Here is a 62,216-nt window from a genome sequence, read left to right as displayed (position 1 = left end):
TCCTACATTTGTCCCGGTTCGGAGGTCCTCTGCTATGGCAACCCTAGATGGAAGCTCACCCCATCATGGGGCACTTGGGCCTCAAACTGCCAAACTGCTGATCTTGCATCCAACAGAGTGTCTTAACCACTTGAACCACTGCATCCTTAGGCTCTTAGGCACCACTAAAATATGAACTGCACAGGAGGCACCCAGAGCCATTAAGGTATAATAATAGCACTGCGACAGTGTGATATTGAGCTAAATGCATCAGAGAAAGTAGGCTCAAGTCTTCGAAAGCTCATGCTACCAACTTCTATCCTTTAGTTAGTCCTGGGGTTCCCAACCTATGAAGCCTGCATCCCCTCAAAGGGGGGCGGATGGAATTTCAGGGGGTGCTACAAAGATACTTGTGTGGATCTAGATCAGTGGTTCTCAACCTTTCTAACGTCGCGACCCTTTAATTCAGTTCCTCATGTGTTTTCCGATGGTGGTAGGGGACCCCTGTGAAAGGGCCGTTCGACCCACAGGTTGAGAGCCACTGATCCAGATCCAGTTCTCCTTTGTCAGAAGAATTGCTCGAATCCACAGGCACAGAGCAAGAAAGTCCCACAGTTTGACAAAATTGTGGATGATGATCAGGAGGAGGAGGAACAAAGAAATAATTGCATTTTATGTTCACATTTGGGGTTGATTTCACAGTTTACAATTGCTCTGAATAAATCAGATCACTCGGTTTAGATGTCCGTTTTACGCACTGAGTTGAAAGCCGATTTCAGTTCAGTTTGTTCACCGGCGGTTGTGGAGAACAGGCAGAATTAGGCCACAACATTTTCCACACACACACACACACACACACACACACACATATATATATATTCTTACATTCTAATACATTATATCTAAATATATTTTATACGCCACCTCAGTGCTCCCCTTCACCGAAGCCATTACCATCCAAAATTTCATTTCATCTCCTTTTCTTAATGCTTTTTCAATGCATTTTCTCCACATTTTCTCGACGAAATCATTTCTTTTCCACAGTCCTTTCCTTACTTTCAATTTGCATGTTAATTTGTCATTAATTGTGCGTTTTGGTTGGCCAATAAAGGTACTGCCGATGGGATTTTTTCGTTTGTCTAATTACCAGTTTGTGAGCCTGAACTGAGAGCGTTTCTGAAGAGCAGGGCATAATAATAATAATAATAATAATAATAATAATAATAATAATAATAATAATAATAATAATAATAATAATAATATAATTTATGTATATTTCGCCTTTTCCTGAGGGAATTGAGGCGGATTACAGAATATAACAATAAAATTTAAGGAATAATAATAATAATGATGAAAACCATGACACAAAAGGGTGGGAAAACTAAAGAATGGCAGTGAAGAAGGAGGAAAGGTTGGGGATTACAGAGTTTAGCGTCAAAAGCGTTGCATCAACAAAACATTGAACACAGCCATCGCTCATACACAGCTAACAGCCGTCCAGAGCTTGCGCTCACGCCCCCTGGCGGTAAAGGCAAGCAGGTGCGCTCTCTTTGTCTGGAACGCTCGCGGCTTAGCCAATCAGAATGCTAGCAGTGCTCGAGAGCCCGCCCCCTTTCACTTGCTGGACCTATCACCTTCCACTCCTCCTCACCTCCGCGCTCGCCTTCAGAGTGGCTTAAACAAGGCTCGCGGCTCAGCCAATCAGGATCCTGGTCAGTTGCTGGACCTATCCCCTTCCACTCCTCCTCGCCTCCGGATTCGTTTATCCCCGCCCACTCCTCCATGCGCGTTGGCTGTTGCCTAGGCAACGAGTCGCCCGCGCAGCCGCTGTTGCAGCCGCCTCCGCCGGAGCGAGGCCAGTGTGGGCCGAGTCGCCGGAGGCGGAGGTTGGGATGAGGCGGCCGGAGGGCAGAGCGGCGGAAGGAGCCGGAGGGGGAGGCCCCGGACCCTCCAGAGGCGGCCGGGAGGAGCGAGGCAGTGAGTGCTGACAGGCCTGGAGGGAATGCGGGGGGTTTGCCATTGCTTTCCTTTGAGGCTGAGAGAGTGTGACCTGCCCCCCAGAGTTAGGATTCTAGACCAGGGGCTGCCATGCTTTTGGGCCAGGTGGGGTTTCTGGGACTTCAGTCTACTCTCTCAGATGCATATTATTACTACTATTATTATTATGGTTCAGAGATATAGCCCTGTTAATCTGTAGAATCAGTCTGCAGAGAGACCTTGAGGCCCCTTGGAGACTGACTGGAAGAAAGAAGGCTTCAGCCTCAGCTTTCCTAGATTTCAGCCTCCTTCCTTGTTAATAAAATGCATCTGAGGAAGTAGATCAAGTGATCCAAACACTCATGCTGCCATGCTGTCTCAAAGGGGCTGCAAGATCCCTTTCCATACTGATTTTCCAGACTAGTTCAGCTTGTGGCTCAAAAATTAGAAATCATAGATTCCTTCATCTTCAGGTGTGATATTGTTTTTGTAGGGGATGCAATCCGGCATGGAATAGTGGTTTCATTCTGGAGACCAGAGTTCGGATCCAGGCTCAGCCATGTAAACCCTTTGGGCAGGGCACATCCTCTCCGCCTCAGAGGATGGCAATGGCAACCTCAGGATAGGCTCATCCTTAGGGTCACCATTAAGTCAGAAATGAGGTGAAGGCACACAACAACAAGGGGGTGAAAACACTAATGGTACATTTCCTCCTGGGGTGTGGGGCTCAATAGTAAAGCCTTACGTCTGCCCCTTTACAGATTTATTCCTGGCTGGCGTTTTCATTTATTCTACCTATGTCCTTTCCCCCCAAAGAGCTCAAGGCGGCATAAAAGGTTCTCTGCTCATCTTTTTCCTCCTCTGGACTTTCTTGTAAGGCTGTGAAACTGACTGGGCTCTGAGATTCCTTCATCTTCCTTGGTCTTTCTAACCAGTACAATGCCATCTTAAAGGGATTCTGCTAAGATGTGCGTTGTATTCGTATTCTACAAAGCTAGTCTGTATAGTCCTTTGAAACACTTCCAGTCAATTTATAGGCTTCTTTTTTAAAAGCCTACCTACAAAGGGTGGGTTTTTGAGGTAGCCTACAATCTTTCCTCTCCCTCCTCAAGCTCTTCATTTTTGAAAAGTGGTGTTTTAATTCATCACTTCATCCCATCTGTTTATTTTGTCATTCAAATTAGATATTTTCTGTCACAATTGACCAGGGTTTGTTTCTCAGCTGAGCCATGAAACCCACTGAGGGACCATGGGCAAGTCACATGCTCTCAGCCTCAAGGGGAAGCAATGGCAAACCTCCTTTGAAGAAAACTTTCCAACAAAACAATATAGTTTCTTTTTTTTATTGAAGATATCAAAACACACATATATACTTACATTCTCACATTATAATATAACACATTTCTTCTCTTCCAACCCCCCCTTTTCCCTCACATATCATTCTTTACCATCTTAGATCTCTCTTACACACATCTTCTCATATCACTTATTCACCTCTCTTCTTTGTTCCTCCTTCATTATCTATTCCTTAGAACCATCTCAGTCTTTTCTTTATCTTCTCATATACTAAAAAATATCTCATCTTTGGGAGTGTACATCTGAATTTTTCCCCTCCTGAACATTTCTTTCCATTCTACATTTTTAAACATAATAACTGTACATACGTCAGCCTTATATCTATATTTTCCCCTTTATACTAGTTGCCATATATCCCTTTCACCATCATATTTTAATCTGTGATTTTATTTATACTTATGCTTTCCATCTCTTTTCACAAAAATCAATAAAGGGTTTCCAACTTAAGTTATCTTCCTCATATGCTTCTTCTTTCAGCAACTTTGACAGGTTGTCCATATCTATAACCTCTGCTGATAGTTTCACCTTAGGGTCACCATAAATCAGAATGAACTTGAAGGCACACAAAACACACAAGATTGTTAGATCCTGGCATTGGTGTTTGTAGTTAATGTGGCACATCAATTCAGTGGATTCAAACTACAGGAAAAGAGATTTCATTTAAACAATAGAAAGAACCTCCTGACAGTAAGAGGACACTCCAACTCTGCTATTCTATTATTTTAAAGTAAATATTGTCAAGAGCTGATGATAAGAAAATTGATAGAAGAAGCTTGGATGCCTCTTATTCTAGATAGACTGGACTGAAATATTGCAAGGAAAGGAGTTTCTTTCCTAACCATACGAATGATGGCAGATGTACAAATGCCAAGGACAGGAAAAATTAGCTGTCCTCTTTAGTTGTAAAATGAAAGCTGCAGTTTTCATATGAATGGAAGGATGTAAAAGGCCTGTTTTACTACCTTGGGAACCACTTGTGACTCTGTAGCAACCGCAATAGTTTGTCCTGCTGGAGTAAACAAGGAAATAAAACTGATGCAAGATGAACTCTTTCAAAATGCTAACAGTAGTACATTCCATGCAGACATCCAGCTCCAGTTGATACACTTCCATTTGCGATTGTTAACAGGAGCAAGTAGTTCTTCTGTCAAACACCCGCCTCTAAAGTTTCTGAGAGTGAACATTAGTTATAACTTTCTGTTCTTAAGCATACTAATTAGAAAGAGGTACATTCCAGGGGTTCCTCAGTTATTCTTTAAAACAAATATGGTTATTGTGACTTTACTGTACTATAGTATACATGAGAAACAAATCGTAGGCTTTGTCTGCACTGCAGAAACAATGCATTTTGACACTGCTTTAATTCATGGCTCCATCCTATTGAATCCTGGGATCTGTTGTGGCACCAGAATTCCCTGACAGAGAAGGCTAAATACCTCACAAAATGACACATCACAGTATTCCATAGCACTGAGTCATGACAGTTAAAGTGGTGTCAAACTGAATTATTTCTGCAGTGCAGATGCAGCTTCATACAGGTTATATTCCGCTTAGGTTTCTGAAAACCTTCACATTCTATCCAGAATGGGGTTGATGAAGATGATAAATTGTGCAAGTATTATTAATTCTAGTAAAGTCAAATTTTTCTTTAAAAAAAAACTGCTTGCAAGATCAGCATCATCAGGCTTTCATTTCTTTAGTATTCATGATGTCTTTTTTTTTTTAATCTATGAGAATTAAGGTGAAACTAATAAGAAAGGCCTATGCTTTCTGGAAATGATCAGTGTGGCCTTTTTCCAGTAAGAAATAGATAAGTTGAAAGGTTTTTAAAAAGTTTCACTGACATCCACAAGATGTAACTTGATTGTATGCACATGTCTCCTTATTGATATCCATGGTATATAAACCCTAGAATAACTGTACGTTGCAGTCCAGTCCTGTGAGGTGATGTTGGACTAAATGTTGTCATTTTAGCCCCAACAGTAGCTGTATGGGAAGCATTCTGCGTATGTGAAAACCTTTTAGACCTAGCCATTATTATCCCTTTGCTCCAAGTGCAAACTTTGGCCTGATTTTGGTGCAATTGTAATGGTCAGTACAGCTGTGCTACTACTGCTTCTAACTTTTCTTTGACACTACTGTACAATACTACAGTTTGCAGTGCTGTGCTGATGTGGCGTTGCACTGTAGTTTTAATTACTGTAATATAAATGGCATATATGGGTTTTTCCCAGTAAGTGGGATAGAGCTGGATAACTCTGATCCCAAAAGACACTGCAGAAATAATCCAGTTTGAGAGCACTTTAACTGCCTTGGATCAATGCTAGGAAATCCTGGGAATTGTAAGTTATTGTGGCACCAGAGCTCTGATAGAGAAGGCTAAATGTGTCACACAACAACAGTTCCCAGAATTCCCTAGTATTGAGCCAGAGCAGTTAAAGCGGTCTCAAACTGGATTATTTCTGCAGTGTCTTTTGGACCTTTGTTACATTTTGATGCTCTTTTTGTTGCATGGCATATCAGACTTTGATCAGGTTCATGGACAGTTGCCTACACCAGTGCTTCTCAAACTTTTTAACATGGGAGACTGACAAATTTCTTTCCCTGTAGTGCCACAGAATAGTACAGTATTTATACCCATTGACTATCTTTGATTCTTTTTTTCCTGGAAACTCACCAGGGACCAGCAACAGATGGCTTGCAGACTGGCACCTGTTCACAGACCACCACTTTGAGCATCATTGGCTTACACAATAAGGAACAAAATACATCTTTAAGATATCATATGTTACCATTTAGTCCACTAGACTTCAAAAAGCCCACAAGACCCACCATTTCTCACGGTCTTACAGAATACATTCTTTAGGGAAAAATCTGTAATGCCGTATTTATAAAGCTATGTTTACATTATTTCTTGTTTTGAATACAGCATTTAAAGCCTAGCCTCTCACTTTTAAGATAGTGGGTAACAGCATAATGCCTAGTAAGTATCCTAAATAATGCCACTTTATTTGATTAGTCAAATGTCTAAAGAGCATGGAATGTAAACATTTTGGAAAAGACTCCCTATTTGTTATTATTTATCCCATTTCTCTTAACACTCCTATTACCATTTCCTAACCTGGCTTTTAATAATGTTACTTCTGATGTTTTCACATATCATTACTGTACATTAAATTAGTTTTTTAGGATTATTACTTTCTAATTTTAAATTTGTATTTAACAATAATTTTTATAAAAGGGACTGGTATGGCTCTCTGCTTGGTGATGGGAAACTTACTGGTTGACCTTCAACAAGTCACACTCTCTTAGCTTCAGAAGAGCAAAGGCAAACCCACTCTGAACAAGTCTTGCCAAGAAAACTCTGTGATAGCCTCACCTTAGGGTTGCCATAAGTTGGAAATAACTCAAAGGCACAGGGCAAGTGTTTTTAGATGACAAACAGAAAAAATATTTTATTTTGACTGTAATTTTAGACTGACAGTGGTCTTGGACATTTAGCAAGCATTGACAACTTAGAATGTCTGCTAGCCTTACTAATGGGGAGATTACTCTTCTGACAATCTCAGCATTTGTGAAGGTTTTTATTATGAAGAGTGAAAGGTTCTGGGGAAATTATGTACATTAGGTCCTCCTTATCCACAGATTTTTTTTATCCATGGATTCAAGTATCCACAACTTGAAAATATTTTTTAAAAAGTATAAATTCCAAATAGCAAACCTTGATTTTGCCATTTTATTATAGGGGACACTATTTTGCTATGCCATGCCATTATATTTAATGGGACTTGAGCAGCCACGGGTTTTGTTATCCATGGGGGGACCTGGAACCAAACCCCCAGCAGAAAACAAGGGCCCACTGTATACATATCCCAGTTTTTCTAGACTTAGTTTTAGCTGTGTTAATGATGCCATTACTAGAATTTATCTTTTGTTTGAAATTTAATTTAAAAGGATAACATCACAATATATCAATATATCAGTTAAATGGGTGTTATTTTGATCCATAGCTATTTTTTCCTGCAACTTTTCCAATATGGTTAAGATCAATCAAGTAATGCCAACTTGTCCTCTATCTGTCCTCTCCTTTAATCTTTCCTTAATCCTGCTTGAGGAGATTACTGGTTGCATGTCCTCAACAGTAAAGCACAATCTGTTGTTTACAATAGGATTTTTCCTCCTCCTCCTCCTAGCAGGTTACTCCCAGAGGAATTTAATGTTGTATATTTGTGTCTTTGTTCTATGTATGACTCAGGAGATGAAGCTGTACAGAATACTCTCTAGACCAGATAGAATACTTTGTGGGCTGATACTAGTTGTCTTGATATTGTTTTACTGAAATGAAGCTGAGAGTCTACCTCCGAAAGCTCTGTTTGGCCATTAAACAATAACAGCAGCAGCAAAACATTGTGCTTTACCCCACTTCTGCTGACAGTTACATGTGTGTCACTCACATGTTTGTCTTTGGTCTTTTGATATCTCCTTTGAATACCCTGCTCCATTTCATTCTTCATACTTATTTCCTTTGTGGCCTTCAATTTTAGCTAGGTTGGGCTTCTTTGTTTGCAGTTTGTAACTGTAAAATACAAGAGAAGAAATATCTTAGAGGAAATGCCTTAGTCAAGTCCCACTTATGTTACCTATGTATCAGCAGTACCAGAATATCACTTTTCATGTATACAGCAGTTTGGATGGTGAACTGCTTTTGTTACTTAGGGCCCGAACAGACAGGCCAAAATAAAGCTGCTTTGGGTCACTGTAGGTATGCTGTTTAAATGACACATGCATCTTAAGAGTCCAGAAGCTGCTCCAAAGCAACACTTCATTCCTTAGGACTGGAGCGTGGCTTTGGTGCGGCTTCCGGCCTCTTAAGATGCATGTTTCATTTAAACAGTATACCTCCAAAGTGACCTGAAGCAGCTTTATTTTGGCCTGTCTGTTTGGATCCTTAGGCATTTTATATTTACTACATTATGTGGTTTGGAACATTCTATGTGGAAGGTATGCTACTATTATCAGTTTGGAAACTGGCATCATAAACCCAATGTTAATTATGATCTGGTGTTTTACTTACTAGTATAAAAGGTAGAGACCTATAATTTAAAATAGAAGGACATACTGTTTAGCTATTCTTTAAATAAAAGTTGGTCATCCTATACAGGTTTACCTAGAGGTAAGTCTTGTCATTTTCAGTGGAACTTATATCCTATTAAGTGGGTTTATAATAGCTGCCTAAAGTTGAAATTCAACTGCCCATTCAAACTACAGTGAGACCACTGAATACTACATCAAGATTTGTTAACAAACTGATTTAGCCTAACAGAACAATCTTGGGCAAATTTACTTCGAAGTACAAAAACTAAGTGAGATCAATAGCTCATAAATGTACACAGAAGTTACAAATAAATTATTTTGTAATGGTCTGTGTACAATTATGAGCTATTGATCTCACCTAGGTTTTGATCTAAGATATTACACTAACTGTAGTAGCAGTTATCATAGTCCATAATATTTAGAATCTGTAGTGTGATTACACTGGTCTCTCCTTTCTTATTAGCCGTTTATAGTTTGTTTTTACCTCTACGATGAAGAATGCTTGGCCATCCAGATATTTTGCTGTATGAGAATCCCTGGGCAGAGTGAGCAATTACAAAAAGTTATGGTAGTTGCAGTTATAGTATTGTTCTGTGTCAATAATGTACTTTTTAATAAAATATTTAAATAAAAATATTTTTATTGTTTTAAGGATACTTGTAAGAATGGCAGCATTATTCCCTTCACTGCTACGTTATTTTCGGATATAGTGGTTATAATACTGGGAAAGAAGACTGATGACTTAAGCAACTACTATGACAGATTATTCACTCATGTAACAACACTGTTCTGGAAAGTTATAATTTCAACATTGTTTAGAATTTGGCTAACACGCCATTACAAAATGAATCGCTACACTACCATGAAGCAACTTGGGGATGGAACTTATGGCAGTGTGCTGATGGGGAAGAGCAATGAATCAGGGGAGCTTGTGGCCATCAAAAGGTAAGTATCATTAAATCACCATCCTTTTTAATGCTTGACAGTGCAATCCTGTATGTGTCTATTCAAAGGTAAGCCCCACTAAGATCAGTGGAACTTGATTCTAAAAGTTCTAGATAGGTACATGTCTATATACATGGGAGCCTGCGAGTGCTTTTGGATCCATCACTTCAAATGACAGCTCAGATAGATGCAACAACCAGGAGTGCTTACTGTCAGCTTCATCTGTTATTCCAACTGCACCTCTTACTAGAGTTGGATGACATAAAGATAGTAGTGCTGATAACCTCATGGCTGGACTTCTGCAATGTGCTGTATGTCCTCTGTAACAAATTTGGAAACTTCAATTAATTCAAAACATGACAGCTAGATGGTACTTCTAGAAGTGATCACATTACATCAGATATTAAAATCACTTCCCTGGTTGCCAGTTAGTTTCCAGGCAAGGTACAAAGTTTTGGTTATTACCTTTAAAGCCATACATAGTTTGGGTCCATGTTAACGATAGGATTGCCTCCTGTATAGTTTACCCTGTGCATTCGGGTCCTCTGGGGGATATTTACTCCAAATGGCCAGGACTAGGTTGGCAACTGCCAGCCTGAGGACTTTTTCTTCAGCTGCCCCAAGATTGTGGAATGACCTGCCAGAAGAGATTCAACATCTGAATACATTGTCCAAATTTAAAACAGCATTAAAGATCAGTATCCTCTAGCAGGCATATCCAGATTATTTTTAAATTATGAATTTTAAACTGTGGACTGTTTTAATATGTCTTGGTCTTATGTATTCTTTTAAACTGATGCTATGTATTTAAACTGATTTAACTGTTTTTGCTGTTATGTGTTGTATTTTAATCTGTTACTGTTCTCCATCTCAAAATAATAATAATAATAATAATAATAATAATAATAATAATAATAGCAACAACAATATACAGTGTGCTTGATGTTTGAGAAACTTTAATACATGCTTTAAGCCATGTAGGAATCTTGTGTGATTAAATTCCTGATGGCTTGTGCTGCATAATTCAGGTGTATTCTTCCTCATATGGCTGCCTCAATGAAATATATATGTTGAGATGATCAATCACTTTAATATGGGCCCAGCACAGATGAGAAGAAAGGGATGGCCAGAGGCCATCCCTTTCTTCTCCAGATCTTCTCCAGATCATGAGCAATGATCCGCAGTAGAAAGGAGATCTGAAATGGTAGTAGAAAGGAGTAGAAAGGAGATCTGAAATGGAGTTCCTTGCTGCGACGCTGCCAAGGTGTCATTTCCGCCTTGAGGCGTCGTGGTTACATCATGCACATGCTGCGCTGTTTGGACGCGGCACACGTGTGGCGTAATTTATACACACGCTGTGTGGACGGCACCACGTAACAATGGTGTTGTCCACACAAACTTGGGCTTGGGCGCGTGTGGTTGCTGTGCGCTCCTGACCCCTAGTATCGCTGCCGCCACATCACTTCCCACCGGTATGTACCAGCCCTTAGTTAGGATGCTGCCTCTGACTGCATGAACTGCAACCTTAGTATTCCATATGGTAGTTGTGGGCTGAGTCCTGACTGCTAGAAGTTGTTGGATTTTAGTTCCCATTATGCTTGTACGTGGGCAGTACTGGCTAGGGTTGATGGCAGTTGCAGTCTGTCACTGTTTGGAGGGCCACACTTTCCCCGTCCCAGCTGTGTGGGCTGGGTTAGTTATGTTAAATGGGCTGCCATTCTGCCAGAGAGAGGTTCTTATACATTGCTGTATAGCACACATTAGTTGTCAGCTCCTTGAAATTCTTTGTAGTGACTTTTGTTTAGTTTTATTATTGTCATGTTTACAATTCAGACTTATTAATTTGTCTTGATATTAATTAAATCTGATTCAAACTCTAATTAAGTAAGGGTTTTGTGATACTGGGCCTCTTTTGCTAACCTTTTTGTTTTCTGATTGTGTTTTCCCTCTTTTATGAAGCATGGATTTCTTGTGTTATTTATTTCAGAATGAAAAGAAAGTTCTACTCTTGGGATGAATGTATGAATCTGAGAGAAGTCAAGGTAATGCTAATGGAATGCTAATTTTAAGAGAAGTGTTAGAACTGCTATCCTATTTTCTAGCATCTTGTGTTCTTTGTTTTATGTTCTCCCAAGGTGAACCTCCTGTTGCTGGTACTGAAATAAAAGTGGACTTCTGGGGCAGCAGAAGTTGCTAGTAGACCATTTTTAGATTAGAGACTTGGACCTTTGTGCAGCAATGCTGTTATATTAGTTGAGGCCCATTGTGCTATCAGTCGTGCATTTTCAGAGTTAGTGCATGGATGGTATCCAGCACTGTTTTTGTTGCATAGCGGTTTGCATACAGCACTAGCAAGGATTTCATCCTGCTGCCATCGTGCTTAAATCAGGCCTCGATACTCTCATACTTACTGTACTGTCAAATAGGCCTTTGAAGACAACTAGGTGCTGACAAAGGATTTATGCTATATTTAACATAAGTTAGCTAACATTGAGCCACCCATCCCTTACCTTATAAGTGCAAACTTTTTCTTAAAATTAAGCTTGCCTGCCACCCCTGTTGATTGACTGCCATGTATTATGTGTTAATTTAAAAAGAGATTAGGGGGAATTTGTGTAAGTTTGCAAAATGAGTGAAGAAATTGCAGAGAAATATTTGGCAGATCATAAATAAATACAGTTATAGAAAATGTTCTTGCCTGAAATCTGATTACCTTAATGTATGATTGTGTAGGCAGGGCAAACAGGCTTATTTAAAAAATTCATAATGACTGACTGAACTAGTTTATAGTTTTAGGAAGGCCAAAGAAGAAGACCCCTCCCTCCAGTCCATCTGCCTTGGTCCAGGCCTCAGAGGGAGAGATGAATGCTGGACCTGATCCCCTTCACCATTCCCTTCTCCTTTTGTGTCGTGTTTTTTAGATTGTAAGCCTGAGAGCAGGGAACTGTCTATTATCCCCTCTGTTGTAAGCCGCCCGGATTTCCAGTGATTGGGCAGCATATAAATAAATCCTATTATTATTATTATTATTATTATTATTATTATTATTATTATTATTATTATGTGTGGAGCTGAGTGGATCTATTCATTTCTTTCAGTAGCATGTCAGCTTTTGTTTGTGTAAAGGTAAAGAGATCTATGTTCATTTAAGAGAAGATACTGATCCATACATAGGTTGATATAAAACAGGAAATTGTGAAAATAAAATATTAATACTTAGTATGTTTTCCCATGTGTAGTGAGAAAAGAATGCAGGTAGCCTCATGTCTGGCTTTCCTAATATACAGTACAACCCCTCTATCCATGAAACTGGTACCTGCGGTTTAATTTAATCTGCCTTGAAAAAAATATGATCCTCCAGTGTGACTCTATGGTCAACTTCTGCCGGAAATATAGGATGTGCTCTTATCATCAATTTTCAGTATCAGCGATAAATCTGGGAACACATTCCCTGCAGATATGGGGGTTGTACTGTATTTGCTCTGAAGCCTGTTTTCTATGTGCTAAAACTGGGTATTGGTTTATTCCCAGGCCGCTGACTTCTATACAGACTTATGTTAGAATCAAAGACAACATCAAAATAATTCATTTTGATGTATTGCAGTCTCTGAAAAAACTTAATCATGCCAATGTGATAAAGCTGAAAGAGGTTATTCGAGAAAATGACCACCTTTATTTTGTCTTTGAATATATGAAAGAAAATCTCTATCAGCTAATGAAAGACAGGTATGTCTGCTTTTAATGCTCAGTACTAACTCATTTTATGTGACTTTTCTTTTTGTTCTTCTTAATTTTCTTTATTATTCTTTAGAAAGGTAACTGATATTTGAATAATGTCAAAATGTCAACATTTGATTGAGGCTAGCAAAGAACCTGATGCAGTTGGCTCATTTGTAATAATTCTAACTATTTGGTTACTCTTATTATGAGCTGAAACTTTTTAAAACAATTCACTTACGAGTGAACTTAAAACAGTTCACATTTTCTTCTGAGAAAGGCAATTGCATTACTCAAGTTTCACTTGATTTTCCTTTTGTAGTTTTAGGAGAGAATTACATTGGAGATACCTTGTGATTCCTGTGTGTCACAAGAGAAACTGAAGACTTTGAACATTATTGTCTTAAATGTCTGTATAGCCTCAAACAGACTGGCCAAAAGAAGTGGTTTTAGGCCGTTTTGAAGGCATGGCATTTAGATGACACATGCCCTGGAAGTGGTTGGAAACCGCGCCACAGCTGCTCTAAAGGAGGGAAAACCAGACTAAAAAGAACGAAAAAGAAAGTGTATACCTTCTACTGAGCATATACGAGACCGACATGAGAGCGGCCCCAAAGGAGCGCTCCATCCTAACCCTAACACTAAACCAGTGTATAAATGCACTGGTGCAGGTACACATTTAAAAAGGATGGAGTTGGTGGTTGGTGTAGCAATGCAAAAAAGGGAAAGTATGACACCTCCAATGGCTGTAAGTATAACATATGCAAACCACACAGTCCAAGAGGCATCATGGGGTGAAGTGGGCATGATTGTGCATTGCCAGTGTTTTACTGGATACACATCTGCACCAGCGCCCTGTAATGGTGGAAGATCGCAGGCATAGTCATTTAGGCACCAGGTTGACACTGGCAGTGCACAGGGATGGTAGAGGGAAAATATTTTTTTAAAATACTCAGCAGCACAGTTTAATGCTATGCCATGCAGTTGTGGTATGTGGATGTGGGCCGCCATGGGAGTGGGCAGTGCGGTCAGCGGTGCTCAGCCCCTCTCAGAAAAAGCAGTTTTAGGCCACTCTTTTCTGCCTGTCTGCTTGAGGCCTATGTCAGTCAGTGAAATTTTGTCACATCAAAACACTTTGGACACCCTTAGGTTGAGAAATGGGGTATAAATTCATGGGAACAAATAAAATTAACATTCAGTGTCTTCCGTTTTGGTATATATTAAGCTGTTAAGGCCAAAAGCCCTGCTTTCTCAGTAACAAATTTTTTTAATGTTATCAATAATGTTGATTTAATTTATTTATTTCCTCATAGAAACAAGTTGTTCCCTGAGTCTGTCATCAGGAATATTATGTATCAGATACTGCAAGGGTTAGCATTCATACACAAACATGGTAAGTCTCTTGCTATTCTAATTTTCTCTACAAAGAGAAGCAAATGCTGGTGATGAGACAGATGTATTTGTAACTGGAAAAGTATGACGGAGATGTTTTAAATTGTAATTGGCATGTTAATTTTATTACTTACTGCTAAAGCACTAGGTGAAGCTTCTCACTAAAAGGTTCATCGGTCATCCTGCTTTTCTCTGAATGAACAGTATCATGTATTGGTAATTAAATTATAGCAGCTTTTAACTTGGCAGTTTTTTTTTCTACTTTATTGTTGTTTTTCCTGAGAGAGTGTTTATTTTCATTTCTCACATCTAGATCAAACTGATTATTTCAGCTTTTCTTCTGACAATGATTTGTTGGCTTTGGCTCATTAATTTGATCTGCAATTGTCTCACTATTCATCATTTGGAGATGTTCCCCTTATGTTATCAGTTTAAAAGCAGACCAGCAGAAAAGTTACTCTTATGTTACCAGTTTAAGAGCAGTTAATGAAATTAAAGTTCTTCTATCAATTGGCAGGCCTAGATTTTAGTTATCTAATAATGCAGTATTTAAAATCTCTTCAGTGTGTCAGCTTCCAGAAATAGATCAATTAATATGAATCAAGATATTTTACAATCTGATTTTAAAACAGATTCCCATATATACTTGACTATAAGTCGAGCTCATGTATAAATCGAGGACAGATTTTGGGGCCAAAATTTTGGCTTTTGATATGACCCATTGATAGGTCGAGGGTAAAATTTAGGGGTGTGTAAAAAAGAATATAGAGAATGAAAAAAATTCAAGCAGACATCACTGTTTGTGCTCACGCTAAAGTCCAGATAAATGAGAGAATAGAAGAGAATCAGTACTTCCAAGGCAGATTAAGCTCTTGCCTTTCATCAGAGGCTGGCTCCTCTTTTGGTAAGAGTTAAGAGTACGATACTTACATTGACCCTTGGATAAATTGACTCAGATTTTTGGGGTCAATTTTTTGACTAAAATTTCTAGACATAGTAAAACATGTATTAAAGATAAAAACTCTGTATTTTCAATAGAATTTCAAATTTGTTTCCTATTTCAGGTAGCAATTTATATAATAATCATTTTGTTTAATTATTTCGTGGTCTGTTTTTACAGGATTTTTTCACAGAGATATGAAACCGGAAAACCTTCTCTGCATGGGCCCAGAACTTGTTAAAATAGCTGATTTTGGACTGGCTAGAGAACTGAGATCTCAGCCTCCATATACTGATTATGTTTCCACTAGATGGTAAGTATATTATTCAATAGGGTCATAACTTGTCTCTTATCTGCACAAATGTATTTAGCTGTTTCTCTTCACAAACACAGGTATCGTGCACCTGAGGTTTTACTGAGATCTTCCATTTATAGTTCTCCTATTGATGTATGGGCAGTCGGCAGTATCATGGCTGAACTGTACACACTAAGACCACTTTTTCCAGGGACAAGTGAAGTTGATGAAATCTTCAAGATCTGTCAAGTGTTAGGAACACCAAAAAAGGTAAGCTGTTTTGAAAACACACTGTTCCAGTTGTTGGAAATAAAATGAGTGGGTATTACTTTATATAATCATGTAAAAGTTCAGAAATTTAAGTAAAAAAATTGACCCAAAAAATCTGAGTCAGCTTATCCATGGGTCAATGTAGATACTCTACTTTAATTCTCATTTTCAAAAAAGTGAACCATCCCCTGGTGAAAGGAAAGAGTGTAATTTGTCCTGGAAGCACTGACCTCCTTCTGTTCTTTCAGCCATCCAGCCTTTAAAGTGAGCACTGCTGGAATTTTATAAGTTCTTTGGCATTATTTTCCTTTGCTTCATTATTTAGATCCTTTGTTACATGCCCCTAAATTTTACCCCAAGATACACGGGTCATATAAAAATCCATCATTTTGGCCCCAAAACCTGTCCTTGACTTATATATGAGGTCTACTTACAGTCGAGTATAAACAGTACTGTGACCTTTTTGTTTTGATACTGCTTATCAGTTTTATTTCATTTCACTTACCGCTTTGGAAACTAATTAGTGCTTTCTTGGGAGAATTCATTTATTTGAATTCATTTATATAGTAAATAGTTGGAATTACTATTTACTTTGAAGTTAATAACTATTGTATGTGGTGGCTTATGATGTGTTTATTTTCACAATTATACTAAAAGCCAGATAACTTAAGATACTGTAAAAGGGCTAATGCAAGGCTTTGTATATAAGATGTGTTGCCTCAGATTACTTCTATCACAGTTATTGTTCTTTGTCCTTTCTGAAATATAAATTATTTTAATGTTATTTTGAATAAACCAAGGGGCTCGATAGATGGCCCCTAAGGGGCTGCCGCCCCTTTCCTAGCTGGAATGGGGCCACGGCAACCTCACGCTGTGACCCCGATCTGGCCTTTCAATGACACAAAAAGGAGCCGCAAACAGTGGCTCCTTTTTGTGTCCTCAAAAGGGAGCCATAGCTGTGACGGCATGAGTATATGGCTATATGGCACTCCTTCAGTGCTGCATCATTTGGGTGAAGTCATGATCTCATGCGCTATATGGAGTGGCGCGTGGCATCATTGCACCCTGGGGTGGAGAAATGTACTTGCTATTGCTATTGCTACTTTTGTCTAATGAAGAAGCCTTTGATACTTCGAAATCTTGTATGATGTATTTTATGCATTTTAGTTGGTCCATAAAGGTATCGCCTTTTTGTGGATTTTGGATTTTGTTGTATAATAATCTTACTTGAATCTACTTGTTGAGAGCCTCGCTTCTCTCAGAAATCCTGATCAAGATAGTCCCCCCCCCCCCGATACTAGAAGTGAAGAAAGAGCTACTTGTTTCTTGGCACCTGGCTAACAGTGGAGGGAAATAGTAGACAGAGCACCCCAAAGCATGCATTCTAAGTAGAAAGTTTCTAACATCCGCATGCAGTCTATGGGTTAAGCACACATGCCTCAAAATATAATTGTATTTTATTTTAAGATATAAACTGACAAAGAAAACTCTGATAAATAAGTATTTTCACAATCTTTCACAATTGTAAATGTTTAGATTTTTAAAAAATCATTTAAAAATCTGCTTCACATGTAAATCTCACAGGGTTTGAATACCACCTTTTCTCAAGATTACTCACTTGTCCTCTACAGCTCATTCTACTGCCATGGAACAAAACAAACCGTTGACTGTTTACATAAGAGCAGCAGAGAAGTTGCCTTTTTAACCAGGTTTTCAAAAATAGAATGAATAACTTTATATTTTTGCTTTAAGGACTACTTTTATATATATATATACCTTTTTTTAAACAGAGTGATTGGCCAGAAGGATACCAACTTGCTGCTGCAATGAATTTTCGTTTCCCTCAATGTGTTCCTCTAAACCTTAAAACTCTCATTCCAAATGCCAGCAATGATGCAATACAGCTTATGAGTGATATGCTGAACTGGGACCCAAAAAAGCGACCTACTGCAAGTCAGGTATATATATCGTACAGTATTAGTTTGAAGACGTCACTTCAACCACATTCATAGCAGGCCAAAGCTGTTTGGAAATTAATTATGAATCATTAGAAATTCACTGTGTGTCCTAGATTAAAGTCTGCCGAAACCCAAAAGAAGTAGTGGTCAAAGTTTTCATTGTTCAGTATACATGCACAACATAGAAAACATTTTTCTTTAATTCTGCAGATAACTAAATACATGGGGCAAGGGCAAGTTGTAAGTGAAGCCCTAGGTAAACAAAGACATGATAGAACTATTAGTTTGTTACATAGCCATGTCATTGTGTATGTATGTGCCTTGAATTGACTTATGGCAGTCCCAATAATTTCATAAGGTTTTCTTAAGCAAGGAATCTTCAGGTGGTTTTGCCAGTTGCTTCTTTTGAAATATAGCCTACAGCACCTAGGCTTCATTGATGATCTCCCATCCAAGTACTAACCAGGGCTGACCCTGATTAGCTTCCAAGATCAGATGGGATCTGATGCCTTTAGGGTATTTAGGCCTCTCATGAGGCCATAGGTGTTGGAGTAATATGATCTGCTTGTTGTTTATATATTGTCAGGACTTTGCAATAGTCATTGATTGAACTTTCAAAGGTTGATTATAGAGATGTTCTGTACTCAGCGGTGTCCTTGATAATAGTTGAAATGCCATAGACTCCCTCTTCATAGGTGCACACATACAGACAGTTCTTCCATAACTGCTTTAGCAGCCATTTGGTTTTTGGGCCAAGTTTCAGGAAGTGGCTGTTACCTTTAAAGCCACTCATGATTTGGAACAATGTAAATTAGGAAATGCTTCTCCATGTATGAGTGCACTTAGCTTCCATGGTAATCTTAGAAGGACATGCTCCAAATTCTTGGTACCCTCCAGATATTTGGTACAATAGTAGCCCCACATATAGTTGGATATGCTGATTGAAGTTGATGGGAGTTGTAGTCCAAAATATGAATGGCTTGTCTCTACTTTAGGAAAATCAGATGGGTATCAAAAAGTGGTTAGTCTTCTAACCCTTGATTGCTATTAAATAAGAGGAATGGGTATGTTTCTGCTTGCTAGCTTTCAGGTACCTATTTGGAGATTAAATGTCTATCAAAGTTTTGAATAAATTTTGGGAGTTTCCTTTTTGTTTCTATTCATGCTAGTCTGTTTATTATAAAAATGTTATTACCAGTGGTACAAAATTTACTTTTTCTTACACACTCTTAAGATTGTGCTTGGTGCATTTCTGTGTAGAGATTATTTGAATTGTTGCACTAGAAACAGAGTAGATTGTATGACAGCTAATAGTGTTGCCTTTTACTTTAGGCACTGAAGTATCCTTACTTCCAAGTGGGCCAGGTTTTAGGACCACCTCCTCAACATCTGGATCAGAGGCAGTCTCATTCCAAATCATCTCAAACAGCAGAGCCGAAGCCATGTCTACCCAAAATAGACCCTGTATCGAAACTAGAATCTGTATCTAAACCAGAATCTCAGTCTTCACCAGATGCACATGACATGTTTCAGCTGCAGTATCTGTCAAAGAATAATCAACATCCCCTCCAGCCAATTCAGCTGCCACAGAATGCAAGCAACCAGCAGCCATCAAAACAGCAGCAGCCACAGCCATTCCTTCCTGCCATTAGTAAAAATTCACCACCAGTAAGTTATTATAAAGAAGCAAATAAATCAAAATTCAGCTATATCAGGAGTGCTCAGTTCATGCTATTTTGAGGCCATTTTTTTTTCATTTGTATTATTTCAATCTGGCTACATTACTTAATGACAGAAAGGCATTTCAGCTGAATTGGGGCCGTGGCAACTGCATGCTGTGGCCCTGATCTGGCCTTTCTAGGGCACGAAAAGGAGCCACAAACAGCGACTCCTTTTTGCACCCTGGACATGGTGCTTGGCGGCACTCCTTTAGTATTGCGTCATGGACACACTGCTAGAGGAGTTCCATGACGTCGTGCGCTGTGTGGAGCAGCACGTGGCATGAAGGCACTCTATGGGGCAGAGTCAGACGTGCGTCATGTGGACGCGAGGCCCCGACTCCGCCCCCAAACAAGCTCAATTTGCCAGACTGTAGAGGGCCTTAGTTAAAATTTCAAGCTGTTATTTTCTTTTTAAACCTTTTCTTTATGTCCTTTAACAATCACTATCCTTACTCTCAACCACACTTCTTTGATATGCCATTTTTATTTTTATTTATTCGCTCTCTTCTCTCTCTACAGTCTGTAGCATACATTCACTGTACACAACTGAGGTTTCCTCCTCCTTTGTGAGAGGTCTTATTTACAGATATTTTTGGGCCCCCATCTTTCAGTTTCCTCCCTTTCCTTTTTTTCTCCTGTAGTGTTTCCTCATGATCCATTCCATTCTCTAGTCTTTGTTCTGCGTAGGCTGGTAATGTGCAGTTATGAAATGTCAGATATAATGTAGCTTATTTGTGTAATAAAACAGAAGCCAGTGGTCACAGGACCTTCAACTGGTGCAGTGGGCCTGAAAAACTGTCGACGTCGATGGGGTCAGACTGTGTTAAAGACCATGGATAGCTGGGATGATTTTGATGATGCAGAATTTGGAATTTCATATTCTAAGAAACCCAGCATTGCTATGTCAAAGGAAAGGAAAACAAAAGAATCTCTTTTTAGGTAAGACACTATATAACCTTTTGCTTTGTAATTTCTTTATGACACCTACATTTGACATAAATTAATTTATAATCTCTGCTCCTTATATGTGTTGTTAGGGTCGCCTTGATTTGTCAGACTGGTTCCTTTCTGCTAAATCAAGAAAATGTGTATTCTAAATACTTTAATATATCTTTTAATTTGAAAATATATTTAATGAGTTATTGTGAATAATATGTTTTCCTCTCCATGCATTCTTACTGCACTGGGATGTCCTGTTTAATGCAGGGAAAACAAATAAGCAAAGAGTACTTTTTTCCTCCAGTTTTGGGATCATCAACAGATATCTGCAGTGGGTAACTTACATCTCAGATACATAACAAAACAAATGGGCATATGGATAATGTGTGTCTTTTCCTTTCCTACATCCTTTTCCAAAACAAATATTTTGATTAAAGTGCAATTGCCTATTCATACGAACTGGGAGCAACCTCTTTTTATTGTCTGGCATTGCAAATGTAGGCATTTGCACATTAACAAGAGTCAGCAAAAGAGTTGTGTGTGTATAAATGCCACATTTTATACTAGAAAACTAAGGCCCAGTACATACCTGTCTCAAAGTCCAGGCTGGAGGCACCCAGTTTCCCTCCGGAGGGACGCCACAGCAGCCAAACTGCACGGCTTCTCTTTCTGGGTTCTTTTTGGTGTGCGGGGACAATGTCATTAGTGTGCCATTGGCGCACTGAGATGGATCCACGATGCAAGCGTGGCACCTGGCAGTGCGGATGTGGCACCGTGCTTGCATCATGCACACACGCCACATATGGACGGCGTCACGTAAAGATGGTGCCATCCATACGTGTTAGGGTTCCGAAGCGTGCAAATGCTGTATGCTCCGGAACCCTAATATCAGTGGCAACACGACACTTTTGGCTCATCTGATTCGAGTCTAAGAAACCTTTGAGACAAAGAGCTAATTACAAAATAAAACTATTTCTAGGTTCTGTCACTGCAAGCTGGGGTTCTTGTAAGTCAGTGGTTCCCAACCTGTGGGTCAGGACCCCTTTGGGGGGTCGAACGACCCTTTCACAGGGGTCGCCTAAGACCATTGGAAAACCCATATTTGCATGTAGCAATGAAAATAATTGTATGGTTGGGGGTCACTACAACATGAGGAACTGTATTAAAGGGTCCTGGCATTAGGAAGGTTGAGAACCACTGTTGTAAGTGAATGTATTTAAATGATACATTATTGTTTCCACAGATCAGCCTTACATTTTTGCCTGTGCATTTTTCTCCATTGTAGATGCTATCTGTCATCTGCATACTGTGTCTGTTTCACTTCTTCATTCAATGATAATCAGACTAGTAGAATACCCAGTTGTTCTAGTTCAAAGGTTAATTTATGTTGTTATGGATTATCTCCAATTCAGTGCTTCTGAATCCAAATCACCTAGCTCTGGCCAGACAGGAGGGGAAAACAAGGTTCTGAAGCGAAATGATTCTGGAATATCAACTACATCAGCAAAACAGTACTACTTAAAACAATCAAGATACCTCCCTGGTAAGTGACCGGTTTTTAATGCTTTTAATTAATGTATATTTATGTAGCTAATTTGACAAAATATTTGCACATAGAGGACATTTGCACCTGTTTCTATGTATGTATATAGGCCAGAAGAATATATAAGTAAATATTATATAATTATTTCTTCATATGATTAATCACGGATATTTACTTATTAAATGGAGGTTGTGAAACTCAAGGACAGATCTCACACAGCCTGAGTGTTGACACTGGCATTCAGGAATTGTGTGGCCAGTTACTTATGTGTTATGTATCTATGGAGCTACTTGTGTCTTTCATCCAGCAGACCCACTCTGCATATCTTATTGATTTTGATGCTGAGAACTATCAACAAGAGTTGTTATAGGACACTAGGGCCTGCTAAGCAAAGAATGAGAACTAAAATTCCTGTTGAGCAGACTAATATAGCTCTAAAGACTGTGATAATAATTCAGTAGGAAAACACATGGCTTTCATGCAAAAGGTCCCCATTTCAGACCTTGGAATCTCCAGGGTTTTATATTTTAAAAAAGAAAAATAACCTAAATGGTAGGATGAGGAAAACCTTAGAGAGTTGTTACCTGTTGGGCAAGATAATATGTCAGCTTCATAGATAAAATGATTGTCTTTAGTCTCAAGATATATATTTCAAATGATAATGTTGTGTACCCTGTTGATTAATTCAAAACACTAGAATAGTTACACCCATAACTTGCTTGATGAGTGTGAGAAAACTAAATGTTATCCTTAAGAACTGGAACCTGGAATGCAGTCAAGTGAAGAGGTCTGTGTGTATTTTTAAACAACTCCAAAAATTGCTTTACAAAGTGGAATCTTTAGGAGCCACTGTGAAATAGTACAGAGAACAGAGTCAGATACATGTGGCTTCTGCGTGATCTGCCATATATTTCTCAGACATTAAGTTAAATTGCTTAAATTGCTTATATTGATTGTTTTGAGTAGCAGGAGACAGGGATCTGAAATTTGCTATTAAAGAGGAGCAATGGGGTGGATTTTTTAAGTAGTAGTACTACATATGCTGTGGAGCCACCATGGCATAATGGTTTGATTGTTGGACTATACGTCTGGAGATCAGGGTTTGATTCCCAGATTGGGCATGAAGCCCACTGGGTAACCTTGGGCAAGTCACATGCTCTCTGCTTTGGGAGAAGGCAGTGACAATCCCTTGACCAAATCTTGCCAAGAAAACCCCACAATAGGGGCCTTAGAGTCACCATAAATCAGAAATGACTTGAAGGCACACAACAACAAATTACATAGCTAGATGGCCCCTGTAAAATATTGAACAGTACGTAGTGACACTAGGGGTTTTGATACATTATGCTCCAAATTAAAAGTTATGCACTAACTTTTAAATGATCATTTTTCCAAGGTGTAAATCCTAAGAATGTTTCCTCAGGAGCAGCTAATAAAGAAGGTTCCCATGGTAGCTGGAGCAATCCCTTGTTTTCAAAACCAGTTGGAGGCCTGTCTTTCAGTCGAATCAATGCAGGTAATCAATATAACATCCTATTGTCCATGCTCCCCAAATTAAGGGGTCCTTTGAGACACAGTTTATAGAAATAGTTCACAATTTTGCTTTGTATGGTTGTTTTGAGTCACATTGGGTTGTATTCAGTGCTGAACATCCACATGCTCATGGGTGGAATCCAGTGTAAAGAGACCATTACAGTCTGTAAACCTCCAAAAGCTGCTATACAAGGCTAGGAAAACATCTGGATCTGGTTTTTGATTTGTAGGTGTGAACAGACTGAAAATCCTACTATGAGCATCAATTTGGATTTAGGCATCCCCCCTCCCCCCATTGTTTAACGTGTATCATTTTGAACTGTGGTCTTGATTCAAACATAGATGTGCACAGCAAAAAAAGAAGAACCTTGAAACAGTGGCCAAGGATATGCATTTATAGCAACATAAACAGACCATATTCATTTCAGTGCATATCAGCGATAGGAAGAAGAGGCTGGGTAGATGCCTTTCATCTGAACATGCACTGTAGTACATATACATACACAGCCAGATGTGTGTCTGCAATGTATAGGCACGGAGGGGGTGTTCTAAATCAAAGACAGTCTAGGACAAGTGGATTCCTTAAGATATTTTATTGTGTTTAAATGTTAAAATCATTTTTATCCAACTTGATTTATCAAAAAAAATCCATTTTGTGGTGAAGAAGAGGTTTGTATTAAATATAACATTGCTAGAAACATGACCCAGAAGTGTTTTTGTTTTTATCCCAGGTAAATTATGGTCTTAATGTATTAATTTATGCAAGTAATATGACATCTATTATACTTTAATTCACGTGAAACTGAAATCAAAAAAGAAATGATCAAAAGGAACTAGATTACTTCAAAATCATCACAATAGTACCAGTTCTCAAATATTTTACATTTTAAATTTTAAAAAACCTGAAAGCGATATGATTAGCTCTGGTTCCATCTGGACAACATTTATTAGGTTATGGTGTTTTTACCTAATGTATTTCCCAGCAGACAAAGTCCCATCATCCTCTAGAATGCATAGCTCCTCCCATTTGCTCCTAAATAGGCAGGGAATAAACACAAAAGCCACCCCTGGCCCCCTGTGGGAGGGGCTACCCCTGTTTAGGAAGCCAGTCTTTTTCCTGCCTACACTCCTAGTATGATGCATGTTGGAAGAGCTAGCCAAATTACCTTTTTCAAGACACCTTTGGTCTGGATTCTCCCTGGCCTTTCCCTTTCTCTACCTCTTTACCTTCTTGCCCTTGCTTTGCCAGAGATTTAGACTGAAGCTGCAGCTGTGGTGGAGGGTTACAACTTCTCAGCCCCCGGACCAGGTAGAGCAGCCCAGGGAGACAGAATTGGGGACACAGCCAGGGGAGGGATTCGCCTTCTGTGTTGCTGCTGAGTCCCAGCCCCTCCCCCAGCCAGTTCAGGGCCAGGAAATATGAAGTCAGCACCGGCTCCAACCGACTCTGCAGGTTTGGGGATGAGCACCAGCTTCCCCTTCAGGGCCCTCTGGGATCCCCCTGCCCTTGCCAACTTCATCAGGGTGATTTTTGCCCAGGAAGTGGCATCATACCATTCCAGGAGGCCATGAAACCGGAGACAATCAGTCAGCCTCCTTCAAGGCTCAGGGTGGCTTCTCATCTGCTGACCGAGCTGGGCACAGCTCAGAGGCTTTGGGAGCCGCTTCCCCATTCAGTGGTGGCTCCCAGGACGGGGGGGATTCAGAGTCATCCTCAGCCTCCTCCTAGCTGCACGGGACCCATGGAGTTGCTTCCATCCATCCCAGCGGAGTGCAGGTCCCACCGACCCCCAGTCCACCCTTAGGAAGGGGGAGCGGTTGAATGCTGCCTTTGGCAGGCCGCCAACCGCTCTTGCAGACAACAGCTGCCACCTTGATCCCTCTCTTGCTGGGTCCTCCCCCCCATGTGGCTCAGGTTACTGGTGGCAGCCATTTTGACCACATGGATGGCAGCCACCATCTTGGCCAGACACATGGGGGCAGCTGTCTTTCATCTGTTGATGGGAACCGCCATCTTGGCCTGCCCCAGGAAAACAGTCAGTTCTCCCAAGGTGGGGGGGGGCTCCTCTGGTGGCTTTGGCTTCCAGAATGCTTCTTCAGCCAGCACACCATGGCAAAGTGGAGCCTGGGGGGAGGGCAGGAGGCTGCCGTCCTCCTCTCTGACTGCGAAGCTGATGGGCCTGCTGTGCAGCCTGCTAAGAGACCCAGGGTATGCCCAGGGAAAGGGCTCTCCCTGCCTGTGATGGCCTCATGCCTCTCCCATGAATGAAATACAGGTTGCTGGGCCTACCAGAGAGACATGTTTGGTTCCACCTTTAACTCACGTAGAGAGCTAGAGGTGGGAGTCAGCATAGCCTCGGGTGGGTCACCCTCTCTCGACCATGGGGCCCAACAAGAATGGCCCTTCTTGATTTATGGCTTCACCTAGGTGGAGGCGAAGGAGAGACATGAGTTCATACTCTTGGCATTGCTCTCCCATTGGATCTGATAGCCCCCAGAAGGACAACTGGCCCAGGGTGGGGAAAGATCTGTTTCCACTGCCAGCACCCTCCATACCAGAGGCCCCCATGCCATTCCAGCCTCACTCAGGTGTTCAAGACTGAATAATAATAATAATAATAATAATAATAATAATAATAATTTGTTTTATTTATATACCGCTATTCCAAAGATCATAGCGGTGAACAGCAATTTGCCCCCAACAATCTGGGTACTCATTTTAGCGACCTTGGAGGGATGCAAGCCTGAGTCGAGCTTGGGCCCTTTTGCTGGTCTTGAACTCGCAACCTTGTGGTTTTGAGTGAATGGCTGCAGTACAGGCATTTAACCACTGCGCCACCAGCTGGCTCCCAGAAGTCCAGGCCTAGCTCAGACAGGGAGCCTAACAGAAGGCCTTAGCCCGCCATGGAGTCTCAGGTCCTCCCAGTAGTCACTCTTGTCATAGACAAGTGTCAGGTCTCCTAGGGCCTCCTCAATGTTTGCTTATTGTTGATTGGATTGAGAGGACATCTTGAAAATTGTCTGAGACAGAAGAGTGAGGGATTCATACGAGTCCAGGTCTGTGGCCATCGAGCCCTCTGCACCACTTCCTATTGGGGGGGGGGGAGGCTCCTTACAGGCCACCCAGCTTAGACAGAGTCTTAATATGTGGTCCTGGCCTCAGCAGACATAGTGATGCAAGATTGGTCGTGCTACAGTTCTGACAAGGGCTCAGGCTGTGGCCACCACAGTCCGCCATCAGTCCTGGTTCAGAGACTGGAAGGTAGCCATTAAGTCCTAACAGGACTTGACATCCACCCCCCCTTGCTGGGCTGGACCAAGATGAATAATAATAATAATAGTAAGAAGAAGCAGCAGCAGAAGAAGCCACAAGCCTCATAGGATGGGGTACTCACAGTGACCTTCACCTGACAGAGACCAGATGGCCCCTCAAGACCGGTCTCATGACACAAACGGGCTGAAACTGGTCATTCAGAAGGGTCTTACTCCCCTCCAGCAAATTTCTAAACAACAGGAGGGTCTTTGTTAAGACATAGTCCATAACAAAGGCTCATCAGTATCAGAAATGACAAACGCGAATAAGGGCCCTGATGGAGAAGGTGCGCCCTTTGTTCCGGTGGGTTGAGGTAAACTTTGTGTGCCTGAAAGCAGATCATCTCCAGAGAGATCTCTATTCATCAGTGGCCTCACTGTGCAGAACTGATATCAATGTCCCAGACAGCGTTAGATACGCTGGGCCATCTGCACATGAACATGTTGCCTCACTGTGTCTACCTCACCGTTAAAGGCTGAATTCCCAAGGTTGGTCTTAGGGTTTCAGCCAGAGGGATCAGAAGCTTCCGACACTCTCATTCACCAGTGACCCCATCCTGGTCTGGTATAGGGTTCTGAGCTAGTCTCAGAGGGACAGGACCATGGGCAACAGGACCATGGTCCCAGAGATTCTGGCTATGGCCTTGACCTATATACCACTACCATCCTTCCTGAGCTCACTCTCCTAGGGTCAGATCCTCCACCTGGATCCAGTGGAGCTCCAGCAACAGGTGTGAAGATTGAACAACAGATGCTAAGAGTGCTATAGAGGTGTCCAGAGACAGTGGAGTCCATCTTGGCTTCCAGAGACCCTTTCACCAGTCCTATGAATTAATCCTTAGGATGTTTCATGGATAGTTCAAACACATGGACTTCGCAAGGTTAAGTCTGTGTTCCGTGTGTCTCAGGATATCCATCTGCCTCCAGCCTGCCACCATCCAGTGAAGGATCTGTTAGGGCTCCAGCACACACCTTATGTGCAGAGCGGTTATAAATTGCATCAAGGAGACATCCACTTTTGGGTCCTAGGAAGTGCAGTTTGCTTCCCTCCAACAGTGGTTCCTGAGTTAGAAGGAGCCATCGTCTACCCTGGGCTGATGGCTTAGGGTATGCCTAATTGCTGCTTACCAGTCTGTGGACCTGCTTCTTCCCCAGAGAGGGGTGGTGGCTCTTTTCCACCAGGAGCGCTCAGGCCGCTAATGCATTCCGAGCAGAGATCTGCAGGGTGGACGTTCATCAGTCATTACAAATGGGACATGGACCAGGCCACAGAGGCAGCTTTGGGAGATAGGTTCTTCAGCAGTTGGAGCCAGGATCCTTGGTAGATAGTTGCACCTCCCTCCCTACTTCGGGGGGGGGGGGGGGCTTTGGCAAATCCCACTCTAGAGGATGCTGGGACCTTGTCTGCTGGAAAAAGGAACATTGGTATTTATCTGTGATATGTTCATTTCCAGTAGATAAGGTCCCATCACCCTGCCTCCCTTGGGTGCTGATGGAGAATCCAGATACCACCTTAGGATTCTCTTCTCTGGTTTGGTCATTGGCCCGTTGTTAGGGTCTTCCCTTCTTTGGCCTTTCTCTATTTTGTGTCTACTTTGGGTTAAAATATATACTGTTGACTTAGTCAGTGGTGATGTTTGCTTTGGCTCACTAATGACTGGCTTCCTAAGGGGGGGGGGGGGGGGTAACTCCTCCCACAGGGAGCAAAGTGTGGCTTTTGGTTTATTCCCTGCCTATTTAGGAGCAAATGGGAGGAGCTACCCATTCTAGAGGATGATGGGACCTTACCTGCTGGAAATGTATCACAGGTAAGTACCAACATTCCTTTTTAAGACCTTGCACAGTACTGAAAATGTTAAGATAGTCAGAAAACCAAGTAAATCAAAGTAACTGGTTGTACAGAGTTTTTGTTACATAGTGTACAGTGGTACCCCGGGATACGAATGCGCCGCCTTACGAAATTTCCGGGTTACGAAAAAAATCAATTGAAAAAAACTGTTCCGGGTTACGAAGGTTATTTCGGGTTACGAAAGAAATTTTGGTGCTTTTCGGCGCTTTTTCGCACCAAATCGCGGCTTTTCCCCATTAGCGCCTATGGGTTTTCGGCTTGCGAAAGCTTTTCGGGTTACGAACACGGCGGCGGAACGAATTAAATTCGTAACCCGGGGTACCCCTGTATTATGAAATTGAAGACTAAGGTTTTTTTTTGGTAAGTGAAAGTCTTTTATTTAGATCATTCATGCCATGCCTATGAAACACTTAGACTATAGGCAGTCCTACTATGATTTTATTTTTAAATAAATTTACTTTATTTAGATATAGTTTTATTGAAGAATTGCATTAACATGATAGTTGCAATAAATTCATGAATATTTTCAGTATCCAATGGTTTTGAATAGACTTCATGGACAAGATAGAGTACTTTTACTCAGTTATTACCTTTAATCTATTATAAATATTTGCCTATTTGTAATTACTTTATTCTGTTTTATAGATTATTAGGTAACTTCAGTCCTGTACACATTTAGCTAACAGTATGCCCCAATAACATAAAAAAGACCAGCTTCAGAATAGATGTGTATAGGATAGTGCTTTAAGTATTTTTGTAAGAGAGCAGTTTTATATTTGTAGGATTAATAAAGTTAATACGGTATCCAGCTTGTTTCATATTGGTCTTAAGATCTAAGATACATTTGATTTGCCAGAATGGATCTCAATTACTGGTCACAGGTCTTGGCTCCTATTGCAGAATTGATCCTTTTGGTAGTTTAGGTGTTGGGCATTACAAAAGCATTGAATAGGTTCACTTGCCTATGCTTTATTTCTATGGTTGCTTTGCTTTTTAAATGTTTTTATGCCTTTCACTCATTTCATAAATTCATTCTGTTTTCCTAAAGCATTTATTTTCAACCTTTTCTTTCCTTTATCTGTTTAATGCCACCTCTGAAGAAGAAAACTTAATTAAACCAGTTGAAAAACTATCATTTAAAGAAAGAGTGAATGAAAAATTAGAGGATCCAAAAGGTAATTCACAGAAATTACATTTGGCAGCACTTAATCCTTTGTAGGTCTAGGTTTTTTCTTCTAGTATTCAAATTATTCATGTTTATTCTTTGCTTTAGAAAAGCCACCAGTTCTTTAGTGCTTTATTTTCATTATGACTTATTTCATTATTTTCATTATTCATTATTTTCATAATGACTTCAATCAACTCTGATGTATACAAAAAATTGTTTGTGCAGAATGTGTTCTCATGTATGGTAGAGGATTCAGAGAAGAGATTCCTAGAGCTAGGATTCCTAGAACATAGGGGCCTTCAATAGTATTCCCCCCAAAACAGGATGACTCAACTCCTCACTTCAGTGCATGCCTACAGCATGAATCAGAGAAAATGCTTCTGGGCTAAATAGTAATTCAAGCATTACTTCAAACCAAGCAATACTTACCAAGAAGGAATAGGAACTGCCTGTGCATACATAGATTTAGATGGATGCAGGTACATGGAGGACCTTGAAGTGGAATCTTTTAACCGAGATAGTATAAGAATTTGATCACGATTTTTCTCCATCCAAAGGTGAATTGTAATTAGAAAATGGCATGCATAGCTTTGCAGCCCATATATACATGTTTACTCAAAGTCAGTCTGTATGTGTTCATTAGATTTTTACCCTCAGGAAGGGACACAGTGACTTAGTGGTTAAAACGCTGACTCTGAAGACCCCAAGGTCACAGGTCGGTAGTTCAAGACCAAGCACCTTGGGACAGAGTGAGCTCCCTTCATTAGTCTCACCTTCTGCCAACCTAGCAGTTCGAAAGCATGTAAAAGTGCAAGTAGATAAATAGGTACCACTCTGGTAGAAAGGTAACAGCGTTCCATGCGTCTAGGCATTTAGTCATGCTGGCCATGTGACCATGGAGCCATTTTTGACAGCTGGCTCCTTGGCTTAGTAATGGAAATGAGCACCACCCCCTACAGTCAAACATGACTAGGCAATCATGTCAAAGGGGAAATTTTTACCTTAAACAATCCTTATGCTGTGAGGAAGGTGGGATATAAATAAATAGAATAATAACAATAGAATAATAAACAGACATAAGGTTAGTCACTGTGTAAGGCAGAAATGGGCAGCTGTGGCCCTCCAGATGTCACTGAACACCACAGCAGATGTAGCTACCATAGCCAATAGTGAGGAATCATGAAACCTGTAGTTCAAAAGTGTCTGGAGGGCCACAATTTGGGGCATATTCTTTACTTTCACCCTTTTGTGTAAAGATTTGGTCTATCCTTTTAGCCGTTTATGTAAAGTATCCATTTTCTGTGAATTGCCAAGATAGTTGAATCCAGTGTTTGTAGAGTTCTTGGAAAAGTCTTAATTTCTCATTCCCTCTGGATGTACTGGCTGGATTATTTTGAGAGTTGTCATCCAACAAGATAACCTCTTTGTGCTTTTCTAGGGCTACACTTCAGTATTTGTGACAGATACAAGCGACTCTTCTGTTGAGTCCACAAAAGGCACAATCCATCACCAGTACATGGGAATAGAGCAAGAATATCTTGATTGGCTACAGCCAAAGACTTGTTTTTTAGTGCTCAGAATTTTAGCAAATCTTCCATCTGTTTCCAGCTGATTTCTTTGGTTGTATTCTGTGTAAAGTTGATGTTGCATCGATTGATTTTTTAATCTAATTTCTCAGAAAGGCTCCTGGATTCCTGGAAGTGCCAGCTCACAATCTAAAACACACAGTGCAAGTGGGATGGGGAAGAAAGGGGCAGGGAAACAAGTAGTCTTTCAGATGGGGTGGTGGAATGGCTCTGCTTTCTAGCTCAACTTCCTGTGTTACAGTCTGACCAAATGTCTACTGGTCACAAACATATACTCCTGTCACTGGTCACAAACATATACTCCTCTGACATGAAATATTCATCCATCCATAGCAGAATTATCAGAATCATGTTCTGCTGTGGCCTTGTGTGCTGCTGTTCTGAAGCTTAAAAGCACTTGTGGGAGACTTTTTTTTTATGAAAACTTTTCCTTTATGTAACCAAATATGTATGAAGTGGAACATGCTTCATCCTGGTCCCCAACAGGTTCTCCACTTTCCATAACATAGAGGGGATACAGATGGGCAGAAAGAGGCAGCCAAAGGCCATCCCTTTCTTCTCCAGATCGTTGCCATAGCGACCGCACGTCATGGGAATGATGCGCTTGGAAAAAGGAGCTGCGAAACGCTGCTCCTTTGTCTGCCGCTATAGAGGCACCATAAGTGCCCTAGCACAGCGCCATGCCATCCCTCGTGCGCCACGCCATTTGGATGCAGCGCACAAGGCACGTAATCATGGGACGCCCCATGTAAACGGCAGCACACGGTAGGGCTCAGGAGCATGTGGACACTCTACTCTATCGAGCCCTACTTTCGGTCCCAAGCCACTGCAGTGCACCAGTCTGCACTGGACCATAGTTTGTGTATTTGTATGCATGATCCATCTATACAAGCACTTGTTGTCGTAGTTATTTCTGAAGATGTATCACCTGCAAGGTATCACTGCCATATTCACCTTTTTAAACAGCTGAATTGTTTCATGTCCCACTTCAAATGGCTAGTGAAGTTTTTCTTGTGTCAGAAGAATACTGCATAATTTAGGATGAGAAGAACTACAGCCATATTTCTCCTGACTCTGTCGCACAAAGTCAGAAGGTCCTACTTGGAGGCCATCTGTGACCATGGAATAACAGTACTCAGGTAAGGAATTCATGGTTTCCTCCCATGAAATTTGTATTTTTAGATTTTATTTCATTTTTTCATTTTCTTTTTTATTCTTATTTAACTATTTCTTTTACTTACACTGACACACTGTTTCTATTTTGTGTTTTTATCTAGAATTCAGTAAGGGGAACGACCTGTCTTCGGTGGGATACTCTTCCACATGTATTACAGAAAATCACCTGCTTTTTTTGTTCTCTCTGCTGTATACGAATTCAAAGGAGTTCATTAGGGCATGATATGATGGATATTGTAGGTGTGCTTGTACCATTTGAGTGACTTTTTAAAAGAAGTTTCATAAAGCTGGTTAAAGGGGGTAGACTGCTGTTCCCCCCCCCTCAGTATTTATTTATAGGATATACCATCAGATTATATTACTCTCCTGTTCATTTTGCTCCAAATATGCCTGATAAAATAAATATAAGAATGTAAATCTGTATACATTCAGTGTTATTGTAAAAAAAATCATTGCGGCATATATACATTTTGGTTTTTCAGACTGGTACCAAGGGAAGAAGTAAGAGATAAAATGTAAATCATACTGATTGTATGTTTCATTAAATGTGTATTTGTATTTGTTTGTGGTGTTATTTAATTATCTGCATATAGGCTTACATTAGGACTGGGGTTATATAGCCTGCAGCTACCAGTGGCCTTTGAACACAAATTGATTAGTTTTATACAAAACCTAGGTGATCATTCTGTGAATATACTGGTAAATCAGTTTCTCTGGTACATATACATTCATCACTGATCCAAAAAGGACACATGAGGTAAAGACTGAAAATGATCAGCTGCATTCATAAATCTTCCCCAGTATTTGTGCACTGCTTGGTCAAGATACTGTTACCTAAAAGATAGTGCTAGTGTTGGACTTTTAAAAGGCTGCCTTTGAAAACAGAGCTATATTTTACATGTTTCTAACACTGGTTTTAATAAGTACAGGGATGATGTCATAACTAGAATTGTCAGAAAGTTTAGGTGGGCAAAAAGTTCCATATGGAGAGAGGAGATTCCTCCTCTGGAAATGTTGTCTCTTGAATCTTCACTTAGTGCCTTTTCTTGTCAGTATGAGCTGCATGACGGGTTGGATTTTTTGTTTGTGTAGCACTTTAAAATGAACTGGTTAGACATAATTAGAGACTTGAATAAAAGGCTTGAATGTATTCTAAGTTTTGTTATTGTAGGACATTATCACACCAGCTTCCTGTCTTGTGGCAATTGCATTATGAAAGGAAACAGGAACGTACCACTTTGGAAACATTTCTTATCACACCTCTGTTCTTTTGCGTGACTGAACCACTTAAACCCCCCCTCCCCCAAAAACACCCAGGTGTGATAAACCCTCACTTCAATCTTGGGATTACAGCTGTCAGTTCCATGAGGGGGCGTGATTTTCCTCATCTTCCACTCCCACTTGCTACACTGGTAAATGCTGTGCTGGAGGCATAAGACTTAACGCTCCTTCTCAATATTACATAGAAATTCCTGAGCATAGAAAACAGTTCCATGGTACACAGTTTTGTGTGCCAGGGAAACATAAGCCAACAGCTCTGAAATTCTGAGCAGTGGATATATCTTAGGATGTCTCTGCTTCACTCATAGTATTTTAAAAAGACCATTCAGATATTGGTAATAAAATGGCTGGCTGTGTAAAACCTCCCCTGAAACCAATTTTGTCCTTGTCAACAGGAAATCCTGGCTTTGTAGGTGCTGCTTACAGTGGCCCTGCGGGATATATCCCTTCTTTTCACAAAAAAGAAGTTGGTTCAGCTGGTCAAAGGATACAACTAACATCTCTTCCTCCTTCAGCCACAGGTAAGCTTATTTTACAGCCTCACATATAGTACAGTGAAGGAAATTCACATCTATATTATTTCTTTATCTCTTATGTTTCCTTGATGAATTTAGGCCAGATGCTCACCTGATGTAAACAAAGATGAGTTTACTATGTGTTGTTTCTTAAATTCACATCAGATGGGTTCTTTATTGGCAACCTCATTTCCCATAACAATAGCAATAAAACTGTAAAGCTTAATTAAGCTTCCATGGTAAAATTGCTGTCTTACTTAATGTTCATATAACTGGATTAAGACTCTGGAGACCAGGATCTGAATCCCTTCTTGGCCATGGAAACCCACTGGGTGACCTTGGGCAAGACACAGTCTCAGCCTCAGAGGATAGCAATGGCAAAACCCCTCTGAAGAAGCTTGCCAAAAACAACAACCCCATAATAAGTTCGCTTTAAGGTCACTGTGAACTGGAAATGACTTGAAGGCACATAGCAACAAAAAATCTCCCATTGGCCCTCTGTTTTCACGGGGGATCCATTCCGGGCACACACACCCCACGAAAACAGAGGCTCGTGCATATTCAAGCCGCATAGGTTGAATGGGGCATGCCCCCAGGCACACACGCCATTGGAAATAGCAGAGGTCACCCTTCCACGGATATTCAAGGGCACTGATCTCAGATCTGCAAGTTAGGAGGAGTGACTGTACTTGTTAGTCCTAACTAGAGTAATCCACTGAATCAGTTGGAACTTGGTGGTCCAAAGTTTATGTAATCCCTATGAATTGAATAGTTTTATTCATTTGGGACTAGCAGCTAGGTTTAGCGTCCTAAAAATGCAATGGAGCTTGGTCTTCATTTTTGATTCCATCTAGCATTAATAAAAAAAGTCATTTATCTCACTGTCCAAGAAGTAACAAAATTATATCTTTAATCTTTGTTTAAAAAGGAAAATCATTTATTTTAATAATAAATTCCAGGACTGCAGGACTATACTCTCTTAACTTTTGTTTTTGTGCAGTGTATTACATTTTGTTAATAACAGTTATACTTTTGGCATGTTTGTCTTTTTATTTATTAATGTATAACTTAAATGATCAGCAGTATATAACTGATGATTTTGCCATATTACTGTTGACTGAAGATAGTATTTAAAGCATAAAAGACAAGTACCATAACTTTTGTCTTTTCATAATTGAAAGCATAAAAGCAGTAGACTAGATTAGTTTACTGGGTAGAGCAGGAGTGGGAATGTGTGGACCATGGGCCTCATGTGTCCCCCTGTCACTTTTTTCCTTAAAGTCCTCCAGGACTTCCTCAAATAATTGGTGTGTCCCACTGTGAGGCCAGATGTTGGGTTCCATACCTGCCATAGCTGCCCACTTCAAATATATATTCAGGAAGAGATGGATTTTTCACAAAATAATCATCATAATAATAATAACAACAACAACAACAACTACAAAATTTCTTTATATCCTGCTCCTCTGAATGATCAAATATGATGATACATTTACTGATCAAATTGCATTCCCCAGAGGAAGAATGAATAGTTGGCAACTTCTTACTTCACTTTTCACTACCTTAATCTCTTAGCTACTCTTCATCTTCATCATAATGACACTCTTATTGTGATACTAAACACACTTTTAATGTTATAACTTTCACAATTACCTGCATATAAGTGGGGTTTTTTAAAAAATTATTTTGACTGAAACTTACATTTCAGAAAGGATTAAACTGGCAATACTTAACTGAAACCCTCAAGTTTAGGAAGATGATAGTTGTGTTAGAAATTGTGTATGTATTACTGACTCGCTGTTGCAGGTGGTTCGTTGTCTCCACCTGGATATAAGGGATGTGGAAGTGGCTTTTTAGAGAGAGAGCGGATCCAGGGTGTGGGCAGAGCAGTCTTGAGGTAGGAAACCTAGGGCAGCCATATTGGGTGAAAAGGCCCAATTTCCTTATTCTCCTTGATTTTTGCGTTAAGGAAAAAAAGATATGGTTGTAATTACAAATTTGAGGAGAGGAATGTTCAAGGATTTTTTTCTCAAATACACTGATTTTGTTTTGTTGCTTGGAATCCACAGAAGTTTTAATTGACCAACACCATATCCAATTACCTGTCCATTACTCCAACATAACAGATTAGTCCCCATTTATGTGCAGGTGTCCACAATTTTCAGTTCCCAAAGATATTCCATTATTCATAATTGGATTTGTCAATTAAACTTTTTTCTAACAGATTTTGTACATTTTGCTGATAGATTAGCAGAAATTCAACCAGTTCAACAGCTTTCCTCATAGTGTATCTCCATAGTCGGAAAAAGCTTTACCCAATTTAAATTTCTGTCTGCCATGCAGCCATTAATTGCACAAAACTTCTGACTTAACTATTTTATATTTTTCTTTGTGAAATTTCAACTTTTCTGTAGTGTTCCAGCTTTTTCCCTTGTGTGTATGCAAGCATGTTCTTGTACTTTTCTGTATCACAATCTGAGAACTTTTTTTAAAAAAAACCTTCATCTTCTTTCCACCATTTCTTCATTTATTCTGCCTGTCAGATCTTCCAAAGGTACCATAAAATTACAAAGCCAAACTAGACCTTTTGTTTAGTATTAATGAGATGATGTGACGAGGAGAAGCAGTAAGATGCAACGAGCATTTACTCTTCTCTCTTGAGTTAAAAACTGCATGCAGTGTAGAAGCCATTTTTTTGTTTTATAAAATTACTTGTACAGATGGTGGCTGTGTAATGTGGATTACCTCCTGGATAGTTGTAATTGTGTGCATTTGCCTTGCAATGTAACATGTTATGAATACAAATCACAATTTAATTTGTTCTTTTGGGCCATAACTTACTTATCTTTTTTCACCCTGAAATCTTTTCCTCGTACAGAAAACAACAACAGAGTTATAGGCCATCTTAGAGACTAACAAATATATTATGACATTAAGTTAATAGTTCTCAAAAGTGCAAGTGGGAATAGTCTTGGGTTTCTGTAGTGTAGAAGAGGCTTCTGATTAGGGAAATCTAGACATACTCCAATTTGCTCTGTGGTTAGGAGCCTTTTCACCCCCACCTCTCCCACTTGATGTGAAATAATAGTCTGGGACTCTTCCCCACCCCACACTCTGCCAAAGCTAACAGCATGCCAATTAATATGAACAATGCTATACGTTTTTAAATAAATAAGACTGTTGTAAGCTACAAACTTGTACACACTTAACTAGGAATAAACCACCTTGAAGTAACTGCAGTTTATGCCTGAGTATATAATGCCTATTATATAAAAATTATGCTGTTAAGGCTCTTTACACCCATGCAGATAAAACTTCACAGTGTATTATCATTTTAGAACAAACATCTTGGAGGAGCTGAGAAAAAAAGAATAATAATCACACTGAGGAAAGCAGTAGTCACAGCCAAGAAAATAGTCATTAAAATTATTTCGGGAAGTGCTCTTTATACATATTGAAAGAATGATTTAAGGTTAGAAAATAAACAGTTCACATTTGTATTAATCTTTTGCTTGTTTTGATAGCCATTAAGTTTGTTGTTGTTCCATCACAACATAAAAGGGCCTGTCAGATTGGATCAGCAACCTGTCTAGTTCAGCATTCCTTTCCCACAGTGGCCAACCAGGTGCCTGTGGGTAGCCCAGGAGCAGAACATGAATACCATAGCACCCTTTCACTCATTCTCGTCAGCAGCTTGTATTTAGAGTCATACTGCCTCTGCTGTGGCAGTATGTCATGACTACACTTTCATTGATAGCCTTATCTTTCATTAACTTGTCTACTCCCCCTTTTGAGCCTGTTCAAATTGTTGGCTATCATTATGCATTGTAGTAATAAATTCCATCGTTCAGCTGTATGGGGGAAATGCTTCTTTTAAACTGCCGTGAAGCTTCTACCATTTAATCATTCAAGTTAGTTGGATGACCCTAGTTCACTATAATGAAATATAGTAAGATGGGTAGTACAATAAGAGTGACTTGAAACAGTATTTAACATATGTTAATAGTATTTATTTTAGTTATATTTAGTTACATGCTTCATATTTTTATGCAAATGTTTGGTAGGTTCTGAAATGTTTTGATGGTTTTGTATAACAACAGTAAGTAGATTTGAATAATTTGAAATAGAGACGTCATTACTACTTTTCAGTATATGGTGATGATGTTGGAGATAATTTTTCCCCCAAACTTGTGATTTGATGCTGGAAATTCATAGGCCTAAATCCAATTTTTAGTTTAAACTACAGCAAGCCAGTGAATCAGAGCCACTTATATACTTACTTATTAAATTCCCATTGATTCAGTTGGCCTATTCTAGTTGGGACTAGATTTAGGCCCCAATAAGTCTGAATATCTGTGACTGTATTCTAAAGAGCCTTGCAGCTGACTTTAAACATCCAGTTGGACTTGGATATGTCAGACAGTATCCTTACAGTCACATGGCATACCACCACTGAAACTCAGTGACAAAGGAGACTACCTGGTGAAGTCTTTGACTGTGACAGTAACCATGCATGTAGTAGTTCTCTGGCATTTATAGAAACTGTCTGGATAAGCACAGGTGTCCTTTATATAACATTTATATTCACCCCAATGCCTACTCTGATGGATAACAGATGAGAAGCTCCAGACACATTCGTACCACTTGACACCTACGAGCAATCCTGTGATAAAAAGTCACATCCTGGGGAGAGTTGGTTGTCTATATGGACTCTGTTTTACTACTACTGTATATAATGGTTAGCTTTTGACACAAATACTTAGTTTGTGGATTTGCAAAAAAAAAAAGTGCCTTTACTATGCAAATGTTAGAAATAAATATACTAGAAATAAATATACTTCTTTCATTCCCCCACATCCTCCCATTTCCTAAAACATGCTAAATCTTATTACACTGAGTAGAAATATATCCTTTATGCAAATAGGCTTATTCACTATTGTGTATGTACCATAAACATAGGAAGATCTTGTAAGAGAAGTCTGTTTAATGCTAGAGAATTAGTGTTTAGTCACTGGATTCTGGCTTGCATTGATTTTGTTTTTTCTTCAGAATATGCAGAATATGCTTGGAAAACAAAAGCTGCCCGTGCTCAGTTACACGGACCCACTTACAACCCAGCCACAAAAGGCATGAACATTTTAACACGTCCACAGGCAGTACAACCAGTGCATGGAAGAACTGACTGGGCAGCCAAGTACGGAGGGCATCGATAGAAGTGCTTTTTCAGACCACATATGCTTACAGTGACTATTTATATCTCCTTCACTCTAAGACACTTTAAAACACATTTCTACTAATAGAATATCAATTCTGGAAAGAACTGAGAGCTTGTATTTTATTACGTCGAGGGGAAATAAATGCATTTTCCTTAGATGGTTTTCTTCAAAACAGAGTCTCTAAGAGTTAGAGTTTTGGTTTTGTTTACATTAAAACGTATTTTGTAAAGGATCTTGCCAAAGCCAATGGGTATTGGAGCTCCTACTAGGAGGATGGTAAGTTTTATTGGATCACTTTGATATTTTCTTATAAAAATTCATTAGATAAATTAGCCAATTGACAGTTACAGCTACATTATATTGGAGTGCAATAGATGGATAAAAGGTGAAGTAAGGAATAACTCTTAAACAGATGTGCTTTCAAGACATTTTAAAAATGATACAAAATGATACTATTGTATTTTTTTAGCTAGCTTCAAAATGTCCAGTGACTGAACCCATAAGTAGTTGATAAACCCACTAATATAATAATTTATAGATGTGATGGATCTCCTTAAAATTTTTGCAAGCATTGTATGTCCTATGAAAGTTTGTGTGAAGGTTTTAAAACATACATACTATTTCCCTTCTTGTTTGCACACAACATGTTTCTGAGTCTGACTGTACCATTTACAGAACTAGTAGTAAAAAGATTCATCTTTTGAATTCTGAGCTACAGAACCTCATGTGCTTTAGTTTACCAGCTTGGCACTTAAATGCACAGGAAATGTGTAATCATGAAATCTAGAAGTTTGACACATGGAAGGAGCCACTTTTCTTGTGATCACTTTGTAGGTATGATCCTACAACATAGAGTCTTCAGGCTACAGCTTTTATATCCACCCCACCATTTCCCACAATTGTCTCCCTTCCTTTTATGAAACAGGATTTTGCTGTTCTTACACAAATCATTTGCAGGAGGTCTAAGCCACTATGTGTATTTTATTTAATAATTTAATCACGCATACTTAAATGTAGTGCCTTTTCTTGGTAACCAAAAGCTGAACTACAGAAATGACTACCAGTTGTAGAAGGAATTGCTTAAACCTGGTAACAGTTGCCAGTTTTTATTCTTAAAACCTCATTCTTGTACTACTAAGTTGCAATACAGATTATAGTGTAGCACAGAGATCAGCCTTTTTTTCCCTATTCTGTTTTTGATGCCATAAATTACACAGTGGCCCCCTACCTTTTCAGTGTTTTAATCTATTTCATAACCTACTAGACAACATAAATCCTTGTTCTATCACTCTGAACTAGACTGGGGATCCTTTCACTGTTGGACTCTTAACTCCCATTAGTCCCATCATCAGTAGTGATGGGAGATGGGATCCAACATCCTCTGGAAAGCCAGAGGTTCCCCCACCTCCTGCTCTAAATACAATGTTTTTATATTCAACATGTTCTGTTAAACCTGGCAAGCTAGTTTTTAAAGCAGCATGTATTGTACAGTTGTTAACAGTTGTAAATTGTTTAATGTATTTTTAGATTAACAAGTATTTTTATTTTTAAAATACATTTCTGCTGTAGAGTATGTTGATTCAAGACTTGAAATAGGATTGAAGTTAAGATGTGCTCAAATATATTTTCATTATTTTAATAGGTTTTGCTGATATTTCAACTCTACATATACTGAAAACTTAGTAGTTAAAAGGCCAAGCAATGTTTTGAGCAGTTTTTTTAAAATGCTGTTATGTGAAGAATGTTAATTCCTATACAGAGTTGCTTGGATTATCAGACTAATGTGCTTCAGTCTCTTTAAACTGAATTAAATATGTCACTGAAATGCTGTCTCAAAGGTTTCCACTTTGAGGTTTCATGTGTAAGCATAAAGCAAAACCTTTGCCTCTGTGACTGGGCCAGTTTTCAGTTGAAAATCATTTGTTTTATAATAAAGTTAACTTCTCAGGAATACAGGATTTATAGTAGTCTTCCATTAGAAAAACTATATATAGTACTGTAATATTTCCTGGCACTTCATTATGGGCCCAGTTTTAGGTTAGAGCTACACTTTACAAAGAATATGGGGTTGCCACCAATATTGGCAGTTCCACATAGGTTCTTCTGTGCCTAATTCTGTAGCCTGTACCTTAATGTCATTCTCTTGTGGTTTTTCCGCCCATGATTATCAAATATGCAGAAAGTTGCACTCTAATGCCTTTAGACATTAAGAAGAAAGAAAGTGGACAGATATCACTGGCCTGTTGCTTTGGCAGTTCTGTGCCCTTTGAAATATGTAATTCCTTGCTTAGAAGGGTGATTCCACCATTTCCCCAAAATTAACCATGTTGGTTGTGACGAGATTCTGAAACAGCATAGCTGTAATTGTCATAACTGTCATAACAATGAAGATTGAAGGAAGGAACATTAACAAACTAAGATATGCAGACAACACAATACTACTAGCAGAAACCAACAAAGACCTGGGCCTTTTGATGAAGAAGGTCAAGGAGGAAAGTACCAAGGTAGGCTTACTGTTGAACATTAAAAAAACAAAAATAGTGACCAAGGAAGATCTACAAGAATTCACCCTTGATGATGGGAGCATTGACTGGTGACTGCAGTCAAGAAATAAGAAGACTAGAATTGGAAGGACAGTTATGAAAGAAATGGACAAAATCATAAAATGTAAAAAGACATAACTCTGAGCATTAACGTGAAGATAGTCCAAGCCATTGTTTTTGCCATCACCATGTACACATGTTAAAGCTGGACACTGAAAAAAGAAAGAAAATCAACTCATTTGAGATGTGCTGGAGAAGAGTGCTGAAGATAGATACCATGATGGCTAAGAAGACAAACAAATGGATTCTAGAACAGGTCAGGCTTGAACAATCTCTGGAAACCAGGTTGACTAAATGGAGGCTGCTATACTTTGGCCACAAGTATGAAGGGAAATTAATAATTAGAAAAGGCAATGACACTAGGAAAGGTGGAAGGCAGCAGAAAGAGATGAAGACCAAATGCCAGATGATTAGACTTCATCAGGGAGGACATGGGCCAGGGCCTGCAGAACCTGAGGTGGAGGACAAGGGGGTCTTGGAGATGACTCATTCACAGGGTCTCCATGAGTCAAAGTTGACTTGAGGGCAGTTAACAATAACAGTTGTCATAACTGTCTGCTTCTCCAGTATGTATTTCCATGAAGTCATCTGGATCTGCAATAAAGTCTTTCCAGGTAGTTATAAAACCTATTTTCCTCTTGTGTTGCTATCTAAGATATTGGCCTCAATGCAGTGTTGCATCCTCACTTAATGCCGGTGAAGGCGCATTGCTTTGCCATTTTTACTTTAAATGAAGGGAACAGGATCTGCAAAGTGCAGAGCATTCACAGACATTTGAACATTGGTGAGCCCACTGAATTCTGAATTCTTTTGATTTAAATGGGAATACACAAGGGCAGTTAACAACAACAAACATATCATAGAATCATAGAGTTGGAAGAGACCACAAGGGCCATCCAGTCCAACCCCCTGCCATGCAGGAAATCCAAATCAAAGCATCCCCAACAGATGGCCATCTAGCCTCTGCTTAAAGACCTCCAAGGAAGGAGACTCCACTACACTCCGGGAGAGTTTGTTCCACTGTCGAACAGCCATTACTGTCAGGAAGTTCTTCCTAATGTTGAGGTGGAATCTCTTTTCCTGGAGCTTGCATCCATTGTTCCGGGTCCTGTTCTCTGGAGCAGCAGAAAACATGCTTGCTCCCTCCTCAATGTGACATCCTTTCAAATATTTAAATAGGGCTATCATATCACCTCTTAACCTTCTTTTCTCCAGACTAAACATCCCCAGCTCCCTGAGTCGTTCCTCATAGGACAAGGTTTCCAGACCTTTCACCATTTTAGTCGCCCTCTTCTGGACACGCTCCAGTTTCTCAATGTCCTTTTTGAATTGTGGTGCCCAGAACTGGACACAATATTCCAGATGGGGCCTGACCAGAGCAGAATACAGTGGCACTATTACTTCTCTTGATCTAGACACTATACTTTTATTGATGCAGCCTAGAATTGCATTGGCCTTTTTAGCTGCAGCATCACACTGTTGACTCATGTTCAACTTATGGTCTACTTGGACTCCTAGATCTCTTTCACATGTACTTTCATTCAGCAATGTATCTCCCATCCTATATCTGTGCATTTCATTTTTCTGCCCTAAGTGCGCAGTACTTTACATTTCTCTGTGTTGAATTTCATTTTATTAGCTTTGGCCCAGCTTTCTAGTCTATTCAGATCATTTTGAATGTTGGTCCTGTCCTCTGGAGTATTAACTATTCCTCCTAATTTGGTGTCATCTGCAAATTTGATAAGTGTGCTCCCAATTCTGTCATCCAGGTCATTGATAAAGATGTTGAATAACACTGGGCCCAGGACAGAGCCCTGTGGGACCCCACTGGTCACTTCCCTCCAGGAGGAAAAAGAGCCATTGTTGAGCATCCTTTGGGTTCGGCCGGTCAACCCATTACAGATCCAGTTACTTTGTCTAGCCCACATTTTACAAGCTTGTTTGCAAGAATATCATGGGAAACCTTGTCAAAGGCCTTACTGAAATCAAGATATACTATATCCACAGCATTCAATATGTTTATTTCCCATTGGAACCCAGCCTTTAAACAGTTTAACTTTAGTTGGACAAATCATTTCTAAAAACATGGGGAAAATGTATACACTTAGGTTTTATTGTCATAATTGTTGTAATCTGCCTTGATTCCCCTGTGAAAAGGTGGAATATAAATAAATTATTATTATTATTATTAGTGTTTAGATAAAAAGATAAAGGGCTAAAATGCATGGAGAAGGCAGACCTCAATACTAGACAAGCTATTTTGAAAAAAATTGAGCAATAGATTAGATTCAGACTTAGGGTATGGCCACTGAATTCCACAGACCTAGTTTCATCAGGAGGATTACTCTCTGTTGCTTTCAGTTGGCCTACTCTAAATATGAATAAGGCCTGGTACAGACTGGTGCTATGCGCCGGCCTGGGGCCGATTTTAGGGCTCAAGAGAGCGGAGCGTGCTGACCATATGGGTGCCATTTTGGCACATGCACGTTCATGGTGTGTACGCTGATGACATGCCTCATGTGCCATGTCCAAACAGTGCAGTGCATAAGGGACGTCACCGCACCGCTCAAGGGCGCTAATGGTGCCTCGGTGGCAGCAGAGAAACGCAACTCCTTTTTCCAGACACATTGTTGCCATGATGTGCGGTTGACGCAGCAATGATCCGCTAGGGAAAGGGGCGGCGTCTCGCCTGTATCCCCACTAAGTTGGTACTCAATCCTGGACAGCAATAATAATTATAATAAGGCACAAGTTCTGTAAAAGTGAAGTCTCCATTAATATGTCTCTTTCTACATCCACAGAACTCTAGACCAGTGCAATACTATACCTGAAGGACCTTGGCAGAAATCTAATCAATACTTTTAGGTACTATTGACCAAAGAATATCAAATTTACTTAAAGACACACACTTTCCACACAAAAATATGTCTTCCTCCAACCCCAGAAGTGGTTTTTTGGGGGCACTCCATATTTTTATTAGCAAACAAGTAATTGTTTAAAGTCTGTTCAATGAAAATTAGCAAACTTTAACCTGATTTTAGAGACAAAAACACTGCTTTGTAGGCTATAGTCTTAAATGCTTTCTCTTGATTGTAGGTCTACTTAAGGGCAGATAGAAATTTCTAGTTGAGTACATTTACAGCATTCAGATGTGGGGACAGAAAAGTAAGGTATGAGTTAAGCAAGCATACCACATGATGGATATCTGCAATATTGGTTACCACCAGCAGTTTTTCCCATACATCATTTTAAAATGCTCACAGCTTTGGGGGGAAGTGTAAAAAGTAAACCATGAAAGCTGCAATGCTGTAGATCTGGCCTTTGTGCAACCAGCAACAACAGCCAATAAAGATAATTTTCTGGTCTGAAACATGTTTTGTAGTTTAAATATTCTTCCACATGGCATGCCAGGGTGGAAAGAGTCCAGGCTGTATACAGTCTCAGCAAAAAAGATCCTCTCACCCCGTTTGAACTAATTTGTACTCCTACCAAACTATGCCCATTCCTGTGCTGTACCCTTTGAAAAGAATTGAGAATTTTGGTTGTCTTCTTATTTCAAGTAGGCATTCAGAAAGCTGTCTCTCCAGGAAACTCATCTGCTTCTTATCCACTGTACAATTATGGCTGAAGGGGTTTCTCCATCATCTGTAGTCCCAGTTTCCCCACCATTAGTAAACTGTTGAAATACAATGGAAATCAAGATTTCAGTAAATATCATTAAGGATTTCAGTCCAAATACACTAAATTAAAGAGAAGAAGAGTTGAACCTGTACCTGGCACCAGCAATTAATCCTGCAGGCATGAATTTTCTGGAGTTATAGAATCTCATTCCCATCATGCCAGTCAAAGTTCCAGATGCAACTAAAGAGGAAAAAACACAATTGCTTCATTGTACCTTTTGAAATCCTGATGCTTTGTGTGGGTGGAGGTTTTATGTAGTCAGCCATCTGATTATCCATGAATTCAACCATCTATGATTTTAAAATACTTTAAAAAATATAAATTCCAAAAAGAAAATCTTGATTTTATCATTTTATATAAGACACCATTTTACTATGCCATTGCATTTAATGAGACTTGAACATCCAGAGATCGTGGTGTCCAAGGGGGATCCTGGAGCCCCAGCATATGCCAAGGGCCCACCATATTTATATTCTATGTTTACTCAGTGGAGCCCAAAACAGCAAGCATAAGTCTAAATCTGATTTTCCCAATGAGAGGAGACTTACTGAATCAATGGGAACTTAGTAAATAGACACTTGGTTGAATTCCACTGATTCTACTCTAGCTGGGATTAACAATATCTGTGGGCCCACCCAGTTACTAGCCAGATTCAGTGCTGATTAGTTTTTTGCAAGGTGACCATATTGTGGGTCTTCAGACTATAAATCTGGCTTTAAGGCCAAGGATCTGAAATGCTTAAATATGAATCTTAAAATGTTGCCATTCCTGTGATTTAAATTTACAACTTAGTTTACAAATATAAGCAAACACGGACTCCAAAAATACCATAGTTCCAACAGGATTGAAGAAGTTGAATAAAACTGGGACTCAAGGTTTCTTATGAAATTAAAACAATGCCTTACAAAAGTAAAGAGAAGCGGGAGAAAGAATCATGCATACAAGTTCCTTGTTGCAACACCTCTACTTGCTGCCAGTCCATTTCCAGACACCATTCAGAGTTATTTATGATCTGTAAAAACCTATGCAACTTTGGGAGGGTTATAGGCTATGTGAAGAACTGTGCCTTCCAATATGAACTTGCCTGAGTGCTTAGATCTCTTGGGGATGCCCACCTTAGAAACATTTGGTGGGAACCCAAGAGGGGGCCTTCTTGGTGGCTACTCCCAGGATTTGAAACTCACTCCCTAGGGAGAATAGGGTGATTGCAACAAACTTTTTAAAGATGCACTATTTTGATTCTTATATAATGGATTTAAAATAGTTTTAATTCCATGGATTGTTCAACTGTATTTTTAAAATAATTTCTATGAGCTTTATTGATACCTTTGTATGTACAGTATATTAGTCTATATTTGTTTTAATTTGTTTTCCAAAAAGCAAGACAAACAATATAATAATAATAATAATAATAATAATAATAATAATGATAATAACCAATATTTTACACCAACTACTTTGTTACATATGCATAGTTATGTATTTTTATGTGTAACTAAGAGGCAAAACAGATGGCCCCAAAAAGGGTGTGTGTGTGTGTGCAATGCTGCCCCTGAGAGAACTGGATGAGGGCTGCAGCAACCACACGCTACGGCCTCAATCTGGCCAGCTTCTGCCCCAAATAGGAGCAGAAAAAGTCTGCTCCTATTTGGGGCGGGGGGAAAGCCACCTTTTCCACTATGGTGGCAGCTTTTCCCCATTTCTGCAGCACGGTGCATGTAAACACCATGCTGCTGAAATGTCATGAAGCCGCTGCGCATGTGATCAGCTGTACAGCTTCCTGGTAGCATTGGGGCATGCGCTGACTGAACGCCATGCCCCACACTACCTCTGAAGCAGGTGCTTACATCTGATCTGTTTTGGCCCTACGTATGTCTCCTGGTCCAACTCTCTCAACCCACTAGCCAGATCTGGCAAAGGAAGTCCATTTAGCTTCCAGTCAGAGCACACAGAGGAGGATGTTTCCATCCCTCTCCTGCCAGTGTGTGGGGCTGCAACAAGGACCTGCAATATGAGTCCTGCTTCTGATCAGACTTCCTTCACCTGATCTAGTTGCTGGCTCTTAAGGCAGACTGAAGCAGCATTTATGTAGTCTTAAAGTAAGACTACATGGTCTTACTGAATACAGAGCAATTACAGCTCTGTAACTTTAGATTACAAATGTATTATTTGCAATACTAAATTCCAGCCAATAGCAATAGTAATTTAAAAAAATAATAATACAGAAAATGTGTGTATATCAAATATGAGAAAGGTACTTACTCAGAGACAGCCAAACATTCTTGGGATCTTGAGACTGTTGATAAGCACCCACTCCTGCTAAACCACCAAACAGGAGACCAGCAGCTAGGGAAGGAACACTACCTACAATAGACACGATTGCACTTGTCAGAAGATGAAGTGTCACTCTAGTTAACAGCAATGACAGTAATGCTTCTGTAAAGAAAAGTACAGGTTTCCCCTTGATATGAATGTCTAGTTGTAACAAACTGTGGGGTGGGTGGGTGCTCATCCCTGTTACTAAGCTGAAGAACCAGCATTATCAAAGACAACACTGTGATCATGTGGCCAGTATGACTGCATAGAATGCTGTTACCTTCCCATCGAAGTGGTACCTATTTATCTACTATTTGCATGTTTTCAAACTGCTAGGTTGGCAGAAGCTGGGACTAGTGATGAGTTCACATCATATGGCACTTGGGCCTCAAGCTGTCAACCTTCTGACCTTACGATTGTCAGAATTGGCCTCTTAACCACTAAGGCACTACAAGTTTTTCTTCTGTACTTTCTGTACTATGCTTCTGTGCTTTCACATGTGTACAGTATACTGTGTTGCAAGGCTAGTTAAGGTGGGGGGACAAATCTGTGCAGAGGGCTATAATTGCATTTTTATTAATTTTCTACCCCAGCATGTGTTACAGCAAAGCTTTCCAGGTAGCTTACAAAACAGCATGATTGTTAAAACTGAAACTCTACATGAATATAAAAATAGCACATCCACTTGGATTATTAATACGTACCAGACTTCTCAAGGTAAATGCATTAGCAACAATGACTAACCGGTCTTCTTGTTCTCTCCTAAAGCCTGCTATAGAGTGGAAATATAATAACTTGTCTGGAAGAAAGAAAGAACTGGCCCAAACAGATTCCCTGGTGAAAGAGTTCCATTATCTAGCCTTTTTCTTGGAGAAAGAGGAGGGGGAGGATGCAGCTAAGGGAATATTCTGTAAAAATAATAAACATAGCTATGCTTGTGATGAATGACTTTCTACAAACCATATTATATTCAATAAGCAACCTCCAACACTGTCTGCAGCCTTCCATTTTTTGGAGCTCTTTTAATTAAATGTCATAAGAAGAGCTGTGCTAGATCAAGCCAATGGCTTATCCTGCTTGTTCCCATAGTGTGCTCATAGGAACGTCACAAGCAGAGCATGCATTTTTGTCTTTCTCCTACATTTGTTGCTAAATTAAGAAAAACTTTTTTTTAATATTCTAAATTGGTTACACTGCTATTTTGTTGATAAACATCCCTTTGGTGTCTGTTGATTGTCCCAAGGAAAACTGTCCCATTAAACCTGGGTAGAATTTTTTGTAGCCCTCCAGATGATGTTGAACTACAACTCCCATCAGCCCTACCCAGCAATAAATGCTGAGGATTGCTGGGAGTTACAGTCAAACCACATTTGGAGGGCTGCATGTTTCTAATCTTAGATGTAACATTATATCATTGTACATACAGATCACCAAGGAATGTGTTGAACCAATAAAGGAATCTCAACCCAAGGTCTAAATGGGATTTTAGAGAAGTTCCCAAAGAAGGGCTGTATAGGGGCAAAGATAAAAGAACGAGAGACAAAAAAAAACAAAAACAAAAACAAAAACAAAAACAAATCCAGCACAGTTTAATGTTCTCATTGCCAGTAAGTAAACTTTAGGAGATCTATTTGGCCCTTTGGGAAGGAGAGAAAGATACAAACGCTAGGAAATGACCAAGCAATGCTATCATATGGTGGAATGCTAGAATGGCTTTCTGGGAAACTCCAGAAGACCAGATTTATTTCTAGGTATAAAGTTCCCCCTCTGCAAAACATGACTGAGTCCTGTCATCTCTACTTGAGCATCCACAGTACACTGCAGAAATTATTATTCTACCAGAAAAGGCTACAAGTTGCAAATAAATATTCCTAGGGTGCTTCATGAACAAGAAAGTCAAAAGGGGGGGGGGGGGGGGTTTGAGCATTTCACAATACAATACCTGCTTTTGCATACCCAACTATTCCACCTGAAGCAACCAGTGCTGCATATCCATAGCCAAGCCAGTCCACACTCATCCTGGAATATAAATACGAACATACAGCATTATGCAAATACTGTACCACATCTTAGAATACATATAGTTCTTGGAAGCCAACAAAAGAAAGACATGTTATTACAAGATGAGGACTGTCTCTGAAAGTGTTTGACCTCTGTATACAGCCATTATGGATTTGCCCTGCTGACACCCAAATGTTTATTACTCAGGAACTCAAACCTTCATTCAAGTCATCACTTGGTGTTACAAAGAGACACCAAAGACAGAGGGTTCCCAGTCTCTCAAACACAGTCATGTGAATTTGCACATTCCATTGTGTCAGGTATTCACATGACATGAGATGATGTGAGACACATGTATGTAAAACATGTATGCAACTCCTAGCATTCCTCACCACTGGCTATGCTGGCTATGGGGGCTGCTGGGAGCTGCAGTCCAACAACCTAAAGAGGGCCACTCAGTTCAAGTTAGACTTATCCATAGTTAGAGGATAGGAACCTTCCCTCTTGCTGTGGACACAAATTTTGAAGAAATGTTATTGCTCTTTGCTTCTGATTTTCCTTTCCTTTGATGGGAGAAAAGCATATAAAATAAATTGCTTTCACCTCTTTGCTAGCTAGGGACATGTTTGCTTCCAGTGTTGCCTGGTCTTGACCAATGATCACTGGTGTCACCAGGCTTGGTGACAGCCAGTGCAGGGGGGGGGGTTGCCAAGTGGGGGAAGGAGGCAGAGGGAGGGGCAGAGTCCGATCCCACCACACGTTGCTCGCCCCTTGTGGCTTTAATGCCAGGCTGGTGACAATGCCAAGAGGTGCAGCGTTTGACCCTTCATTGCAGCAGGAGGACCCTACAAGGGTATCATCTTTTCTGTGCGGTGCTGAACTCCCTGCACCCACCTAGTGATGCCACTGCCAATGATATGTCCTTATTTAAGTGAATGTCTTGTTTAGGATTTTGAGAAGGTGATGTTGCAGAGAAGAAACAGAAATGGAAGTGAAGAGTGTTATGGGCAATAGATATATACAATGTACTGGATGGACAAAACAAAAAAACATTTTTATCCTCAGACTTAATCTGCACATTAAAGAACTATCAAGAAATATAATCCATTGTACTTTCCTTATTGCATTTCTCACGATAGGGTCAAGGTACTGTTTTGTTTCCCACTTCTTCCCATGACACAGTCAGTTCCCAACCACAATATCAATTTCCAGTTCCTCCAGAGGAGGTTTACCCAACTGTGCCAACAAGGACCATTGTGGTACTACGCCCAAAGTGTTAGGCCTGAATTGTGGGAATGTGGATGCCCTTGGTAATATTTCTCAAGGTGACACTTCTCAATGTGGCTGACCAACATCAAGAGGCCCTACTTCTTTTACCACTGATTAAAATACTTAGCTTTGTAAGCACAAGGGACAAATCTTTGTCCAGAGTTTATGCTCACCTGGTCCCATCACTGCAAGTAGACCCTAATTGCATGTTCACTGAAGTTTCTTTGGGTGTTACTGTGTATATAGTGCTTTGTTCTTGTAAACTGCCCTCAAGTCAACCTCGACTCATGGCGAGCCTATGGATGAGACATCTCCACCCTCCTCTCCACTGCTACTCTGCTCAGGTCCTGAATGCTCAGGCCTTTGGCCTCTGATTGAGTCTAACCATCTGGCATGTGATCTTCCTCTCTTTCTACTGTCTTCTACCTTTCCCAACGTTATTGCCTTTTCTAATTAATTGTGCCTTCTCATGTTCTGGCCAAAGTACAACAGCCTCAATTTAGTCATCCTGGCTTTTTGGGAGATTTCTAACTTGATCTGTTCTAGAACCCATTTGTCTTCTTGGCTGTCCACAGTATCCTCAGCACTCTTCTCCAGCACCACATCTTCATTTTTTTAAAAGTTATCATTGTCTTTAACATTGTTTAATTGCAATCTGTACTATATTATATTATTATTACATGCTTCAAGTTGACTCCAACGTCTGGTGACCCTACCCTAGGATTGCCATAAGCTGAAATCAACTTGACAGCAAATAACAACTAATTGCATGGGTTTTCATGGCTGAGCAGGTATTTGAACCCTGGTCTTATGGAATCCTACTGACATCACCATACCATTCTGGCTCTCAGGTTTTGTTAATTCTTAAAGGTGGTGTGGGATTTTTTCATGGCCACACCAGAACATTTTGCCCCCTCAGGAGAAACAGTAGACATTTCCAATCCATCAAAGTCAAGCTGTATATATAGTACAAAAGACCAAACAATTTACTTTTGACACATGACACCAAAAACCACACAAGGTCCTTTCCCTGGCAGTGAAAATCCAATAATGAGAAATTTAATTATTAACTATTTGCTGCCCTTTTATGGCATACAAAATCTACTGCATAAGGTAGCTTCTTCACTCTTACTTACCCTAGGGATAGTCCTGAATCTTTTACATTAAATAATACAAATACATTAAATATATAAAATAAAGGACTTGCTTGGCATTCTTGGAGAAATGACAAGGTACACACAGAAGGAATTCATGAGCAGAGTTGATGAGACAATAAAGGTCATGCAAACAGAAACCTACCCATCTCAAGCTGTGAATGAGCTGGCTGAACAGAAAAACAAACAAATCTGGTTTAAAACATATCCAGGAATAGCAATGCTGGCCATATAGCAAAGTGCAATAACATCCAAAATCCACATAAGAGCAATACCCTTATTGGCCAACCAAAATACATAAAATATATGATGCAAATTTTCAAAGCTCTACTGGATTCTTCATTAGGCAAATGTTCAAAATCAAACAGGAGAAAGAAAGAAAAAATGGCAATATTGGAGTCATAGGCCTACATTTTGTCAAGATTTGCTGCTATTTCATTTCTGGGTTTACAACTCTTTGTTTCTCGTAGCCTGCATGGGCAAGGAGGAATGGCCCCTGCCTGTAGGGATATCCCTTGCTCCCATCTTAACTGAGAACAACTATAACCACATCCTGACAAACTGTAGGCCTATTGTCAACAGTGTCATTTTTTCCCTTTCTCCTGTATTAATTTTTAACAGCTGTGCCTGATGAAGAATCCAGTGGACTTTGAAAATGTACATCATGTATTTTGTGCATTTTGGTTGGCCAATAAGGGTATTGCAGTTATGTAGATTTGTAATATTATTGTACTTTGCTGTATGGCCAACATGGCTACTCTGTATATATTTTAAGTCAGACTTGTTTGCTTTTCTGTTCAGCTGGCTCATTTACAGAGAGAGATGGGTAAGTTTTAGTGGCGCTTTAGTGGAGCTTTGAAAGCCTGAAACGTATTTCGTGTGTTTGGGTTGGCCAATAAAAGTATCCCTGTTTTGTGAAAACTGGGGGGCATTCACGCTCATTTTTTTGTCCTGAGATGCAAGTCATCATGCTGATGCATTTTAGGTTTGCTCTTCCCATTTTGTTTTGGGTTCGCAAATCTCTTTGAGTCATTGTAACCCCTGCATTATTCACGCATGCCATTGTTTCAAGTTAAAATGGAGCTGCCTCCCTTCTTTTCAAGGAGAAGCAATGATACAGAGCAATCTGAATCGATTCGGAAGCTTATTCATGCTGCTGCTGCTGCGGATCTTTCGGAAACACTTGGGGAAAAAAGCCTGGTATTGAATATCCCAGGTTAAGTGGGTTTTTTTATCAGCTTTGAGTGCATTCAGGATGTGTGTGAACAACAAGGATTCAACCCAGATTATTTTCGTAGTGTGAATGGGGCCATAGTTTACCTTCAATTTCAGACTAGTGGAAAGACACAAGAGGGCAACAAAGGGGAAGAGCAGGCTGGTTCTTCTGGGAGGAAGGCTAGCTAGCTACCAACTTTCTGTCTTGACCAGTTTGATAGTTTTCATTCTAGAATGGTTGCAGGTGTACTGCCCCCAGGTTCAAAATGTACAAAGTCCAGGGTGACCAGATGCCTTAACCGCGAAGGAGGGCAAGGCACTGCCAAATGGAGGACAGGACCACATACAAGCTCTAACAACTCCTAGAAATGTAAATACATGCTTCTTCACCATCCTCAAGATGGAAGACATTTTGAGATTCCTCCTGGAAAAGGAGGATGTCCCTGACAAAGCCAAAGTGATTCACTGTGGAAGTGGAAGCAGGTCAAACTAACCTGTGAGAGGTGATCCCCAGGAGGCCCTCTTGTCTGAGATATGTCTTCCTAAAGCAGAACCCCCTTCACACAAACAAGCACATGGGAGGCCAGAATTCCTGGCACACCTTTTCCAAGGCAATTCAACCCTTGAATTACAAGATGTACTGAAGTTCTAAGCCGTTGTTGTTGCTGTGTGCCTTCAAATCGTTTCCAACTTATAATGATGACCCCTTGGATTTTCTGGAGCTGAGAGATTATGACTTGCCCATGGCCTCCCAATGGGCTTCCACTGCTGAGTGGGGATTCAAACCCTGGTCTCCAGTCCTAAACCAACACTTAAAACACAACAGGATCCTCTTCGGCTTCCACAAGAGGGATCAGTAACCTGTGGCCCTCCAGACCTTGTTGGACTGCAACTCCTCTCGGCTTTGCTGGAGGGTTCTCTGGAGAGTTCCCAAGGCCTTGGGCTGTAGTACAAACCACTCAAGTCTGTATTGTTCCATTAGAGACCCACAGTTCCATGGGCCGGGCAGGGACTCCAAACCAAAGCCCACCTCAGCTAGAAGACCCAGTCAGGCAATGAGTCTACACTTCTATAACCCACTCTAATTCAATGGGTGTACTATAATCAGAACTAACCCCAGAATGCAGGCCCCAATGCTCCTCCAGAAAGAACCACTCTTGTTCCTCTCAAGAGATTGGCTTTGATTCCTCAATCCACATTTCATATCTTGGAGAATTCCTTTCGGAAAGGTGGCCACTGCCAAACACAGCCTCCGTTTCCTGGACATGCCCTCCATTTCCCACCTTCAGTCCAGGAGGAACTCCAAAATGTCTTGGTTAAGGTCCAAAACACACTGTGGAAATCCAGTTTGAGACCGCTTGAACTGCCCTGGCTCAGTGCTAGGGAATTCTGGGAATTGTGGCCCCAGGCTTGTTGTCTCTCAAAACTACAGTTCCCAGGATTCCCTAGCACTGAGCCAGGGCAGTTCAAGTGGTCTCAAACTGAATCATTCCTGCAGCGTGTTTTGGACCTAAGAAGCCTGCATTGATATTGCAATGAGCATTTTGAGCTTTTCTTTGGTCATATCCTTCATTTTTTCTTTCTTTCTAGATTTTCCTCCCTTTTGCAGAGCCTCCTCCTCCTCCTTTGCAGAGTTAGGACTTCTGGCTGCCTTCTTTTTTGAACTCCATCTCCCAGAATCCCCCAACCAAGAGCTGCCGTGTTAACAGGTTTTCCCAAGCAATGCCAAATTTGCACCAAGAAGCATGGCAGCAGGTGCTTGTTACTCCTCCTGGGCCTTGTTCCAGTTAATGTAGTCTACTATTCCTAAGGAATTCAAAGAGAGCACCATGTTAGTCTGTAGAATCAGTCTGGAGAGAGATCTTGTAGCAGGTTTTATTCAGGATTTATTTATTTAGGATTTATTATTTTTAAAAGGACGCATTTAGGTGATTTTTAAGAAGAACCCTTAAAAATTACCAGGGAGTAGTAAGGTGTCCAAGACCAACAGCAGGAGCCAATATGTAGGGAGATCTTGTAGCCTCTTTGAGACTCACTGAAAGAAAGAGGTTGTCAGCAGGAGCTTTCCTAGGCTTCAGTCTACTTCCTCAGGTGCATTCAGAATTCATACCATTCCTCCAAATGCATCTGAGGAAGCAGACTGTTAAGTCTAGGAAGCTCCTGCTGCCAACTTCTTTCCGTGGGCCTCAAAGGGGCTACAAGATCTCTCTCCAGACGGATCATGTGGAATACCTTAGTAACAATTTCTCTGACTTTGTCATACCCCTTTTCAGCTTGTAACTTTTTCACTCCAATAGCCCCATGTTTCCCCACCCGACCATTGCCTTTATTTGACCTTTATGTTATCCACACTGCAGGTACTGGGTGAGAATTTACTTGGTCATAGCCATCGGAGGGAGGGAGAGGAGGGTCTGTGTGAAAAGAATGGGATCTAATGATGATAATGTTTCATAAAGTTTGATTATACATGTTGCATTATAGGCCATAAAACAAAGATCTCTCCTACATGCACTGGTCCCCAAACTGTGCCCTTGAAGAGATTTTGGACTTCAGCTCCCAGAAGTCTCAGCCATATTGGCCAATGGACTGGGATTCTGGGAGTTGAAGTCCAAAATCCCCTTAAGGAAAATTTAATTTCAGTTCCTTCCCTGCTGCAGAGGATCCCACTCTGGGCAAAGTGTAAAGAAGAATCCTTCCCTCTTGCTCCAGACTGACCTTCTGCCAAGGTCCCAGATGCAAAAGTTCCAGAACTCCCAACAGTGCCAGGGATCCTCCCAGCTTCCCAAAGTCGATCGGGTCGATCCCTCCCGCAGCAGGTCGCGGAGGAGAGCGCATGCACGCGACCCGGGAGGAGCCAGCCAGCGACCAACCCAGATCCCAGGAGAGTTTCCCTTCGAGAGAGAGGAGGGAAGGAAGATCCTGCAAACTGCAGCCCCTAGTTTCTTGTTGCTGTGTGCCTGCAAGTCCCCTGGCCTTTCCCTAGGTTTTCTTAGGCAAGGGATCCTCTTTTGGACAGTCCCTGCCTCTGAAACAGAGCCTGCAGCACCTGTCGGTCTCCCATCCAAGGACCAACCGGGGCTGTCCCTGCTTATCGCCCAAGATCCGGTGGGATTTCATGCCTCCAGGGCATTCAGAGGCATGAACCTGGGCAGAAGGGACGAAAGCAGAGAGGATGCAAAGGAATTCATTCCAGATGTGGGGTGTTGGGGAAACAGTGCCCCATAGACAGCCCAAAATGACAAACAGATGGGGAGAATAATAATTAATAATAATAATAATAATAATAATAATAATAATAAATATCAAGCCTGAACTCTCCCTGGAAGCCAGGATGTCTGTGGAGAGATCTTGTAGCCCTTTTGAGACCAACTGAAAGAAAGAAATTGGCAGCATGAGCTTTCCTAGACTTCACTCTACTTCCTCAGATGCATATCACTATTGTTATTATTACTGAATGATAAAAAATAATAAACAAATAATAAATAAATAATGACCTCCCCTCCCAAGCACTTCTAATTGCAGATTTCACACATGTTTAGAATACAAAGATATAGCCATGTTAGTCTGTAGAATCAGGCTATAGAGAGATCTTGTCGCACCTTTGAGACTCACTGAAAGAAAAATTGGCAGCGTGATCTTTCTGAGATTTCAGTCTGCTTCCTCAGATGCGTTTACTACAAAATCTCTCCCCATGCTGAGTCTACAGACTAACATGGCTATATCTTTGAATTCTTCCTCAGTTGAGGCTGTGGTACTTTGGCCACATCATGAGAAGGTATGGGCCCCTAGAAAAGGCCCTGGGGCTGGGGAAGGTAGAGGGCAGCAGAAAGAAAGGAAGACAGATGCATAAACTCAGTCCATGGGCCTACAGGACCTAAGCAGAGAGACAGAGGATAGCAGGACTGGAGATGTTTCATCCACAGGGTCACCATGAGTCGAGGTCAGCTTGAAGGCAGCTAACCACCACCTGGGAACACCCCCCCAAAAAAAAACATTTCTGTGGGTCTTTATTCTGTAGACATGGACAATTTCTGGGTAAGCCCTGAACTGTGTAGCCCTAGTTAGCTTCCAAGCTCATGTGGGACAAGGGTATTTATGTGTCTTTGTGCCTTCAAGTTGCTTGTTGACCTTCATAGGAATTCCAGGAGGGTTTCTCAAGACAGGAATCCTCAGAGGTGGTTTTGCCTTTTCCATCCTCTGAAATGCAATTTACAGCATCTTGCATTTGTTGGTGGTCTCCCATTCAAGTAGTAACCAGGGCTGACCCTGCTTAGCTTCCTAGATCAGACAGGATCTGGTGACTTTGGGGTACTTGTGCACATATAGCCCGCATTATAGAATAACAGAGTTGGCAGAGACCCCAAGGGCCATCCAGTCCAACTCCCTGCCATGCAGGAATACAGCGTCAAAGCACCCCCAACAGATGGCCATCTAGTCTCTCTTTAAAGACCTCCAAAGAAGGAGACTCAACCATACTCCAAGGGAGTGTGCTTCACTATCAAGCAGCTCTTACTGTCAGGAAGTGCTTCAATGTTTAGCTGGGATCTTTTTTCCTGTAGTTTGATAGGAATACTGTAGTGCCCTTAAAGCAGGACATTACAGTATTATCCTCATCCATGATCACCTATATAGCTCCATCACTGCATATGGCAGTTTACAAATGAATGAACAACAAAACAGTTCCCATGCAATCTAATTAAGACATGATGACATGAAAGGAAAAGTGGATGGCAGTATGGGAGTGGATTATTATTATTATTAAGTCCATTAGATATTGCTGCTCTCCAGGGATACTCGGCTGGGGGGTTCCATGAACCTGTGCCTGCCTCTTTTCATCTCCCTCCAAGGACAGGACAGTGGCAGTTGGGATGGATGGAGATTCTCCTCTATGTCTATGAATGCTAATACATAGGAAAACGACTGGCATATCATTTTATTGTAACAAAATTTGTTCTGTGGCTCAGCACAGTCATCCATACCAAGATGAGTGGTTAAACCTCATTTGTTTCAACCCAAACCTGGATGCAGCTTCATCATCTATTTGATTGTTCCTCTCAAGCATCTAAGAATAATTTACAGCAAGGATGGGAATTGTGGAGGCCTTCAGTTGTTTCTGGATTGCAAATCCCAGAAGCTCTAGCCAACAGTGAAGACCGCTGGGAGCTGTAGCTTAGCAACATCTGGAGGGCTACATAATTCCCACCCCAGAAAAGTGTGACTTCATTGTATCAGTCATCCCAACCATCACTGCCAGTACAAGTGGTTTGTGAAAAGAGATCTTGCTTGCTTGTTTTCACAGCATCTAAACTGTAAAGACTGCTTGGTAAAGTATAGTGATAGGAGTGCTCTGGAGCATGTGCAGAGTGGCGATAGGAGTGCTCTGGAGCATGTGCAGAGGGCGTGCTCCTTCACCACAGCCACCTCTAAGAGACAAACAAAGATTCTTGTCAGAAGGAGAGCTAAGGCCCAGCGGCTGTCTTTGTCAGCCACAAGCGAAGGAGTGGCAGGGGAGTGACCTACAAAACCAGCCAGATCAAGAGCTGTTCCCCAAACACAGCGATTAGGCATACTTGCACCGTTTCCGAAAGAGACAGAGCCAAGAAAAAGCTCATTGAAACCATCCTTTGTCTTCAGGTTATAAAACAGGAGGAAGAAATTATTCTCTCTTAAACTGATCCTGTTTTCTGTTCCCAGCGTATATTAATTTGGCACCACTAAAAGAATCAAAGGGTGAGAGATTTAGCTGTTGTATAACCAATAGTTCTTTTGCATGGAGCAAATTGGAATATTTGAAGTTTAGTCATTTTCTTCAACACAGAGAATATGCATAGACATCCCCCCCCCCAAGTTTCTGTATTCCAAATTTATCTCAGCCTCCCTGCTCCCAAATCCTTGGAAAACTCCAGATACCTGACAGATCCATTTTTACTTCTTTTCTACATTAGGCCAAGCAGATTGTGTTATTTGCATCCCTTGCTGTTGTGAGCAGTCACTGTTACTTATCTTGAATGGTGTGATCTTTGAGGTATTACTGGACATCAACTCCTTAACCTTGGTTATGCTGGCTGGGGCTGATAGAAATGGTGGTGGAAAAAGCCTGGGATGGACACACATTGCCCATTCCTGATCTGACTATAGTCAGTTCACATGTTCAGTTCTGAGTCATCTTCACATGGGAGGGCACCCTGGATAAGGTGCTCTGTTGGTTCTGGTTCATCATCATCATCATCTCCTCCATCAGTGGTATCTGGAGGACTTATAGGTGTCACTTTTAAAAGTGCTTGAGGGCTGCATCTAGCTTTCCTTTTAAATTTTCTGTGCCAGCCAGCAATTTCACCAGATTTGGTTCATTTTCAGAATTGTAAATGAGTTGTTTAGAAGAATAAACCTTTAAAGGGGAGCTTGGGGCAGTACTTAGAAGCCAGTAATTTCACCAGATTTGGTTCATTATAAAGATTGTAAACTAGTTGCTAGACCTACATGGTCAGGGTTACTGAGCTGAAGAAGAAACTTTTAAAGAGGAGCCCAGGGCAGTGCTTAGAAATTATTTTGTAATTTCTCAGCATTCAGAATCCCATGATGGCTGGGAGTTATGGGTTCTGTGTTTTTGTAAGAGCTGCAATCCAAAAAAAGTAACTTCTCCAAGCCCCAGCACATGTCAATAGGGGAGAGAAGCAGGCAAGAAACAACAGGCCTCTGCCTGCCAAGAAGAAGAGCCCTCCTCCTGACCACCATCTTGAGGGGAGAGAAGCAGAGTCATGATGTGTTATGTATTGTTAATCTGATATTGGAAACCGCTTTGATCGTCCACCGAAAATAAAGCTTATTATTATTATTATTATTATTATTATTATTATTATTATTACTGGGGCCCTGGTAGCTGCCTGAGCATACTGAGTGCTGATATTATCCCTCCCACAACATGATTCTCACCTTGGCCATACCTGTTGATTTGATACTCATGAAAGCACAGCTGGGAAGTTTACGCTCACACTTTTCCATTTAGAGAAAAGAGGAAGACATATGTATCATCTGACAATTTCTATGTCATTGGAGCAGTGAACACATTCTAGATTTAAATCCAAGCTTTAGTTCTGTCTGGACTAAAGACAGGAGTGGAATCCATCATCCCACTGACGTGGAAGCCCCCAGCTACCAGTGGAACAACTCAAAATGGGTACTTTAAAGCCCTGCATGGTTTGAATCCATGGTTTGGTTATGAATGTGGATTGTTTTATATGCATGTGTGTTGTCCTTTTAAACTGTATGTATGTCCTTTTAAACTGATGTGTATTTTAACTTATGCATTTTAGCTGATGTGGTGTGTCAACCCACTTTTTTTGATGCACTGTTCCGAAAACACTCATTAGGTTTTTGTACTGAGGAGCCCTGGTGACGCAGTGGTTAAATGCTGGTCTTGCAGCCACAACATTGTAAGTTTGATCCTAGAGGAGGGCTCAGCCTTCCATCCTTTCGTAGGGCGGTAAAATGAGTACCAGCTTGTTGAGGGCAATTAGCTTACAGACTGCAAACTGCTTAGGGAGTGCTAGTTCACCAATTAGCAGTATATAAATGTACTTGCTATTGCAACTGGAAGAAATAAATACATATTGGTTCTAGGATTTTCAAATTTGAGAATCTATAACTTGGGAGTGGAGAACATGTGACCCTCCTAATGAAGTTGGACTAGAACTGTCACTAGATCCAACGGTAGGGATGATGGGAATTGCAGTTCAACAACATCTGGATTGGCCACAAGTTCCTCACCCCAGCTACTGGAAAACTAGATCTATCTGGTCTTTTAGATTTTCTGTGCTGACCAGGAATGGCACCAGATTCAATGCATTATGGGAATTGTAAACTAATTGCTAGGCTTGCATGGCGTGGACTACTGAGCTGAAGAAGAAACCTTTAAAGAGGAGCCTGGGGCACTACTTAGAAGTGACTTTTTGGGATTTTGGATTATGGCTGTCAAAATACCATGCTGGCTGTGTGTGTGGTCTGCTATAAACTTTTTGTGCAAATGCCTCATATTCTTAGCAACTGCAGCAGCAGGTGGGAAAAGGCTGTTTTACCACATTTCCAGGCAACCTCATTTGACTTTTTTGCTTTTTGGTAGATTTATTACCATGTGAATCATTATAGAAAAGACATTTCTCACCCAACCACATTACTTAATGATTGAGGATACACCCATTGTTCTAGCACCAAGCCA

The 62,216-nt window shown here is 40.5% G+C and overlaps 2 protein-coding genes across 9 annotated transcripts; one reads left to right on the top strand and one right to left on the bottom strand.

Moving 5' to 3' along the window:
- The first annotated feature begins 1,788 nt into the window (after positions 1-1,788).
- MAK (male germ cell associated kinase) lies at positions 1,789-41,713 on the top strand. Of its 8 annotated transcripts, none has more exons than XM_042464877.1 (16): positions 1,789-1,956; positions 9,059-9,351; positions 11,339-11,393; positions 12,956-13,077; positions 14,382-14,461; positions 15,581-15,713; positions 15,794-15,965; positions 17,756-17,923; positions 19,256-19,591; positions 20,393-20,583; positions 21,996-22,126; positions 23,523-23,642; positions 29,921-29,995; positions 34,427-34,552; positions 36,353-36,443; positions 37,885-38,326. In XM_042464877.1, exons 2-16 carry the CDS (start codon positions 9,251-9,253, stop codon positions 37,919-37,921), a joined length of 1,938 nt encoding a protein of 645 aa, XP_042320811.1. In that variant the 5' UTR covers positions 1,789-1,956; positions 9,059-9,250; the 3' UTR covers positions 37,922-38,326. The 8 variants fall into 8 exon arrangements, with proteins under 8 accessions (XP_042320811.1, XP_042320813.1, XP_042320814.1 ...); XM_042464876.1 differs by lacking the exons at positions 36,353-36,443; positions 37,885-38,326 and adding exons at positions 6,242-6,295; positions 39,596-41,713 and having other exon boundaries at positions 1,793-1,956; XM_042464879.1 differs by lacking the exon at positions 36,353-36,443 and having other exon boundaries at positions 1,790-1,956; positions 37,885-38,317.
- A 2,652-nt stretch (positions 41,714-44,365) lies between these two features.
- Positions 44,366-56,859, bottom strand: LOC121929818 (transmembrane protein 14C-like). The gene is made up of 5 exons (XM_042465738.1): positions 56,717-56,859; positions 50,305-50,381; positions 48,309-48,410; positions 46,139-46,226; positions 44,366-46,041 (listed from the first exon to the last, which is right to left on the bottom strand). Exons 2-5 carry the CDS (start codon positions 50,378-50,380, stop codon positions 45,984-45,986), a joined length of 324 nt encoding a protein of 107 aa, XP_042321672.1. The 5' UTR covers position 50,381; positions 56,717-56,859; the 3' UTR covers positions 44,366-45,983.
- Between the last annotated feature and the right edge of the window lie 5,357 nt (positions 56,860-62,216).

The sequence above is a fragment of the Sceloporus undulatus genome, chromosome 4 (assembly GCF_019175285.1).
Source record: "Sceloporus undulatus isolate JIND9_A2432 ecotype Alabama chromosome 4, SceUnd_v1.1, whole genome shotgun sequence".
NCBI lineage: Eukaryota > Metazoa > Chordata > Lepidosauria > Squamata > Phrynosomatidae > Sceloporus > Sceloporus undulatus.
The sequence above is the reverse complement of the archived record's forward strand: the minus strand, read 5'-3'. Positions and strand labels throughout refer to the sequence as shown.

Bases quoted from the DNA above. Each gene is read 5' to 3' on its own strand.
- MAK (XM_042464875.1), top strand. From the start codon at position 9,251: ATGAATCGCTACACTACCATGAAGCAACTTGGGGATGGAACTTATGGC. The intron at 13,078-14,381 runs GTATGTCTGCTT...ATTTCCTCATAG, and splicing joins TATCAGCTAATGAAAGACAG to AAACAAGTTGTTCCCTGAGT. The intron at 19,592-20,392 runs GTAAGTTATTAT...GTAATAAAACAG, and splicing joins TTAGTAAAAATTCACCACCA to AAGCCAGTGGTCACAGGACC.
- LOC121929818 (XM_042465738.1), bottom strand. From the start codon at position 50,380: ATGAGTGTGGACTGGCTTGGCTATGGATATGCAGCACTGGTTGCTTCA. The intron at 48,411-50,304 runs GTATTGTATTGT...TGTCTATTGTAG, and splicing joins AGTTGGGTATGCAAAAGCAG to GTAGTGTTCCTTCCCTAGCT. The intron at 46,227-48,308 runs GTAAGTACCTTT...TTTCCTCTTTAG, and splicing joins GAATGTTTGGCTGTCTCTGA to TTGCATCTGGAACTTTGACT.